The sequence below is a fragment of the Cibotium barometz genome, chromosome 8 (assembly GCF_041138505.1).
Source record: "Cibotium barometz isolate CiBa-2024 chromosome 8, ASM4113850v1, whole genome shotgun sequence".
In the NCBI taxonomy this organism is placed as follows: Eukaryota; Viridiplantae; Streptophyta; class Polypodiopsida; order Cyatheales; family Cibotiaceae; genus Cibotium; species Cibotium barometz.
The window spans coordinates 41,731,792-41,803,880 of NC_141053.1; the positions used below are offsets into that span (position 1 = coordinate 41,731,792).

The 72,089-nt window shown below is 41.5% G+C and overlaps 1 protein-coding gene and 1 pseudogene across 4 annotated transcripts; one reads left to right on the forward strand and one right to left on the reverse strand.

The window, feature by feature from the left end:
- Positions 1-21,094: 21,094 nt before the first annotated feature.
- On the reverse strand, positions 21,095-45,809 carry LOC147636282 (P-loop containing nucleoside triphosphate hydrolases superfamily protein). Of its 4 annotated transcripts, none has more exons than XR_015266515.1 (8): positions 45,493-45,809; positions 44,819-44,965; positions 44,651-44,725; positions 44,270-44,463; positions 43,908-44,076; positions 43,412-43,819; positions 21,613-21,779; positions 21,095-21,462 (listed from the first exon to the last, which is right to left on the reverse strand). XR_015266515.1 is itself a non-coding variant. In XM_086801728.1 (8 exons), exons 1-8 carry the CDS (start codon positions 45,799-45,801, stop codon positions 21,439-21,441), a joined length of 1,407 nt encoding a protein of 468 aa, XP_086657854.1. In that variant the 5' UTR covers positions 45,802-45,809; the 3' UTR covers positions 21,095-21,438. The 4 variants fall into 4 exon arrangements, 3 of the variants coding, with proteins under 3 accessions (XP_086657854.1, XP_086657852.1, XP_086657853.1); XM_086801728.1 differs by having other exon boundaries at positions 21,613-21,693; XM_086801726.1 differs by having other exon boundaries at positions 21,095-21,693.
- A 26,102-nt stretch (positions 45,810-71,911) lies between these two features.
- The window catches only part of LOC147636283 (uncharacterized), a 1,332-nt pseudogene continuing 1,154 nt past the window's right edge, over positions 71,912-72,089 (forward strand).

The following is a 72,089-nucleotide window of genomic DNA, read 5'->3' on the forward strand; positions in this document are numbered from 1 at the left end:
GTTTAATGTTTCTTTGCTTTAGAGAAATGCTTGCATGAAGACTATGTGAATATCAAGAACTCCAATGTATTCTATTGTATGCAGATGTTTTCCCTTCAACATGTGTGGAATGGTAGCCTCTAGAATGTTTTACAGGGACCTTCGAAGCATGTCATGTTGATCTAGTTAGGCTTATGTATGCTGGGGAAACAAGTTCTGAACTTGCAAATAGAGGAGTATTTTTCATTGCTGCAACATATGTTGTGCCACAGAGGGGAAGGTTTGGAGCACTTGAGCCAATTTCTCCTCCTGCACTAAATAGCCCGGAATGGCCCATTCCAGACCCCACCATAATGGAGAGCTTTCAGCACAGGATTTTCCATGACATTCAGTCAAGCCTAAAGGCTGCATATGGATCCCACAGGATAAGTGTATCTCTTTTCATGCCTTTACATGTGTTTATTGCTATTTTCAAAGTAGGCAAGTTCCATTGCACCCCAACAATGTGGATAAGCAAAGATGGGGCCTTTGAAGCTCTAGATACATTTCTAAAAGGCGATTGGACCACCAAGGTGGTAGAACATCAGGGCGATGTAATAAAGTGCTCAGCAGTAATGTCAATGGTAAGATGCAGGTATCAGATAGGCAAGCAAAATCTAACTATGGTGTACCCTATTAGAAGGTGGAAATGCTCGCATGGTGAATGGGAAGCTTTGGACTGTGATCTCTATGCTAGGGAGGAGGTAGAACTTCATATTGAAGTTCACCCAGGAGAGTAGCATATAGTGGTAGTTAATGATGATTGGAATTTTTCTCAGTTGAGAGATCGTATTGTCATGTCCTTTAATGTAAGGAACCAATTCAAGTTTGTTGTTTCTAATCGATCTATGCGTTCACAGGTCAGAGAAACATACACTCTGTGTGTCATTGGAGCCCCTTAGGGTCCTTAGCTTGAAAGACTATTAAGTTGCAGACTTAGGTAACATTTTGAGTGATTTTTGGCAATAATTTGTAGTGTACTTTTGAATACAAAATTTTTGATTGCACCATAGCCCCAATGTCCTCTGTATTTCACTGCAATTTGGATTTTAATTTTGTTAATTTTAAAATTTTTAAGCATGTTCTATAAATTTATTAAATGTTTAAATGGAATGCTTTATAAGAATAGGTTTTGCTCTATAAAGCTCATTTCATTCTTAAGATCTCGCAGTTTCTATTTCCCTTCAATATCCCGCCATGGCTTCAAGCTCTAACTCGCTATGCGCAAAGCTTGAGAAAATTGGGCTCTCAGCAGGTGCAGGTCAGAACATCGCCATTTTTGAGGAGGTGATTGATATTATGCAGAGAACTATAGACCTTCACGCAGAGGCTTTTCAAGAGCAGGTCCAGTACATGAATGATGTAGTGGCACAATATGTCGTGCAATTGCCTGAGTCCACCACTAAATGGGTTCCAGTGGACTTAATTAGGCATCTGTACCATGGTGACAAGTCGTTCCGATTCAGGCTCAACCGATTTTTGAAAGGGCTTACATCTAGCAATTACAGGATCAAAGATGATGACACCGTTTATGAATTGCAGGTTGGTAATGTAGGCACCACCTTCCTTTCATGGGATATGACATTAGCATTGTTTCTGCAAGAAGCCAGGGATGCAGAAAAAAAGAAGGGAAAGGCAATGAGTAAAGAAGTAGCTCTTGTGAAGGAATCCAAAGGCGAGGTGGAAGAGGTTTTCTCAGAAGAAGCTGAAGCGTCCATGGCCTTGGTGCTTCTCCAACAAGGGTCAACTGAGGATGAAGAGCCTCATCGTCATGACCTCGAGGGGGATGAAATTGTGGAAGAGATCCCTGAGTTGGATGTAACCACTTTGAATCCCATCATCATGGATAACAAGGAATTTCTTTTCCTTGATGACATTTGTAAATCCTTGGGGTTAAGGGAGGATGAGGCCCTAAGCATATTAGCAATTGGGTCTGGTTTCTGCAAAGAAGACACACTTGAGCAACAGACTGCAGGTGTACAGATTGATTTTGATGACCATGATCTTACCAAAGCGCTAGCATTCCAAGGTTATGATACAGAACGTACAATTGAGGAAACTGTTTCCAATGCTCTTGTTGCTATAGAAAATGTAGCAGCAGAGTATGAAAGTGTTCCTCAAGAAGCATTTCAACCACATAAGCGCTTGCATGTAGATACATCAGTTGAGCAGCGTGGAAGCAGTATAGACATATGCAACCCACGCACAAGCCAATGTGATGATGACATTGAGGTGGGGTTAAATCAAAGTCGTGCCTTCATATTTATAAGTGAGTTATTACTAACACCTAAACTTTTTCTCTTGTAGAAAGCTTATATTTTTGACAAGTTTGCTGCACGTGGAGGTGGAGTTCGTGTGCAATCCGATGGACGAGACACCTCCCTGATTCATTACCTTCCTAGCCTCTCTCCATCATTTATTCGAGTAATCCATTTAGAGTACTCTGAGGAGGCACAAGCAGAGCTCATCAAGTGTAAAGCTCTAAGTGGGGTTCTCACCGAAGGGCTAGCAAATAATGCAAACAAATGTACACTTATTAGCAGGGAGGCAACTATGTATACATTTGCAGGCAACTACACCGGCCATGTGCTAAGCCATTGTGCTACATCAATCTCCAAAGGTGTAACCAATCCTATTATTATAGCTAACAGCCTAGGTGAGAAAGCCACGCAGAGTGACGAAGCTAAAGAAGCTCTCAGAAATCTTCTCAGGAACTTGTAATTTTCTTTCTACGAAATCAATACAAAAAGTATACTTTTTTAATTGTAATGTTTTTAAGAATTCTCAACCATTTCTCTTGTTTATTTGTTGTGTCAGCATTGTGTCCTATAAACTATTGGCAGGCATGTGAATGTGTAGGAAATTTCATTGATAATGATCAAATATTTGTTCAAATATTGTCAATTAACATCCAGCTGAAATCTGGCAGTACAAAATCTAAACAATTTTAAAAAAATCAAATTTTTTATGTTTTTTGATATTTGTAAGCATATTTATCATCAAAAAAGTGTACATAATGCATGAAAGAGTACAAAAATGAAAAAAACAAGCCTGTGCGCTACGGCGCGAATTTATGCTTTTCAAAGTTGAGGATAGGCTTAAATTCGCGTCGTAGCGCACAGGCATCATTTGTTCATTTTTGTACACTTTAATGCATTGTGTACACTTTTTTTTGATGATTACTCTACCTAGAAACATCAAAAAAAAACTTTTGCTTTTTTTAAAAATGTTCTATCTACTGCCAGAGTTCACCAGGTGATTTTGAGCCCCAAATAACTTTTTTTTTGTCCCTGAGCTTTTCTAAGGCCTTATTGAGCTTTAAGCCTTTTTTTTGGTCCTAAAATAAATTCAATTTAATTTTGTTTCTACACTATGTAAGGATCCTTTGTTCAATGCCAACAACAATCCCACGTATAACAAGATAATATTCAAATTTCATATTGGTTTTTACAATCACCTTATCAATAATACAAATTTTGTTCCTGTTTGACTAAAGCTCTTAATACATGATCAACAGTTTTACCCATTCAAACAACAGTACAAGAAATGAAATGTCAGCTTTTATAACACAGTTGAAACAAATGAATACGTTGGTTAACGAGTCATTGAAAATATCTTATAGATTCAAAAAAATGTATTACGATGTTGGAGATTACAAAAGGCACAAAGGCCGCCGCCTAAAAGCTTAATCCTATCCTATAAATCCTTCCTTATGGAGCGCTTTATCCTGACGTAGACGTAGTGCAAGTGTCATGTCAACAGGCTTTAGGGTCACCCTTTTGGCGTGAGCATGGCACAGCACCGAATCTTGAAACAGAGAGACCAAAATTGTTTCTGATGCCTCTTGGAGGGCCTCGAGTGCCGTACTCTGTACCCAAGTGACCCTGTCTCACTGTACTTGTCGATGACTTCTTTTACAACTCTTGCAAAAGGGGCCTTCGCCATGATGGGGTCTGTGCTCTTTTGGTACTTTCTGATTTCTCGCAAAGCCACGGTCCCTGGTTTCCATCTTCTCTTCTTGTTGGCTACAGGGGGTGGTGGTGGATGCGACCTCTCTTCCCATGGTTGTCTATCATTTCTAAATTTTTTTCGCCTCTTGCTCAGCTGGATCTAGATTTAGTCTTCTTTTACTTGCTTCTGCCTTCTTCTTTTCTTGTTCTTGTTTTAATCTGCGTGCTTCTTGAATTCTTTGTTCCCGTCTTTCCCTCTCCCTTTGCTCCTCCTGCTCCTGTCTTTCCCTCTCCCTTTGCTCCTCCTGCTCTTGTCTTTCCCTCTCCCTTTGCTCCTCTTCTTGTCGTCGATCCTCCTTTTCCATCTCCACCTCTTGCTGCCTGTTTGCACGTTCCTTCTTTCTCTTGACACAAATCTTTATTCTTTATTTTTTAGGTGGAGGCTGGGGCTGATGCCTCTCAAGTTCCTCATGTAGTGTTTGTGCTAAGAGCCTATCCTGCTCCTCACGACGGCTTATTTCCTCTGCTTCATAGAAGTCAGCAGCCTGTTGATACTGCTCTTGCTCAGTACAGAGAAGTGCTTCCTGGTCTTCCTCAAATGCGACCCTTAGCTCCTCTTCTAGCTGCTGAGGGAGTAGGGCTTGCTGTTGCTCTCTTCTTCTATGTGCCTCCTCATCAATCTGGCGTTGTTGCTCTTCCAGCACACGCTCCTGCTGCTCAGCCTCTGGGGGAATGGTGTACGCGTGGCTCTAAATGAGCCGGTGTCTCCAGGCTGCTTGGAGACATCCTCAATATTGTCCAGTCCTGAAAACACATCCGACTGTACATCTTCCTGTTGAGTCTCTACCTCTCTGTCCATGCTTGTATGCTTCTTTTTGATGCGTTTTTGCACTTGTTGAAATGCTTATGCCGCGACGACTGCGTGTATCAAATTGTGTGCACCAGACGGTACGTTTGGGTTCTCAGTTTTGCATGCAGTGTGCATAGTTCTAGCCATCCATTGACTTACACGAGTGAATGAACGTGAAAATGTACTTTTAAAACTCACTTTTACAGGTTTATATAGTTTTTGAAAAAAAATTATTAATAAAAAATTTCTCTAGAAATTTAAAAAAAAAAGCTTTAACTTAAAAAAGGCTATAATTTTTTAATATGGAACCCATTTTCGACCCATACGCCTACGTGCACCGAACCACTCACGCATCCCATGCATGGCACTTGATGCTCGCCATGCAATTGCTTGTTGCAGATTGACATTTTTTACAACCCTTCGTAGTAATGACACCTGCCCTTTTGGTTTCTGTCGGCGTCGACCTCCCAAACTGCGATAAAACCAATTAAACATCTCATGCAAGGCATTACTTTTTTCATTACCACCTCCACCATGTCGCGTGTTCTTAAAGTATGCTGCCTTAGCTTGATAAAGAGAGCGCTCCATTCCTTGGGTGCTCCAAATTGCCATTGGACCATATTGGTCAAGAAAAAACTGTGCGTGGGCAAATATAATGTGCGGGTGATATGTGTTTCTCCCCATGCATCAACCATTTGCTGAGTAAATATATGTATTGCAGTCTTTAAGTTTGCAATCTCCTCAGCAACAAGTGGAGCCTTTTCTAGCAATTGAATCGTTTTGTCAAGTGACTCCCACAGCCTTGCCCGCTTGAGACCAAGCTCTGCATTATTCCCACGATAAGTGGTGCATTCACAAATGGCCTTCCATATCTCATATTTTGTGTGACTATTGTACCCCTCGTAATTTGAGAGAAGGTGTCTTGCTTTGGACCCACCCATGCATATTTTGTTTGGATTATCCTGACCCGGTCCTGACTTTTTAGTATCCTTAGTTAACTTTACAGCACCACCACGAAGCCCCACGCTTAAAAGGACATCTTCCAGCTTACTGATGCATTCGTTTGCGAAGATGTTCAGGCTCCATATTCTATGCATAATTGATATGTAACTTCAGTAATTTTTCCATTATGCGTAACCTAGCATGAAGCATGAAAATATGAACACGGGAAAGTGGAATCTCTAATATAGGGCTCCATGAGATATCTTCTTGATCACGATTAGGTGGACAATTGGTATTACAATTCATAATGCCATTAACCCACTGCATAGGTTTCTTTGGATCTTTGTTTTGCATTGTACTCATTGAAAGTGGTTGTACATTTTTCTTGCCCTTTGCATGAGATTTGGTCGTCTTGGTGGCTGCAACCTTGCCTGAAGCTTTGCCGCATTCAATATACTCTGATTTTGAATGGCAGCAATAAATACATGGAAAAAAAGTATTTGCTCCTAGCTTACATCCTAGCATACACTTCAATGTCTTTAGATCACCTGCCATGTGCCACTCAACTGTAAATGTTCCTACATCTTCCACATGCAAAGTTTATCCTTTTGATTGTAATGATATGACATTTGGGATGCCTGTTCGGGTAAGGGACCATCGCAATGTATCATTCGTCTCCTGTGGAAGCTCAAATGCTGACAACCACCATATATTCTTTTCTGATTGCACTCCATAGTAATCTTTTCCCTGAGATTAACTTCCCGTGTTGGAATTTGAGGCTTGTGCACTACAGTCAAGAAGATTATCATCCTGTTCCAGATTTCCTTTGATAGCCCTGTTCATAAGTGTTAGGCTGACTCTTTCTGATTTTCGTCCTTTTACAATTTGACACTCATCAAGCTTTAACACCAACACAGCCTGACCTTGGCACTCCTCAATGCTTAGACTATAATAAGAAATCATAGGTCTTTGAAGGGTCCTTAAATCAATAAAGACATTGTTGTACTTGTTGTATTCAAATACCTTTGTAGTACATACAGGCAGAGCATCCTCCACATGACGGTAGCCACATAACATGTTCGTAATTTCTGAGTTTGCACTTTTTCTTGCCATGGTTACACTATATGGAGTTGGTAGCATGGGTCGAAGAAGTCCTTTAGCACGATGACCTAGTGTAAATACCCTGTAAATGGCTTCATATCCCTTCCTACTGACACCAGCACTATCACATGCATCCATAATCTGTATGGGGCTTACCATATTTTGCAGCTCTCCAGAAATTTTGTTTCGGATTTACTTAGATATTTTGCATGTGGGATCTTCTAGCAGCTTTGATATGTCTGATAACTTAACATGTTTCAATATGCCTGCTCTACATTCCTCAGCACCACCTTCATATCCCATCATATCCCCCCAGCAATATCTCTACATGGAACATAAATACAAAATAACATCAATATGTTTCACAAAACAGAATGGCCTGCAAAACAATGGCAAGAATAGAAGTTACCTTGTTGCTCGTACACGTCATTTTCTTGATCCACTTAGGATTGCCAAGGTTTCTAGGGACTGACGCTTTCTTTTCCGTTGTCGAAAGCCTACTGGAAGCTTCTTCAGGCTTGCAAGGTGTCGTTGCTCTTGTTTCGTGCATCCTGTTTGGCTGCATTCATCTTGTCCCGTTCAATATCAAAGGCCTGCTTAAGCAACAAGTTGTTCTTCTAGAGCTCCTGATTCTGAGTTTTCAAGTTGTTCACCACTTCTTCAAGCCTATCAATGTCCTTCTTGTGTTGCTGCTGCAACTCATGCCATAAGCCTCGAAAATGCACTCTTGAATGCGATTCCTGAGCTGCAACAAAAGAAAGCCTCCTACAATAGCCAAATAGACCATTAGCTCCATCACTTACATAACTAAGAAATGTAGTGATATTAACAAAATGAGGTGGAGCATTGGTGAGCGGGTCAATAGGGTATATGAATCCATTCGTCCAGAGGTCAATACATTTTCGCCCTTGTGATCGAAGAGTACCTAATGGCACATTGGTCACACCACTTGTTTTTGTGCTGCGGCGGCGGATGGTAGCATACTCAGCAGCCAAATCTACATGTAACCTAAACTTTGGTGCTCTGTTAGATATATCTTCAAGTGGCATTTTCTTTAGGGTTAGGCAATGCTGAAAAGAGCTTCTTGTAGAACACAATGCAAGAGTGAGAATAGGGTATTCTGAGGAGAGTGCAATGAAGTTTTGCTATAAAAAATATTAGAAGATCATAGATCTTCTGATTAGGTAATAGGAGAAAGGACAAGGAAGATGACAAGAGGCATAGAAGATGGTAGATGGAGGTTTTGCAGCATAATACAGTAGAGAGAGAGAGAGAGAGAGAGAGAGAGAGAGAGAGAGAGAGAGAGATGTAGATTATAGACGGAAGTAGGGGATATGTATGGTAAACAATGGTAAACAATGCAAGAATGGAAAGTGGTAAGCTCTAAAGCTATGGAGGTTGACAGAGGGATTTTCTGCACTTCAATGTGGGAAAGACATGAGAGAGAGAGAGAGAGAGAGAGAGAGAGAGAGAGCAGAAAATGATAAAAAGATGAGGCATGGAGGATGAGAGAGTGTGAGATATCTGCATTTGGAAGTGCAGAGGTTATGGAAGCTTACTAATCAGAGATGCAGAGCCATGGCACACCCAAATGTGAGAAAGGGGAAGAGAAAGAGAGTGGTAGTGAGATGAGGGCGTCTTAGAGAGAGAATGTAGAGAGAGAAAGTGGGGGGTCCTAAAAGTGGAGGGAAGAGAGGAGGAAAGGCTTTTCAGCCATTTTGAATTTGGGAAAACCAAAAAGTTACCCCCAATTTAGCTCAAGCAAATATATATTTGAAAAAATAGAAATTCAAATAATGATTGCATAAAGATCCCCTTGTCAAGCCTAGTCAAAGTTTGCTTAGAGTCCTTAAGCAAAAGTACTTAAAAACATAATATGGCAGCTTAAAGGGGACCCATAAACCTCAACCTTCCCCTAATGGATATGATTTTAAATTCTGATTGAAAACTGATGAGTTGATTTGGATTCTGATTGAAAAATGAAGATTCCTAAAAGTTGGTTGAAATGTAATAAGCTAAGCAAAACCTCAACGAGGATGATTGGGATGAGTCCCTGTGATGATGTTCATAACTGGAATGACATTAATGACTTCAACAAATCACTATATGAGATTAGTGAATTGTGCTGGCAGATTATTACTGTTAACTTTTGATCAATGGATCAAGTTAAGGATGATAAATTAAAAATCTGAAAATTTGAAATCCCCATGGAGGACTGTTCAGATGGAAAAATTCAGTCTGATGGACCATTATTGTGTTAAAGATATGAATGAGATATTCTGAATGAATTGTTATCTGATAATGTGTTCTATATGAGTATCTTTATCCCTTGATTCTATGGGGAGCCGACCTATTTAGAGAACCCCAGCATCAGTTGAATCAAAAATCGGATTGAATAGTAAATAAAGAGACTTAACAAGAATTTTCGTATTGATAGGAACATGGATCGAGGTCGTCGTGGTAGAAATGTTAACCCCCAACTCGATGAAGAAGAGCTTGAAATGGATGTTCGTAAGACTCTTCATAGTTCGCAGCAGCCTGGACCTTTCAAGGGTGAAGGGAAAAACTTGGGCGAGGCTGTGGAGAAGCGGATCGAATCAATGGAAGAATACTTCGATGTCACCGGGTACAATGAGAAGAGCAAAATGGCACTTGCACGGCTGAAGATAGTGGAGACAGCTAGAGTGGCATGGAGAAACCACTGCGAGACAAACCGTCTCGACCGAAATACACAAACCTGGACTGATCTCAAAATTTACCTAAGAACGAGGTTCTGTCCTCCCGGCTTTTTAGAAACAAAGATGAACGAATTCTTAGAGTTAACCTAGGGGAGTAGAACTATTGAAGCATATCACCAAGCATTCGCCCTGCTCCTTAGATACTCGCCTCCGCTGGATGAAGAACAGCTGATGGCCAGGTTCATTCGGGGACTGAACGAACCTTTGAATATCCTGGTGAAGAATGCCAAGCCAGTTTCCATGGCTGAAGCAGTTCGGATGGCGAAGGATTTCGCCAAAGCCTTTGATGTCAAAGTCCCGCCACCCAAAGCCAGCACCATCACCTTTCAAAAGGTTTTTATTCCCAGAAGATGATTCCAATCTTCCTCTGCCTAAGAGATACCAGGGTCAAACCCAGGATATGGGAAGTTCCAAAATGGAAGAAATGTCCTTTTCCTGAAACTCAATCCCCTGGATTTCAACTTCAGAAGTTCCACCCTTGAACAAGAGAGTGAAATGCTATAACTGTCATCAAGGGTTTGGACATCACAGCATTGCCCAACTCCTTTTGGATCAAGGTTTTCAGGACAAGAAAATCAGGGATCAAGTTCCAGACTCCAGCCCCTTCCGTCCAGAGTAATTAGGGTTCTATCTGCCAAAATCAGGGAAATCCCAGAGGTAGACCCTCTATCCAACCTGCAGTTTCCTGCAGTTTCAATCCAAAGAAATGCAAGACCTCCTCCTCAGAATAGGGAAAGTCAAAGAGAGTTGTTTCCAAATCGGACATGCACTTCCAAGGCAGTAACGTTGGAAAAGATTGAAGAAGATGAAGAAGATGAAGGAGATGAAGAAGATAAAGGAGATCATACTCCACCTGCGAGATGAGGACATCTCGTGTTTTTTAAGTGGGGTAGAATGTAAGATTCCTCCCCAGCCTCTCAGGATGTCCAGTATCTTCCCCTATAGTCAAATCCCTTTTCAGAAATATAAAAGATCTTATTTTTACCTGTGTTGGTCTAGAGAGAGAAAATATTCTAGAGAGAGATTATTTAGATTTTGTATATTTTTGGATGGAAAAATATCTCTTTGTATTTAAATAAGTTTCCCCAAAACAGAAGTTCAAAAAGATTTTCGGAAGGTGCATTAGAAATCAAGTATAATCTGTTCAGGGGCATTATCCTAGGGGTCAAGATTTTTTCAAAATTTTAAATTAAGGTTCCTATGGACCAATAAGATTCATCCAAATATAGGGAGGAGATAAATGAAAGAATAAAAGAAAAAACCCCCCAAAAATAAGTAAATACTCACATAAAATGAAGAGTTGACTAAGGACAAGGTTAATAGTTAAAAAAGAGAGATATTTAGAAGAAATGGTGCATTTTTGACACCTCAGTATATGGGGGAATTCACCTCATGAACGAGGCGCCTATTTCACATGTGTGGGAGAGTTTTAAACTCCCAAATAATGAGATATTTTTATCTCTCCTCTCTCCTTTTTCAACTAGATCCAAAAAGTAGACTAAACTGACACAAAAATGGTCAAAAATTGACCAAACTAATCTGGAAAATTCTAGAATCAATTGGCTTGGTTAGAAGCTCACTTTTTCCTATAAATAGAAGCCTCCCCCTTTGTTGAAGCTTAATAATGTTTTTTGCACTGTTATCCTGCTTCTCCCAAGAGCCAAAAACTGTGAATTTACTCATAATTCATTAGTTTTTGACCTTTCCCTCTTCTAAAGATTGGTGGCCACTCTTGTATCAAACAAGAGTAGATCCCTCAAACCATCAAGCCAAAGGAAAGCTCTCAAATTCTCCTTGTAAGTTGGAGATTCTTCTCTTTTTTATTTCATTTTATGGGTTTTTATGATTTTTGTCTTCTCTAATATGAATATGATGTTATGCCTCATTGAGAAAAGGCATTCCCCTCTCTTCTTTAGTAAATCCAACCCTTCTTATCCTAGATGAATGATTAATGGATAGAATCAAGTTTTTCATAATGCTTTTCTTAAATAAATAGAAAATGTTTACATTAGAATGATTGAAATACTCTTGGTGAAATTCTAGTTGATTTTAGAGAGTTAAAAATTGAAAAATGGTCAACCATACAAAGGAGGTTATGGCGAAATTTTCTAAAAATTGTGTAAAATAAGTTTTACCTTTTATTATTCAAAAAGAGTAATTCCCATCGTATATGTATTCTTAAAGTGTTATTTTTCATCCTAGGTATAGAAAAATGCATACTAAAAATATTTTATTAAAAAAGAGTTACTTTCTTTAGAATTAAATTCTATGCATAGAAGGAAGCATATTGAAATTGTTAATTTGATTATAAAAGTGTTATATTCATCATAAATGATTTTATGCATAAATGGATGCATAAAAGAAATTCTTTTATATTAAAAGAGTGATTTTCATCATAAATGATTTGTATGCATAAACATATGCATAAAAGATATCTTTTATATTAAAAGTGTGATTTTCATCATAAACGATTTTTATGCATAAATGGATGCATAAAAGAAATTATTTTATATTAAAAGAGTGATTTTCATCATAAATGATTGTATGCATAAACATATGCATAAAAGATAATTTTTATATTAAAAGTGTGATTTTCATCATAAATAATTTTTATGCATAAATGGATGCATCAGGGGCGAGTATACGTAATGCAACGCGGTGACGTGACAACGCTCGTGGGAGGCGTGGTGGAATTGCTTCTCACAAAGGAGTTGTACCTCAAGGGTTATGAGCTCGACCATTGGAAAGATCCTCACACAAACAACAATTGCGGTTCACCAAGTAATCTCTTGTTCAAGGGAGGTTTGGGTGAGCCATAATAATGATGGCGCAACCGAGCGACAAAGTAATGCCAGGCGATATTTTGATGGTGTCAATCTAAAACATTCAAGCGGGCTTCCGTCTCCAAACATTCAACCGCCTGTTCAAACATTTGAAGCGGCCGTCCGGACACCAGCCCTCGCCCGTCCAAAATCGACGGCGGTCCCGCGATCAACGGCCCTGAGTGGCCAACCCCTGCCCACCTGCTGAGGACCCCGTGGTGAATAAATATCCTCCCACCCAACGGCGTTTTGTTGAATTTGCCCAGCGCTACGATCTACAGAGGCCTCCGGAGTCCAGCGGCCAGCCTAAGGCTTCCAGGCTCCACTTCGTTCTTGTGCAGTGTGGGACGTCAACAGTACTGGGCACTGGGCATTCGTCGATAGTCTCGTAAGGTGCAGACAGTGGAGTCTCGAGCGTCTCTGGCCATATAGCTCCTCGTCGTTATGCAAAAATAAGTTGCAATATCTTTTCATGAGAAAAATATTATATACATTGTTTTTTTATGTTGCCTTGCATTATGTCTTCAATTTAATCTATATTGCTTGCAAGCTCACAAAATTGTGTTCTATGCATCTGTCTTGTTCTTCTAGGTTGGTAAAAAAGGCACTTGAATTTCATGTTCTTTTGGAGGAGGGCAATCCTAATAAGATTGCATGTAGGCTTGGAAGGCCTCGGAAAGATACCAAACAAAAAACAATATTTGTTGCTTTTGGTATGGCTACTAGTAATGTGCCCAATCAAAGAGCCATAATTTTCAATGAGATCACTATAGATGATATCATTGACATTGAGGATGAACCTTTTTTAGAGACCAATGAGAAGAAAAAGAAGGAGACCAAAAAGGTTTCTAGGACACACTGGACTATGCCTAGATAATAAGTTACAGATTAAATGTAAATTGTATAGTGAGTTTGGAATGGATAACCCTTTTGGCAAGGCAAGCAACACAACAATCCAACAGAAAGCCCTTTACAAGCATGCAAACTCAAAGGCACACAAACTAGCACAACAAAGGTGGGATCTCAAGAGTCATAGGGATGTTATGCCCATTCAAAAGCACGTAGAACTTATGGTTAATGCTAAGAAGCAACAATTGTGAGTGTTATGCAGGTGATCTACCACATCACAATTAAGGACATGCCATAAGACTCCTCTTAACGTGATTTTTTACGCTATACGTGTGTACCCCTAAATGATGAATACTCAGCATATACAAATAGGACTTGTGGAATGGAATTCCTTAAAGCTGCCAAGCAGGTCTATTGGGAAAGATTACAAAATGCCATCCCTAAAAGTACTTTCTTCTTAGTTTTAGTTAATGATAGTATAAATTTGACTTTTGAAAAGCATATAATTGTATTATCACCTATTTAGAAGAGGAGGGAAATGGTCCTTGTTCATGTAAGTTTGTTTCTCTTCTTCCATTAGCGGATCTGGAAAAGCCCCAAAAAAAAGTTTGATGAGTTGATGAAACTATTAGAGATAATGGGTTTACATCTTACACGATTAATTGGATTTACTTCGGATGGTGCATCTTGTATGAGGGGTTCAAACAATGGGGTGCTTACCAAACTGCAAGAAAAAGTTTCTCATGTCATAAGTGTCCATTGTGTTGCACATCCGGAGGTACTTGTGGTATCGGATGCATGTGATAGTTTTGCAAAATTTTCTTTTATGGATGCTTTTGCCCATAAAATCCATGCATGGATTGGGATATCTACAGAGAGCATCACAAGGGTCTTGATTCTTTAATGAAGTATTTAGCCTTAAACCGTTTGAGGTGCTAAGAATCCGTAAGGTTCATTGGCTATCAAGAGGACATGTTGTGCAGAGGTTGGTGAAGGTAATGCCTACATTGTTGAATGAGTTTAAAGTGCATGATGCAACTCTATATAATATAGCAACACATTTCAAGTGAAATTTTTGCTTCATGTTTTAGCTGACCTCTTATTTGAAATGAATTAGTTAAATAAAAGGTTTCAAAGGGAATTGCAAAGGCTTTAGATATTGTCATTCATCTCTTAACAAAGAGATACTTAGGAGATCCATTTGGGTATAGCTCTAAGAACCTAAGAGTCTTTTTTAGAAATGTAAATGGTAATATGATTGTACACAATGATGAGGATGGATGCATTCATAGCCATGCTTTTCATTCACTAAGTGGATGCATTGCTCTTGTAAAAGAATTTGTTAGAGAGATTGTCAAAGATATTGATGCCAAGTTTATCAACTTGCTTTTTTTTAATGAGGGAAAAAAATTTCACCTACTAGCTACAAGGACTCTAGTGTTCATGATCATACAACCAAGGTATGTATGAATCGTTTATGCACAAAGTTTGCGATTGGAGAGAGCAAGTTAATAGATGCCTCTCAGTGTGAGTTTGAAATAGATTGCTTTTGTTTGACATTGCAAAGTATAAATAAGAGTTATGAATTTTACAAACGTGGAAACATTGTCGTGGTGAGGACGACTAGTTAGAGTCCTTTTCCAATTTGATGAAGGTTTGGCAAGTCTTACTTGTGATTCTAATGAGCATTGCTGCACGTGAACATGGGTTTTCGGAATTAAGGATGCTGACAGAAGCAAGTTCAAATGATGTGAAATATGGCAATAAAGTTAGCAGCATCCCTTATCATGTTGGTGAAGATCTTCCTTTTGAAGGATAATGGAGAATCTCCCACCTGCTATATCGCTAAGGCTTTAGGTTTATTTTTATGGAAGTTCTAATAGCATTAGAGGAGGATGGAATTTTAACAATTGTGTTATTAATTTGTATTGTGGAAAGGATGGTTTTCTCTAGATGCCAATAGACAACTTAATGCAACTTTTTATTACAACAATTTGTGCTTTTTGAGATCTGAAGGGCTAATGATGATATAATATTTTGATATAATCAATTTCAAAGTGATGATGTGTCAGCCCTCATTTTTTAAAATTGTGTGTGTTGATGTGTTAACATTTTATTAGGCCTCTGTAAATTTTAAGTTTTGTGTGCTGATGTGTCATCATTTCATATGTTAGGGATATGAGTAAAATTTTGAATGCTAACGAGTGTCAATCTTGTGCAAGTATTATTTATTTTTTATAATATAAGGCATCTCAAATGTATGGGCAAGATTTATCCTCTCACAATCTCAAACCGTACGATCATGTATAGTGAAGTTTCAGACCTCATACCATGACGGTTATGTGGAGTGACATGAAACTCAATAATGAGACCACATTTCCTAATGTGTCCAAAATTTTGGTCCAGATCTGTGTGCTAATGTAGTAGGTTCACTTGGTGAAGGTAAAAAAATAGATCATATAATATAATAATATGATCATCTATATTGACAAGAGGACATAGTAGGGATACATAAATATCTAGAGGGTCATTTGTGTAGTAAAACTTGATAATGAGGCTACATTTGCTAATGATGATGATATAGATCCATGTGTTGATGTATGTTCACTTGGTGAAGTTGATAGAAGGAATTCCATTAGTCTTCTCCTCATAATGTCACCTTGTTAATTTTGTTACATAATGTTCATCCTTTAGCTAATTTTGTTACATAATGTCCATCCTTTAGCTAAACGAAAACGTCCAGACGCTAGTGTGCCATGCTAGTCAATTGGTATTGTGGGTGATCTCACATTAAATACTAGTTTCCTAGTATTATTGGTATAGCTTGAGACCATACTTGATGGGTGTATGTTGTTGAGGTGTAACAAGTAGTGCCATGCTTGAAGACTATGCTAGACAACTGCACACGGTCAAGCGTAAGAAGTGGCTTATGCAAATGATGTGCCATGCTAATTGAAGATAATATGTAATATACGCCATGCTAGATGATGTGTATAATGATACTCTCATCGTAGTGTAAAAAGTGGTGAGTGTATGTTATGTTTATGCCTATAACGTTTCATATTGGGATTAACTATTATGAAAATTAATTGAAACAAGTAATGTGTTTACGTTTGTGAGATAGGTGATGAGAAGTGCATATATCGCACATGGAGGATCTTGTCAATATCATCTCGGATTATTATTATTTCGTATTATTTTTATTGACCATGTACCAAATGATTCTACATATTATTTATGCACGCTTGTGCATGGCATTGCTATATTACTAGTATATGTTAGAAGAGTTTTGGTTATTTAACACTTAGTGTGTGAACAAGCTCTAGTGCTTGAGCTATTTTTATAAAAGTAGAAAAGTCAGTCCTGTTTTGTACACAACTATTATTATCTTCTTGGACTATATCTTGAATACAATTCTCAAAATACTCATGTCGTGAAAGGAGGAGTTGCACACGTGAGAGAGGAGATTGCACCCAATAGTGTGTTAGTCGTGGTGTTTACTCTATCTCATGTTTTATTTTATCTCAATCTTGTCAATTTGATTCAATTCTATGGTTTATTCCTTGATGTATATATGAGTTTTATTAATTTATTCAACAAATACATGAGGTCCTGTGGAACAATGATATCAGAGCTATAAGTACTTGCACTTGAAGAATAGAGAGAAGCTCACAAAATCAAGAGGATAAAGAGATGCAAAAGCTTAATGACTCTTGGGAGCAAAGGTTGAATGGTTGTTCTTAATCTATGGCTAGAAATTCAGGTCACCTTTCTTCCAAAACCACCTCTGTGAAACCACGCTTCTCTAAGTAAAAGTGAATTTGAGAAATTATGCAAGGTTTAAAGATCCATCTTTACTGATGTGAAGAGCAAGACTTAAGAATTATACTCTTATTCTCAAATTTTTGGATAATGACCAGTGGAGGGTATGTATAATGGAGGGCTCATGATTTTTCCCTTCTCTTCTCTCAAAATCTACACTGTGCAAAAATAAGACTAGTGGTTTCTTTTCTATAAATAATGAAGAAAATCCTCTATTTTTTTATTTACTTTATTTTGACTTATTTTTTCCTCCCTTTCCCTCCATCCACGGCCAGTGACTACAATGCTGGCGACCCTTTTCCCCTCTTCCCGTTTGCCTTGCTAGTGGCTACTATTTTCTCTTTTCGTTCTATTGCACCCAAGCCACTACCCACCTTTTCTCATAGTCGTGTTGTCATTTTTGTAGCCATGTAGAAGCTTTTAAAAGCTCCAAAGATTAAGGCTTTACAAGTCTTAATCTTACTACAATAATCTTTAAAGGCATATAACTGTAGTAAGCTTTTTTTTAACAAGTTTATAGTTTTTTGAAGTGTCTGACTGTTAATTTTCTCTCTATGCGATTGTTGGTAAGATCGCATCTATTTCTCCAAACCAGCACGCCTCTTTCAACCATTGCTGTTGTCGGACGAGCACATGCTATAGATGTGGAGAAAACATCCCAAAAAACAAAAGAGCTTACATTTAAGCTTTATTTAAACTTTGTAAGCTTAAAATCTTATATTATTTATAAGCGCTAAAAGTTTATAACCTTTATAAGCTACAAAAAGCTTACATTCTTATAAGTCTCATTCTCTCCAAAAAGATTTTACAAGCATAGTAGCTAACTCATAAAGAAGGAATCCTCTAAGTTTAAAGATTAGAAACATTACAATACTTCTGATAAGATATCAAATTTAAGAACTCACAATAGAAAATTTAAGAAAAAAAAATATTCTTGATAAATAAAAGATTTCACAAACAAGCTAATAAAGATGATTCAAAGAAGTATTACAGGTGCAACAAGATTGAACATATCGCATCGAATTTTTCACGAAAGTCAAGTATATTTCACTTGGAATAAATATGATCGATGATGATGATGATGATGATGAATACCCTACTACGATGAGTATTCGAACTCCTAAGGTAACATATACATTTCATTTTATTATTTTTACAATAAATTTTATTTAAGACCTTTTGTAAATTTCAAGGAGAGTTTTTATGCATCAAAAGTAGAACTTCTTGAAAAAACTTACCCTTCCATCTTAAACTATACTTTATGAATTCTTCACTACATATTAGTCTTGTGGTATAAAACACAAAGATTAATACTATGTAAAGAGTTTCGATGCATACTTATCTCTAGATTTATGTGGAATAATTTATGGTGGTATGAGATACTAGAATTTATTATACATAGAAAATGTGTCATAATTAGAAAAAATACTAGAATTCATATATTGTAAGATATTAATCTCCTTTGCTCACAATAAGCAAACACTCAATTGAAATCAATTGCTTATCCAAGCAAGAGAAATGTTACATAATATCCACCCTTTAACTGAACAAGAATGTCAAAACGCTAGTGTGTGATTGGTATCATAGGTGACCCAGCATTAATCCTAATATTATTGGTATAGCTCGAGACCATGCTTAACGCGTGTATATTGTTGACATGCATCAAGTAGCGTCATTTTTGACATCTGTGTAATCAAAGTGAAACAAGTAGACTACACTAGACTACTACACATGATCGAAACGTAACAAACGTTTTATGCAAATGATGTGCTATGCTAATTAAAGTGTAACAAGTGGTTATGTACATAATGTACCATGCTAATTAAAGTGTAACAAGTGGTAACTCACACCATGCTAATTAAAGTGTAACAAGTGGTAACTCACACCATGCTAGATGAAATAAATATATACACACAATTCATGTTCACGAATCAATAACATAATATTTTTATCAATTTAAAAGAAAAGCTTCTTTGAGCTTATTTTTTCCAGATTTACCCATTCTAAGGAACAATGGATTGTGTTGACATGATTTAAAGACTGGATTTTTTTTTAAGAGTATCAAAGTTCAAAATAGTTTATATACTCTAATTAAGATTTGTGTGAACGATTTGCTGGGTATCCAAGCTCTGAGGTCCAAAAGCACAAAGAAAATTTCAAGGCATTCTATCACCTGGTGGCCAAGTTTGGGGCTTTTGCCTCCTTGGCGGCTTTCTTGTCGTGCTTGCTGGATTTTGACTAACACAAGAATGCCCATAAATAAGAAAAGACAATTCAGTAACCCGAGATGAAACTAGATAATGAACAAGACGGCCACACAACCAAACCAACTGGCAAAACCTTGACCACCACAGGAAGAAGAGGTGAAGCAACCAACAAGCACCTGATGATCTGGTAAGAGGGTAAGTGCCACTCAATGCAACGTCGAAGTGCCCACAATGGAAAAGCGTGGCCTCCAAGCCAACATAGGCAACGGCTCCTCCTCCATGCCCCTTGCAACGTGCGGCAGATTGCTCGGTCTCAAAGAGAGCCGAGCAGCAAAGCGCCCATTATCGATGATGCGGGAAGGTAATTACTGTGATTAAATGCAATGGAAGTCCTATGCAAAAGTGGGAGGAGACCCCAAAAAAAAAAGCGCAAGCAACAAAGATACAAAGATGGATGCTCAAAGAAATGAGATGGGATAATAGGTGTAGGAAAATGGGGTAAGAAGACAAGTGAAGGGTTAAAGAGAGGATGATGTGGATAGTGTGTGTGTGTGTGGGGGTGGTACTGACAAAGGGTGGCAATGTCTGCAAGTCTTGTGCTGCACAACTCTCTATGTTAGCTGCAAAATTTTCGTTTCTAACATCCTTTATGTTTTACTTGTCTACCTAGGGTGGAATCAAGGAAACATTAGGGTTTGGGAAGAGTCATTTGAGTATCTTTGTTCTGATCCATATTAGGGTTGGGAAGCTCCCCAAGCATGTCCTCTTTAGGCTTAGCTATTTGATCAAGCTATCTTGATAGCCACTTGTAGGAGAAGCTTTGCCTGCATCTTACTAGGAAGAACCAATGCTAGACTAACATCCACAATCGATGAGCTTGAAGCCTACTCTTATGTTAGATGGAGATTCAAAAGACAAATTAAAAATTACAAATTCATTACCACATTTGAAAATGGATTATGTATCATAAATCAATACGTAAGACTAATAGCCGCCTTCAACACTGAAGGTGTTTTGCTCCACTTTCGATATCGAAAGTGTTATTTAGAAAACGAGGAAAGGGCACGTTCTCTTATGTTTATGAAATTTCAAGGAAGATTGTGCCGCCTCCTTGCCATTCTTTACGTATGGTTTTTTTTTATATATATACTTCACACAAACAAGCACAAAAATCCCCTGACTTGATGAATGACGCATGACTCAAATTCAAATGTGGTAATGAATTTGGAATTATCAACCTTACGATGTACTTTGAGATCTCTGTCGATGTCCATCCATTGCTCACATTAAATATAATCATAGCCTCGATATTCATGCTCGTTTGAGCTCTATAAGCTGTTCATATAAACTTGAGAAAGACACATGTGAAGAGGACGTGTTGTGATTGCTATGTCCATCTTCATTCAAGCGCTTCAAGATGTTCATACGTAAACGGAAGGACACATGTTCTTTCAAAATACATTGACAACACACAAGTGCAAGCAATCAAGAGGATAAGGGTACCCAAGTATTCTAATTCTAGTTTTTTTTTTAAAGAATGCTTGTAACTCTCCATGAGCTTCCCTAGTAGGTGTTGCATGTGACAACACTAGTTTGTGACATGCTCGTAACTCTCCGTGAGCTTCCTTAGTAGGTGTTGCACATGACAACCCTAGTTTGTGACATTGTCATCTTGTTTGTCCACCTTTTAGCATAAATTTTAGTCTGGTGGCTGTTTATTGTTGAAAGTGTATGGTTCATCATTCTCCTCCCAGAACCCACCCCCCCTCCCCCTCACCCCCAAAAAAATCGATAATCTTGTAAAAATTTTATATATGCCAATGAAAGAACTTTACATTTGCAATCATGACTTCACAAATCGTATAGCACCGCACTCACATCAGCAGCACCCAATGTCAAGTTAGTAGTAGACACATCTTCAAAGGTAAACAAAGCCAACTTCTCTAGAGGTTAGTGCAGATTCAGCCTTGACGAATGTTAGCACACGCACACAAGCGCATGTGCAGAGTAGCTGGTTGGCCAATTGCACCAGACCCACCAGAACAAGTCTGCAGACTCGACGCTCAACAGTTTACAAATCATTTCCTCCCATCAAAAGAAGCTATGCCTTCAGATTATTGATGCCATTTGCATGGGCCTTCATGTGTTAACACCATGGAGTGCCTAAGAGTGTTCACATATATAATACCCAAACCTGAGCAGATTATTTTACCAACAAAAATTTGCACTAGTCCAGATTGTTTAAAGCCCAAATCTTTAGCGAGCCTTCATGGTCACTATTAAGCTTTTATCCACAAATTTAGCACCACCCACCTTTCCTTGCAAGCCTGGTGGCAATTGTACGACCCGCCTTTGATCCCCCACTTCAATCAGCAGTGCCGATCCTCCTCTCCACTACAAACATCAGAAGAATACAGCTTCAAATGCTCAGCAGCACATGCACACATTTCAATCTCAATTGTTGCCAGCTTAAATTGAACCTGGACAAAAACAACATGAACTAGTATTGACATGACAGGCAGCAACCATATGCAAGCAAAGAAGGGCGAAGAACATGCTAATGAGAAATTCAACCAGAGACTGATATTACTGATTAAGGCCAAAATCCTCCTTCAGATCAGGTACAAACTTTCAACTTAACAGATTTTCTAGCCAGTCTCATTTTTAAATAAAACAGCCAAGTACGCTGCACTACAAATATCCACCCATAACATCAGATGTAGTGCCAGATTGTTGATTGGGTATTGTGTACAGGCACTCGGGTGAAAGCCTGGCAGATAAGAGTTCTTGTTTCATTTGATATCAGGGCGATTCAATCAACATCTACATAAGAAACTAAGAGATGGTATGTCCATTCTGTTGATTTCTTGCATTGCTTTTCCCTGCCCTAGTTTGCCAGTCTTGGTGTGATTTACACCAATTCGGCATCCATACCCTCTAAGGTAAAAGCACGAGCAAAATTGCTCAACATCTCATGGGATTACATAGTGTTGACCACCCAGGTTTCTCTTCTAGAGTTTATGGATAACTGATGAGCCTTCAAACAGTGAGGGAGGAGAGAAGAAAACTAAAGAATGATAAGAAAGCTGAGTAAAACCCCAGGCACCTAATATGAACTTGTCCTGGGCATAACATACTTCCCCCCTTAAGGAACACTGATGTTCTCAACAATGAACTTGCGGAACTCAGACTTCAGATTCCGAACAGATCCCCATGTAGCCTCTTGTTACGTGCACACTCTCCCAAGTAGGACGTGGACATGCTTCTACCCACCAACTCAGAGGTTGAGTACGTGGCCAGATTTATGTGTTTGTAGGGGCTATTGTGCCATATCTTTGTAATATTGTCCAGACGCCAAATAAGCAACCCAATGTGGATAGAGTTATTGGATTAATACATGAACACACCTAGTTGGACATTATTATTAGGATTGGTAGAGTTGGTAGCCAACTCACCAACACTAGACACTATAAATAGGAGTCTAGGCTTCAACCATATTCATTCATTGATCATCATTAAAGGTCACAAGAAAAGCTCTGGGTATCTTCTTTCAGCCCTAAACACCATCTGGGAACATGCTGATGCAAAACACATGCAGAAGAGAGAGAAGAGAGAGAGAGAGGTGAGTATTCAATATATCATAAAGTAAAAAGGTACAATGTTCTTGCAGCCCTTGGCTGTCTTCCATGAAAAGGTATTAAACCTTATCTAATCCTAGTCTATGACTAATCCTATGACCCAGCCAAGCAAGGCGCTGAATGACAAAAACAATGAGCATTGTTTGCCTTTTATAGGCTAGACATGACATAATAGTTGCAGCCGACTGGATATAAACCTGTATATACTTGCCGACAGCACTCTGTGTCCACCATCAGTCACATCCCTGCCAAATCAGCAACACATGCTCCAAATCTCTAGTTCTGATCTGTCTTTATCTGGTTGCTCCTCAAGATTAGCTCTATAAGTTCAGCCAGAGCATGTCTTGCACATGACATCCCCCTCTGCTAAACTTGATGACAAGATTTCAATCTGTATTCTTGGATGACTATCATCATCCCATTCTCTATTCTCGGAGTCCATCCTTCCTACTCTGGCAACCTTTTAACCCGGCCCGATCTCCAAATCCACTCTAACTCTGATGAAGATCTATGCATCTGTTCCATCCAGTCTCCATTCCGTTCCTACCGTGTCCCTGAACATTGTCTCTGGTCTTCTCTCCTGAGAAATGAGTCTGGCACTCTCACTCCACCCCTTGGAGGATCATCCTCCTCTAGAACCGTTGCTTGAAAGCCTTTCCACTCTAACTCTGATGAAGATCTATGCATCTGTTCGATCCAGTCCCCATTCCGTTCCTGCCCTGTCCCTGAACACTCTCTGGTCTTCTTTCTTGAGAAATGAGTCTAGCACTCTCCTTGGAGTATCATCCTCCCCTGGAACTGTTGCCTGAAAGCCTATCTGGTGTGCCCCGAGTGACACCCGACTCACGGGACTGCCATCCCCTTGGGCTTTATGGAACAACACCAACCAACCTCCTAGGAATTCTTCCATGTGTTGTGTTATTTGCCTTGGGCCTCGTACTTGTGAACTTTCCTATACCTTGGACCTGCGCACCTTCATCTGGGATTGAATCAATGTTTAGCCTTGTTGAGCTTGATGCTGAGACAAAGTTCCTGATTCCCACACCACCATAAGATCAAGACATAGGCAATGGTTTCATCCATGCATGATGCAGTAAGGTTGGGTGGGACATTGGCACCAACGATATCTCAGAACCAGCCTCAAGCTCTGATACCAATGTCACAAGCGGAAGCTCTAGGAATCATCTTTCAGCCCTGAACACCATCTGGGAACATGCTGATGCAAAACGCATGCAGAAGAGAGAGAAGATAGAGAGAGAGAGAGATAGCTGAGTTGGCTGCCTTGCATGAAAAGGTATTACACCTAGTCTATGACTAATCCTATGACCCAACCAAGCAAGGGGCTGAATGACTAAAACAATGAGCATTGTTTGCCTTTTATAGGCTGGACATGACATAATAAACTGGCCGACTGCTGGTCGGCCAGCTTCCTAGACAAGTTTTATTCATCTTGTTGCAGTCGACTGGATATAATCCTGTATATACTGGCCAACGGCACTCCATGTCCACCATCAGTCAAATCCCTGCCAAATCAACAACACATGCTCCAAATCTCCGGTTCTAATCTATCTTTATCTGCTTGCTCTCCTCAGGATTAGCTCTAAGTTCAGCCAGTGCATGTCTTGCACATGACATCATTGAGTCATTGAGAACTCGGGACCAATGCTACCATTGAGCATCTCTATTCAGCATTGTATACATTTCATGTTAGTAATACATGGTAGATTAGGTCATCTCATCTCTACTGTGTATTGAGCATGAAGAAGCAGCAGTTTGAACATGGGTTTAAGTCTTTGATTAGGTGTTGATCGCAATCAATCAATTCATAAACACACTTCCGCAGCACCCATGTGACAACAAAAAGGCTACAATTTTTTCTCTCTCATAAGGGCATGGAGATCCATCGCAAAGAACCCCATCACATCTGTATTTTCACTTAGGTTTGCATTTTTTTCCATTAAGGCTGCGTTTAGCAAATTATGGACCAGATAGCCCTTGTGTGTGCAAGGGGCGCTCAGCAAAAGGTCAAAAAAGAGGGCCAAATGCTCCAAGTAGAGGGCGGACAGAGCAAGCAAGCACAGCAGCCTGTTGGAGCTTCAAACACAGCTAGACAGGAGTGGAAAAAGGCGCATTGGGGGGGTCCAGTGATGGGCACTCGAAGGCCAAATCTGGGCGGCCAGATCCAGAAAAAAATGCAGCCTATGCAAACTGCAGGACAGCACACAGTAGGGGACCAGATTCGGAAAAAATGCAGCCTATTCAGGCTGCAAGGCAACACACAGTAGGTGGCCATATACAGCAGCAAAATGCTGCAGGGTGCCTCCAAGGGGGTGCTACAGGCCGGCCAGCAGCGTTTTATACAATTGGCTACACCTGCCCTATCCTACCATACCCTACCAATTGGTTACAGCCACCCTTCCTCCATTGCGCAAGGATGCAACCTTCGCCTAGCCCTTGACCGCAAGGGTGTGTTGGTTTTCTTCAAGTACATCTGGCAGGAACAGAACATGGAGTTTCGGCAGATGTGTGAGAGCTCTTTGGTTTCTTGGGAGAAAACTGTCAGAATATGCAGCGGAGATGAAGACAAAATCTGAGAACACAAGAGCAAGTGCACTGCAGAAAAATACAGCAATAGAGAAGGAGAGAGAGAGGCGTGTAACTTTGCTATATATACACAAGAAAATCCCGAATACTGAATGAATACATGTGTGGGGCAAGGATCTATTTTATATGGCCCCTATGGTCCAATTGGCCTGCAATAAGGACAGCCAACAGCAGCAAACATAACACCCAACTTGCATAAATGACAGTCGGCCAGCTCCAGTCTGTCGGCCACCACACATGTGGAGTCGGCCAGCTACAGAGAAAGATAAGGAGCAGCAGAACCAGTCGCCTATCACCTGGACCACTTAGGACAGCCTCCCACACCTTGTAAAAATAGGAAAAAAAATAGGGAAAAAATATGGAGAGTGGGGAAAAATGAGAAAACACCTAAATCGGGCAGGTACACCCACAACAGAGGCCCTGGTGTAAATATACAGACTGGAGATGATTGCTAACACTCCCTCTCAGCTCCTAGATGTGGAACCAACCCCAGTGAGCTGGAGTGCCGCCGGAGCATAGCCTGAGGTAGAGACTTCGTGAAGAGGTCCGCCGCATTGTCCTCCGTCGAACAATAAAGAAGCAAGATGTCACCAGAAACAATCTTTTCACGAACAAAATGCCTCTGGATGACCGTGGGTTCCACCAGTGGAAGCCCAATCCTGCCAAGTAACCTCTGCAACCTCACCACCTCGCAAGCCGCACCACAAGCAGCCCAGTACTCTCCCTCTATCGATGATAAGGCAATAGTTGGCTGCCTCTTACGTCTCCATGAAACCGCTCCTAAGCCGAGGGAAAAATTGTAGCCTAATGTGGATCTCCTCATGTCTGGATCTCCTCCCCAATCTGAGTCACTCCATCCTTGGAGTCTAACTCCATCCATCAATCCCCCTCCTATGCAAAAGAGTCCAAGATCCTTCGCATGCTGTAGAAACCACAAGATACGCAATCCTGCCTCCCAAAGAGTCCTCTGCAAACATGAGCTCAACAGCCTCATCAAGAAGCCCCCATCCAATCTGGTTTTCAGCAACCAAATCAATGAACCATTCTGCTTCCGAGTCAAGGAGGCATCATATTGCTCACAAGGATCAACGACTGTTACGGTGGGATGCCAAGTCCTGGAAACTTGCTGAATGAAAGAATGTGCACAAGCGAAAGCAAATAAACATGAGAGAGAGAAAGATTGCAAGCAAGAGTAAGAGCTTTATTAGCTTGAGGTTACAGAGTACAAGAGCCAACAAATAGGGCAATGAAAGATATGATGGAATGAATGAAAGAGAGCAACTCTTATATACTTGTGCATGAAGCAGTCGGCTGTAGAAAACAGGCCGACAGGACTCCACGACAGCATAAGGAGAGATGCAATTTTTTAACACCCCCTCTGCATCTTGAAGTGTGCAAAAAAAAAAGTAAGAAGAAAACTGATGATGAAGGTGCGACCATGGACACCTCAGCATGGCCAGTAGTGAGTACACCTCGGAAAATGCACATGTCAGCCTGTTGTCTTCAAAAAACAAAATGCCACTATAAAGAGCAAAAGAAGAGCAAAAGAAAATCTGCTTGGCTCCAAACTCAAAGTAGAACTGTGAACACATCACATCCAATAACCTCGAACAAATGAACATGGAACACATCCTGTCCATAGTCTCTGCTAACCAATAGTTCTGGAATTCATCCGAACCATGAAGGAAACTTGGTTGATCCTGGAACTCATCCGGACCATCAAGTGAACTTGCCTGTCTTTATACTTGGAACTCCGACACACGGGTCCCATGCTCTAGATTTAATATAAGAGAGCTTTTGAAAACCCCCTCTCCGCCCACAAACCGTTTCTGGAAGACAGCACGCGGAGGGATGCACTTAGGATCAGAGCAGGACACCAGTCATGTTCTCTCCAGTCTGTAAGGCCTTGGGAGAGCTCGGGTTGTCACTAGACGAGTCTGTGTCAGTGTCATGTGACTTGTCTTTGCCCTTCTTTGAAGACTTGCCCTTGTCCTTAGCTTTGCCTTTGTCCTTCGACTGACAATCCTTTGACAGGTGGCCTTTCTTCCCACACTTGTAACACCGACTCCGAACTTTCTTCTACACCGTCGCGAGTGCTTGATCAGGTCCAATAGACCATGAAACTTTCAACTTCCCCTGTGAAACTAGAATGGATTCCTCTTCCAAGAGGAGAGTACACAGATCATCAAACTCGAGGGAACGTGTTGTGATCTGAACCCGCAAAGCTCGGTGACAACAAGTGGCTGCGTTTCCCAACTGTGCTGCGTTTTCAGGTCCAACCAGCCTGCTGTTTGATGCCGGCCAGTTTTGGTGGCTGCGTTTTCTCCTGCAAAGGCAAGCCGGCCCGTTTACTTAGCTGCATTTTCTTCTACAGAGGCAAAAGGTGGAGTTGTGGCTGTGTTTTCCGCACCTGCATATGTTTTTGGTGAGTTCTTTGCATTTGGTGCTGCCAGACAAGTGGCCCTACATTGTCTTCTTCCTCCACGAGTCCCTGCCCTTCCGGTAGGAGGTTCCCGGTGGATCTTGGACTGTTTTGCTGCTGTCCAGCCTCTTTCTCTCTCAGGTTTGAGAGGGGGCTGATTGTTACTGGTGCCTCGCTTCGTTGGAAAGCACTTGAGAGAAGTGTTTGAGAGCTGAGATTTGTTCTTTGTTGCTGTGGATATGGCTCCCCCCTTGTATGAACAAGGATGACAAGTTGAAAGGACCCAACTATGCTCATTGGAAGCTTCAAATATGCAGATCTAGTTCATCCACAAGGGTTTGTGGGACATTGTTCAGGGCACTGAAAGGAAGCCCGAGCATCCTCAAAACTCTAGGAGGTGGAGTCAAGATCAGGAGGATGAATTTGCTGCGGAATTACAAGACAGGGAGAATTGGGACTCGAAGGCACATTCTGTGCTTGTGCGGACCATCACCAAGGAGGTCTCACCAGCAATGCAAACCCTCACCAGTGCTCATCAGGTATGGTCAAAATTGGAGGATCTGTTTGCAAGAGATTCATCGATGAGGGCAGTTACCTTGTAGGGGTAGCCCTACGGCTTGTTAATTCCTAAAGGCAAATCAATGCAGTCTTTTCTCATGAAGGCCAAGGTTATTCATGACCAGTTTTACTAGCTATGAGTGCTGCTTTGTCCTCTTCTCAACTGGCTGCTCTTCTCCTCACCAAGCTTCCTCTGGACTATGATGTGATTTCTTGATCTTTGCGGTGCCAGGTCACATCCACTCAATTGAATTTTAATGATCTTAGCTCCCTACTTTTGGAGGAGGAGTCCGTTCTCGTTTCCCAGGGCAAGTTGAAGGTGTCAGTCAACAGTTCTGACCAAGCACTTTCCTCAATTCAAAAGAAAGGTCGGAGTCTATACTTCTCTTGTGGGAAGAGAGGACATCTGTCCAAGGATTGTTTGTCCAAGAAGAAGGACAAGACCAAGGGCAAGGCTTCCTCTCTTGCGGGAAGAGAGGACATCTGTCCAAGGATTGTTTGTCCAAGAAGAAGGACAAGACCAAGGGCAAGGCTTCATCTCAGAGAAAAGGCAAAGACACGACACAGGATAGTGATATAAATTCTAGTACCACTTCTAGGGCTCCCAAGGCGCTTCCGGCTCAGGAAAACCTAGATGGTGTACTTCTCTAGTACACATGGCAGTTTCCCCCCATGTGCTTCCAGCCAGAAGAGGCTTGTGGGCGGGAGAGGGGGCTGATTACAGCTACACTTACTCGTGCATGGGGACCGTGATTTGGAGTTCCAAGCACTAGACATTTGGCATGACATTGTTATCTTTGGTACAACAGAGATTATGAACTGGATCTCTTCCAAGTTCATTGTTCGAGGCTTTTGGGACGTGATGTGTTCCGTCCACTGTTGGGGATTATGGACGCGGTGTGTCCAGCAGCTCATCATCTATTCTTGGAGTTCACTGCACACCTGTAGGAATTTCGTGGCCAAGCAAAGTTCCTGGCTGTTCGTGGTGGCATTTTGTTTTGAGAAAATAGGTTGGTGGATGCTCTCTCCGAGGTGATTCCAGTAATCGCGGTGCTGGAGGGTCCATGGTTGCATCTTCATCGACTTATCTTCATCCAACTCTTGCACACTATGAGCTGCAAAGGGGGTGTTAGAATTGTGCATCTCTGTGTTTTTGGGGCTTTACCATTTATTTGGTATTTCACATTTTCTCCTATTTATTTTGTCCAAGGCCAGTCGGCCGGCCCTAGAGACAGTCGGCTAGGTCTCTCTTGCACTATATAAGGAGTTCCCCCATTATTCACTCATTCATCCACTTCCCTTGCACATTGTTCAATGCTCAGTTGCTGGCTATTGCCATTGTAAAGCTTTACTGCTGTTATAAAAGGTGATCTTGTCCAACTCTCTCAATCTCCTTTGCACTCTCTCATATGTTAAATGTTTATGCTTCCGCCTGTGCTATCTCCTTCACCGAGGAGGCAGTGAGCGGAGACATCATTGGAGATAGGAGGTCCACTTGCCATGCTATTGGAGTTCAGACCAGTGTGTGGAGCAAATAGCAAGTTCGCCACACATTCAATACAAGGTTGGAGAGGTGGAGCATCAATTGCACTCATGCTCAACGTGGACATGCTTCTACCCATTGGCCAACTTAGAGATCGAGTACGTTTGTAAGGGCTATTGTGCCGAATCTTTGTAAAATTGTCCAGGGACCCAATGAGCAACCCAATGTGGACAAAGTTGTGTTATTGTGTAAACACACCTGGTTAGACTGGTTGGACATTATTGTTAGGGTTAGTAGAGTTTGTCACCAGGAGGTGAAACTTTTTGCAGTTGTTTTCCTTATTTACATTTCTTTATAAATATATATTTTTCTTTTCTTTCTCTTTGGTTGCTGTTGTTTTCCCCCGAGATCTCTTGGAAGGGCTTGGGCCATTGCAATGTCAGAATGGGTCAGCCAGTGGGACTTTGGACCAATGGTTGGCTAAGCCTGAGAACTGCACTGAAAGATGAATGACAGTGTCCAGGACATGGCCACTGAATGAGGGTATATGCTGGTTTACACTAGTAAGTGGCCGCCACTGAAATGTGAATGTATCTTGAATTCTAAGCAAATTCTGAAGTGACCATAGTGGTCAAAGATGATCAGGAGACCAGAAGGAATGCAGATGACATCATCCCTAAAATCTAGGAAACTGCTATTTTTGGCAGTGTCGGAATTGAAAAGTGTTCGCGTCAGTTTGTGCGGAATGTCAAGGGGACCAAAAGCTGACAAAGGACTGTTGTGAGAATGTGAATCAGTCAGGAGATTTTTAGCCTGGAAGATTGCATGGTGGAAAAGGCTTAAAAATGTGCCAAGTGTCAAATTTTGGTGCATTTTCCTCATAGAGAAGAGGGAAGCGTGGGAATTTGGAAAAAAAGGAGACTCATTTGCAGCCATCGTGTGGTTTTGTTGCAGGAAAAACAACTATGGTGGTGCACTCCCTTGCCCTACAACTCATGAATTGAGGGTTGAGCTTGCTCCCCATAGCCTCTCTCTCTCTTTCTCTCTCTTGCAGACTATGGAAATGCTCTCATCAAATAAAATCAGGTACAGTTGTGTGAATTTCATGCTTATATGCAAAGGTTAGTTGCCTCCTTGAACAGGAACAGGTGTAGTTGGTTCTTACACCAAAGCAGGGACGGAAGAGGGTAATAACCTCTTCAATACAATGCTGTTTCAGCACTGTTTAGGTGCTGTTTTTGGGCTGTTATGTTGCCCGGTTGATGCCAAAATGCAGTAGGACTTTGCTAAAGTCCTCCAGGACAGTACAAGGGTTATTTTGGGCTGAAAACAGAGCTGAAAACAGGTCTGTGCAGAAAATTACGGCAAGCTGAATTGTGATGTTTTGGACTCCATTGGGTAGCCTGATGCCTATGGAAGTGAGCCTATCAGTTGGGACTCATTCTGAGATGTTATGGAACAGTTTTAGTGCAGTTATGCTGGCAAATTTCTCCCAGAATTTGTAAAACTCAGCTGATGCAAGTAGAGTGCTTTGTTGCACTTGTGCTTTGTAATTTCCAACCTTTTAACAATAAAGAAATACCGCAAGGGGCGCCGGACTTCGGGGCCAATGTGTTGTTGAGCGAGGGAGCGAGGATTCTGTGATTGTGTGTCTGAGTAAGTCCAGGTTATTTGTGAATGAATTACCGCTTTATGTGTCCATAGACCGGTTTCAGAGTTGGTAGCCAACTCGTCAACATTAGACACTATAAATAGGACAGGCTTCAACCATATTCATTCATTTGACATTATTGTTGGTAGCCAACTCGTCAACATTAGACACTATAAATAGGACAGGCTTCAACCATATTCATTCATTTGACATTGACCATCATCAAGTCATTGAGAACTCAAGAGTAGCTCTACTATTGAGTATCTCTATTCGGCATTGTATAAATTTCATGTTAGTAATACATGGCAGATTAGGTTCTCTCTCTCTACTGTGTATTGAGAATGAAGAAGAAGCAATTTGAACATGGGTTTAAGTCTTTGATTAGTTACAATCAATCAATTCATAAACACGCTTCGCAAGCACCCATTTTACACCTACCTCTTCAATCTTCCCTCCACTTGATCAGGTACTCATCGCAAGTACTCCATCTTGAATGCCTAGTATACTGTTTGCTCTTCCCAAACTAGTTCTTCCAAAGGAAAACCTTTGTTGTTACATGCACGGAAGCTCTTTGTCTTCTTTCAGCCCTACACACAGAGATAGGAACTCTTGATGCAAAACGCAAATAGTAGAGAGAGAGAGAGAGAGAGAGAGAGAGAGAGAGAGAAAGAGAGATATTAAGCGTCTACTAAAGACCCAATGGGCCTATGAGACCAAAGTGATACAATAATGTCCATGGCATATCTCATCATGGAATGGAAAATAAAACAAAAAGAAAACATAAATATAGCTATCTCACTGGGATGATACAAACTGTCCATGGAAACTCATCATGAAATACTAAGAACATAAAAACATGGGAGCAACATCAGCTCCGAGTAGATGGTATACCACTCTCCAAAATGTCAAGCATGGGGCTGACGAGTATGGCCGAGAGGTCTCCCTCAGCTATGTCACGTAGAAAGGTAGCTCGATGGCAGTGAAGCATGTCCTGGATCTGGAGCTAATGAGGTGATCGTGGCCGATGGGGGGGTCGAGGGCGTCGGGCACGCTGGAGTGCAGAGGCTCGGTCCGAGGTAACTCCTCTCGTGCGAGGTAGGTCCAAAGCAGCTCGTGGAAGGTCCACAAGATCCACTATGTCGGTGTCCTCCACCTCCTGGGTCCAGAAGAAACTGGTGATGGTTGGCTGCCGAGGGAGGGGGCGGGGTGGTTGGGGCCTGTGTCTCAAGAAGGTGTCCCTGTGTCTGCGGAGCTCAAGCAAGAAGAGGCCCAGGCAACGCTGGTCCTGGAAGTCAATGATCCTGGAGAGTGAACCGAACCCCTCACGAAATAGACAGTGAAACTGTTAGAAGTCATCTCCAGTCTAGATTTATACACCAGGGCCTTTGTTGTGGGTGTGCCCGCCCTTATGAGGTGTTTTATCATTTTTCCCCACTCTCCGCATTTTTTGCCTTATTTTTCCCATTTTTTGTGGCTTGGGAGGCAGCCCATTTGCTGGCCGACTGCTGAACTGGTCCACGACTCCATGCCAGAGCTGGTCGACTGCTGATGATCTGGCCGAATGGAGATGTGTGCTGGTCATGGAGTTCTCAGGGCCAGTCGGCTGCCTACAGCAGGCCGACTGCTGCTATGGGGGCATATAAATAGGCCCCCACCCCCATACCACTCAGTGTATCATACCGGGATCTTCTTGTGTATATCAGAGCAGAGTTACACACCTATTTCTCTCTCTCTCTTGTGCTGTATTTTTCTGCATGCGTTTTTGCTCTTGTGTTCCCAGATCTGGTCATCATCTCCGCTGCGTATACTGACATGGTATCAGAGCCCTAGGCTCTAGATAGTTCTTGGGATTTGTGTGAGCAAGAGGGGGACTGTTGTGTGGCTGATTGGTGGACTGTTTTGGACTGTTCGGGAAGAGGAGAAGCAAGAGGATGGCGGGCTGATTTGCTGCAGGTATTAGTTCTTCTTTGTTCCCACCCAGCCACCCTTTGTACATCCCCGCAATGGCAGATCTGTATGAGATGGCCGAGAGGCATGTGAAGATCCCGACACTCCCCACGTTCCCGGTGGACCGTCAATTGGACGGGAGCAACTACGGCATATGGAAGGTTATGATGGAATCTGTTCTGGAGTCTTACGACCTCCCTGATTTCGTCATTGTTGGGGTTCCACGGCCGGAAGTCGAGGAAGGGGAGTTACCGTCGACCCGAAAGGACCGGGAGGCTCAGACACACAAGTGGGATCGTGTCAACGCCAGGGTCCGTTCGTTTATCTTTCTCATTGCACACCACAAGTAATCAATCATGTAAAGCATATGATGCTGGCCAGAGGTATATGGCAGCATTTGGCCTCACTTTACAATAGGGTATCACCCATGAAGAGGATTTCCTTGGAAGTACAGATGCGGGTTATGAACCCTGCAAAGTCGTCGACGATACAGGAGCATATTAACAAGCTGCAGGCTCTTCAGCAAGAAGTTCTTCAGGCTGGGAAGGAGATATCGTCAGAGGACATGGCCATAACGTTGCTGTCACACTTGCCCTCTTCGTACTCAGCATTTTACTCGATTATTATTACCAGTGGCAGGCTCAGCACAATCACGTGGGAGGAGCTTGTGCCCATGGTCCTGGACCAGGAGAAAAGATTCACGAACCCTCCTCAGGCTGGAGGTTCGGAGGCCTTGACTGGCCAACGGTCGAAAGGCCGTAACACGGGCAAAGGGAAGGCTTCGTCGGAGAAGTCTTCTGAGAAGAAGTCCGTTTCTGACCGCGAGAAACTAAAGGCAGAGAGGACCTGTAATGATTGTGGCGAGAAAGGCCACTACTGGAGGCAGTGTCCCAAGCGGAAGACCGAGAAGGATGAAGATTCCCAAGCAGCAATCATGAAGACTCCGGCTTTTGTGCACCTGGAGGTGATGGACACCGATGTTTCATTTTCTTCAGGCAAGGAGGAGATTGGAGGACTCTCCACAACGGTTACTCGGGAGTGGATTCTCGATAGTAGTGCTTCCAAGCACATGACTCCTTCCCATTCCGGTTTACAAGATCTCTGCAGGCTTTCTGGTCATATTCTTACTGGTGATACATCCACTATCCCAGTTCACAGTGAGGGCAGGATGGAGATAATTCTCGATGGCAGAGGGAGGAAGCATTCCTCCCAGGTGTTGTATGTTCCAGCACTTGGTTTTCATCTGTTGTCAGTGCATCAGGTTTGCAAGACTAGCGTACGGGTGGAGTTTGATGAGCATTTTGTTGCTCTCTAGGACAAAGCAACACGCCAAGTGGTTTGGGAAGGCGGAGTGAGAATGGAGCTTACAAGCTTTCAGCACTCTCTCTCTCCAGGTCCTCAGGTTTGTGATGAGTGGCAGTCTAGTAATGGCTACGTGTGTGTGGATACGTTGCAGGTGCAGGCTTTCCGGGACCAGATGGTGGTTAGCTTGCCAGTAGATGACAGCAGTTGGCAGGAACTTTCCAGTACTGATGTTGGTAGTTCTTGTGTTCGTCAGTCAGAGAAAACTGAACAGGTCACTTATGCTCTGATGTCTCGTAGTATTCGAGACAAAGAACCTCCAGTAGATGAGGATGTTCTTTCCACGGGGACCTTTCGGAAAGCCAGGCAGGTGGCAGGTGATTACTTGCAGACGGAGATGGTTTCTCCAGGCTTTGTGGTTCCAGATTCAGAGGGGGTGGTTGACAGGTTTCAGAAGGCCTTGCGTGGTCTTCAACAGGTTTCCAAGACTTGTTTATGCACCGTAACAGGTGTTGATCCTTGTGAGCACTGTGATGCCTCTTTGACTCAGAAGCAGAATGGTTCATGGATCTGGTTGATGGACACCAGATTGGACGGGAGCTTCCTGATGAGGCGGTTGAGCTCATGGTTGCAGATGACTCTTTGGGAGGCAGGATTGCATTTCCTGTGGTTTTTGCGGCATGCAGCTGTTGAGAGGTAAGCTTGATGACAAAGCTACTAAGTGCATATTTGTGGGTTACAGCAGTGGTAGTAAAAGGCTACCGTCTCTTTAATCCTTCCACACAAAGGATTTTGGACAACAAAGTTGTTGTATTTGCCGAAAATTCAAACCAGCCATTGGCTGAATTTTTTGGACAGCCACCTTCGGGCCCACATAACATGTTTGAAGGACTTCTCGCGTTCGGAATTGATGGCTCTATAGATCAGCCATCAACTTTGCCCAATGGACAGCATTTGAGTGCTCCAAATCAGCCCTTGAATAAGCTCATTACACCTCAAAATGTGGAGGAAGCAGCGGAGCAAGAGCGGACAACAATGGAGGAGGCTAGAGTTATGCCTCATTGGCTGCTCCGTACTTTACAAGAGAGCAAACTTTCAGCTCCACTTGGTAGCAAGACACGGGCTGGTTCACCTAATGCAAGAGAACACGCAAATGTTGCTTGCATGAGTACACTTTGTGATGCAAATGAGCCAGATTCATTTGAAGAGGTTCATGAGGATGAGCATTGGATGCAAGCCATGCAAAATGAGATGGATTCTATCCATAAAAACAGCAGTTGGGATTTGGTGGATCATGGACTCTTGTACACAGGAGGGGGGTTGTTGGATGGAGTCCGACTCCACGATTGGAGTGACTCGGTTTGGGGAGGAGATCCGAACACGAGGAGATCTACTTCAGGCCCAGGAGCAGGTTTTTGGAGCAGTAAGAGACAGTCATCTTTTGCCTTGTTGAGCACAGAGGTAGAGTACCGGGCTGTTTGTGATGCTGCTTGTGAGGTGGTTTGGATGCAAAGGTTGCATTGCAGGTTTGGGCTTCCACTGGAGGAACCCATGGTCATCCAGAGGCACTTTGTTCGTGAACAGATCGTTGCTGATGACATCTTGCTAGAGTTCTGTTCGACGGAGGACAATACGGTGGACCTCTTCACGAAGTCGCTCTCTCAGGATTTGCTCAGGCGGCACCCCAGCTCCATGTGGTTGGTTTCACAGCCAGGAGCTGAGAGGGGGTGTTAGAAGTCATCTCCTGTCTAGATTTATACACCAAGGCCTTTGTTGTGGGTGTGCCCGCCCTTATGAGGTGTTTTATCATTTTTCCCCACTCTCCGCATTTTTTCCCTTATTTTTTCCATTTTTTGTGGCTTGGGAGGCAGCCCATTTGCTAGCCGACAGCTGAACTGGTCCACGACTCCATGCCAGAGCTGGCCGACTGCTGATGATCTGTAGATGCGCTCTGTAGATGCGCTCAGCTCTACCTGTCTATACTCTGTAGATGCGCTCAGCTCTACCTGTCTATACTCTGAGGCGGTGGGAAGAAAACCCCGTATCTGGCCAATCGCAATCCGCATGGCATGGAACATGTGAACACTCAAGTAGCCCTACTGCTGGATGAATCCATCCTCAGTGAGTGTGAGGAAGTGAACTCTTTAAAAGTGCATCTTCGTGGGGAGCTCCACATGTGCAATGTGTGTAGAGACTAAGAAGATCTGATTGGATAACCCGGTTGGTATCCTCGTGAGACAACCGGAGAAAAGGGGAGTCCAAACTGTGGGGGTAAGCAGTCCATGCAGAGCCCATATACTGAGAACCAAGTGGAAACTAGTGCATACCATACTAAAGAGTGCCCCTCAAGTGCTAGCTGTCTGGAGGACACCAGGGCAAGCCTCGGGTACCTATGGGGATCCATGTGACTAATGCGATGGAGGTATGTGACTGTCTGGAAGAGTGCCTCCACTACCATCGGGGCTGCAGCAAACTCTGCCTAGATAATCTGGTGTGGGACTGATGGTTTGCTACGGATCATACGGGAGTATATCATGACCTGGGGCCTCTCAACTCGTTGCCACTCCTCATCGGATAAATCTGGCCCCTAGAAAGCTGCTCCATACATCAAGGCTGGTGTGACAAGGGTGTCAAAAAGTCAGTCCTTCGTCCTGGGCTCCTGGAAATGTGCCTAGAAGCACTGCCGCTCAAGTAAGCTCAAGGCTGCATATCCCCGCGTCACTCTGGCATGTGCTGCGGGAAGCATGGTAAAGCGTGGGCCACTGAAAGTGACACCAAGGTAGACATAGGATGAGACAATCTCCACAGGATATGTGAAGCTCAATCTGGATGTGACGGGGCGAGAGGTATTGAAGACCATTACCTTGGTTTTACCAAGGTTAACAGAGAGGTCCCGCTGAGTGCAAAAGTCATGTAAGGCATCCAACTGTCTCTGAAGCCCTTCGGCTAAGTCTGAGGGGAGAACAATGTCATCTGCATAAAGTAGTATGGGGATCAATATGCCTGCCAGTGTGGGACCAGCCCCACCTAATCCATCAATGAAGCTCGAGATCTCATCAATGTAGAGGCCGAAAAGAGTGGGTGATAGAGGGCAGCCCTGTTTCACCCCAATAGTGCTAGAAATCTCCTGTGATGTACCTCCTGGGGCTCTCACTCGTCCGGTGACGGACTCATAGAGGGCGATGATGCTCCAAACCATGTCAAATGGGACTCCAATCTCCTGTAGACAGTGTAAGAGGCGGGCTCGGGGTACAGTATCAAAAGCTTTGCGGAAATCCACAAAGTAGCAGCAGTTAATCCTCTGGTGTCGTGCTCTACCCTCCTCGATGATGGCACGGAGGGTGAAGATGTGGTCAAGGGTAGAGTAGCTCCTCCGAAAGCCAGCCTATCCTGAGGCTCTACATCCCTGGCTCTCTACAAATGAACTGAGCTCCGTCTCTAGCACTGATCCATAGAGTTTGGCCAATGTGTGGCCAATCATGATCGTCCTGTAGTTATTAGGATCAAGTGGATCTCTGGCTTCGAGGATGGGGGTGATGGTGTTGGTGGACCAAGAGAGTGGAAATCCTTCACAAAAGGCTCTATTGAACATGGAGGCTAGTAGGGGCGCTAGGGTATCATGGGCATGCGAGATGTACTCAGCAGTGAGTCCCTCATGATCTTGGGCTCGTCCATTGCGTAGTCTACGAATGGCCTTGAGGACCATGCCCTTTGTGAAGAAGGTGGAGGTGGTGGGACAAGGATCTGGTGGTGGGGGTAGGGATGGCTGATGGGGGGGAGCGTGCATAGGAGTGCCATGTATCCGGGCAAGTGATAGGTGTGGGAGGGCGATGTTCTCGGAGTTTCCTCCATGCCTCTTTGTAGTTCGGCCCTAAGAAAAGTCGGTATAACTCATCCTCTTTCCGAGCATAGAACTCCCGTTTCTTGCGTTGGGTGAGCCGTTGAGAAATCCGTTGCGCTTGGCGCTTCGTGATCAATCTGTACCTGATGCTTAAGACGGGAGCATGTGGCCCGACATTCGTCACCATACCAACAGTTCTGGGGCATGGAACCGCAAGGTGGCTTGGCAGTAGACCACCGCATGCAGATGAAAGAAGCAGTGGCGGATGTGTGGAATATGGTGGTGAGTTGTGTTGTGAGGGTGGATAGGGGGACAGTAGGTTCCACATCCTGGAGTTGGCGGTAGATGTGGTTGGAGTAAACAAGGTCAAACTCATGATCAAAGAGGACCTGAGTGTAATGTGAGATAGGGGGGGTGGTGGAGGGACGGGTGGTGTGCACGTAAGAGTGAAAGAGAGGTAGGCATGGTCAGCTTCAAAAGGGGGTGGCGGAATGGAGAAGTCGGGGATAAGGTGTGCCAAAGCCAGAGATCCCATGAGATAGTCCACAGTGCTAGTACCTCTTGAGTGAGGAAAGGAGGTGAGGGCACCGGAGGAGGACCATCAGGACATCCCCTTATAGATAACGAGACCATGTGTAGCTCCCAACTCTAAGAAATATCTCCCATACACTATGACCTCCTCATGATCCTGTGATGATCGCTGCAGCCCTGTGTCAATGATGTCCACCTCCTGTAGTCTGATAGGGTCGTTTAAGTCGAGTAATGGGACCTGCTAACTTCCCGTCCTGGCGTTGAAATCCCCGAGCAAGAGGAATTCCCCCAACTGTGAGAACTCCATGATATCCTCATATAATGGTAAGTATGGTGACTGGCCATGCTGTGCGGCGTAAGGGGAGTGGCGTGGTGCAAAATAACACAGCAATGTGGATGACTCTGTCACTACTAAACTGTAGCCACACCTAAAGATATCGTGCATCCTCGTCCTTCCGGACGATGCTGAGAATTTGTCGGAGATGGGATCTAAAAAGGTGAGAAGAATCTACTGAATGAAAGAACCTAGCATGAGTGAATATAGGGATGTGGAAAGATTCTAGGAAAAGGTGCCCCCAAATGTAGGGGAGGTGACACAAATCAAGGACAAACTTACCATTAGGTATCTGATACAGATTTCTATCACTTTAGATTGCAATTTGAAGTTAGTTTGATGTCCCAACCATCCAGTACAAAACCAACTATCCTAGGCTTTATGCAAGTTTTGGTGTATTCATGCTTGTAAACTTATTGTAATCATTATTAAACACCAAATTGGAGTTGTAAAATGGTAGACACTGCTCTTGAATCTTGAATTGGATCGAGAGGTAAGACCCCCTTCACATCATCATGAGCATTGCACAAGAAGTAGCTAAGTTCAACGGGGAGCAATTCCATACATGGTAAACAAAAATCATGCGTAGTGTTGGAAGTCTGAGGGCTTCTTTGGCGATAATAGCTCATTACTAAGAATCCTTGATGATAGTCTTGTCTAGAGAGAGGTTGATGTGGGCCCTTTGTGTGGCTTCCTATGCTAACTGGAGTTGGTGATAGAGCTCTATAATTCTGGCGATGGCTTGGATCAACTACCACTTCTTCTCATTGATGAGACTATCTGGAGCTAGAGGTTGTTGAGGTTAGAGATGTATAAATCCTTAGTAGTTTGCCGCTCTTGAGCCTTTGCGAGACGAGTGACATTTGTCTCTATGACATGGCTGCAACTTCCTGCTGGGTGGAAAATGCATTCGGTCATCTTGGTGATGAGCTCACGAGCCATGTGAGAGAAGCCTAGGGCAAAGTTTCAGACTTCTTTATGTGCCCCATGTACACTTTCCACATATACTTCACTGGATCAAAGCTGCATATTCTTGCCCACCAGTGAAGGGTCTCCAGAATGTTGAAATGAGAGAAGTGAGAAGAGAATGGGCCTGCATATGAGTAGTGAGAATGAGTAAGAAACTATGGAGACTAGTTGAGGGAAGAGATGAATGTCCAGTGGAGAATAGAGAGAATGAGTGAAAGAGCAGAAATAAGAAAGTATTAGGACTCATTGCACTTAGCTTAAATGATGAAATCATTCACCACATTACAGGGATACAACAAGCTAAAGATGTATGGGATGAACTTAACAAATTATTTAGCACTCAAGCAAAGAATTCAAAGATAAATCTGCTAATGCAATTCTACAAACTTGACATGAAAGAAAGTGAACCTCTAACCACACTTGAACAAATACAAAAGCATCAAACAACAACTTGCAACCATTGGAAAGAAAGTAGAACATAATGAGACATTAGCAATGCTTCTAAAGAGTGTGGATAAGGGAGAGTATGAGAACATTGTGGCAACCTTAAAGAATATACCAGATTTGAAGCTGCATGAGATAGAAGGAGCTCTATTAGAGTAAGAGAACAAGATCAAAGAGAAGAAAGAATCGGACCCAACAATTGGAAAAAAAAAAAGCACTCTATACCCAAGGAGATCTCGCACGAGGACGAGAATGAGGAAGAGGCGGGGGAGGAGCTAAGATCTTCACTTGCCACAACTGTGGGAAGCCATGACACATGGCTAGAGACTGCTACAGCAAACCAAATGAAGAAGGATCAGCATCGGCCAACTTCACGGAGACTCCCAAGGTAGAGGAGTCAGAATATCTTCTCTAAGAGAGGAAAAGAGAAACCCTATAACCCAATGTAACCTACCCCAATAGAGTAAAACCACCTCTGAGCCACCGATGATGTAAGCCATGTGATAGATATATGTGTGAGCACTTTAGTCAAAGTTACAAGCACTTTTAGTAGCCTTGGACACATAAAGAGAGAGTGTTAAGGACTATGAGTTAGAGACTTGAGACACTGGTTCGCAGGCTACGAAGTAAGAAGAAAACTTGGTATAGGGTCCAAGTGTGATAGAATTATTCATTTGAGGGAAGGTGTTGAAATATACAAGTGAATGGTGTGTGCGAGAACAAGCTCTTAGCTAGAGACTATAAAAGGAAGTCTGTAATTGAGTGAGTAACAATGAAAAGGTGAGAAGAATCTACTAAATGAAAGAATCAAGGGTAGCATGAATGAATATAGGAGTGTGGAGAGATTCTAGGAAAAGGTGCCTCTAGATGTAGAGAAGGTGACATAAATCAAGGAGAAATTAGTGGGATTAGATGCTTGGCACCTTGTGGATGCAAAAGCTATAAATTGAAGCATTGGTCTAATGAGAATTTGCTGGCTTTTGAGTATCCATGCCTACATTATACTATTAGATTAATTATACACTAATCTTACCTTAATCACCTTCTAATTATTTGCTAATCATGTTGATTCTTGCATTTGATCCACCATAGCTCATCACATTACTGCAAGTTTAACAGTAGACCGACACCTTCAACTCACCAACCAGCCCACATGACGGCTATAAACAGGACCCCTGGCCCTCATAGAGATCATCAAATATTCTACATCTCAAGGAGCTTCTCAACACACCAACACAGGCATTTGGAGAGCAAAGGAAACAATCTAGCAGTTTTAGTGTTTTGCTTGAAGGTCTGGGATCTGCTGCAACTTTGCTGAGATCAGCAGGGAATGATCACCTTTGCACTTGAAAAACACTCATTTGTATTTTCGTTTATTGTACATAATACAAGGATTAGCATTAGAATATAAGTGTGTGTGTGTGTGTGTGTGTGTGTGTGTGTGTGCGCGCGCGCGCGTGCATGCTTGTCTGCAGCTGCACATCTATCTTTGTTAACGCAACATAGTACAAGTATTTCTACAGTATTATCAGAGCCTAGGATTCTTGCAAAATTTCTTGTCCAACATCCCGTGTGTGGTGCCGGCCTAATTAGGTAGTATCAGGGAAGCCTAGGAGGGGTTGTGACATAGCAGAAGCCTTCATGCCTTTAATCACAGCCCTTAAGCACCCTGTAGGAACCCTGCTGCCGACTCGATTATGATGCTCTGAATGCTGGCCAATTGCTATATCTACTGAATATCATGCCCTAAATGAATGCCTACACTACTGCCTAATGAGGGATTAGATTAGGGATTAGCATGGCATGTTGTGTGCACCTGACAGGGTTTGGGACAATTTTTTTTTGGGAAATCCTTTATTGTTACCATTTTTTCATCGTGTTTTCAGATAAGCATTTGTCTGCCTGAGTTGCAATGTTGGTGAACCGGTTCACTGCTCTCTTCTCGAGGGGATGCGAACCATCATTCGGGCAATGGGGGCAGCATCTCAAAGATCCAGATTCCACTTCAGTGTCTGCCCATCACTCGCAGCAAGAGGATGACAACCTCGAGCAAGAGGTAGAGCAGCCAGCTCCCAAGGCATCGATTGTCAGTCCTGGTCTCAAGACAGCTCCCAAGGCATCGATTGTCAGTCCTGGTCTCAAGACAGTCGTTGTTTACATTGGCACGAAAGCCAGAATGTTTCACATGTAACCACGTGATTTGTAAACCAAAGCTACTGATATATAGGATCATTCAGACCTGGACCAACAAAACTGACCAAACTCTCTGCTTCATGTGCAAAAAGCATGAGCAGATGATATGCAACCACCACTCTCAAATCATGACCACCAAACTGACCCAGCTCTTTGATTCATGTGCAAAACAAATAAGGAGGTGCTGAAATCAACCTGTGATAATTTGATCTCTGACTTCTCAAAACCAGGTAAAAAGAAAGCAACTGCTTGTTCCTTCATGTTGTACTCCACTGGAACCGGAATATCGCTAAAATCATCCTTTTCTAGAAGCACTTTTGCATTGTTACTCAAGCTGGCAATGGCTTTTTTCCAATCAGCATCTGAACTGAGAGGCAAGGCCGGCAGACTAGCTACAACGAGAGGAGAAAACTTTTCTTTGAATGCATATGTCTGCTCCGCATTGGCAGGTGTCTCTGCATAAAAAGCACCGGCTACACGTGCACCAGATTGCATAGCACAGCCCCAATATCGCAAAGCGGCACTGACAGACAACTGGTTACTGGGATCCATCACTAAATAGCAAGCAAACCTCTTTGAGTCTGCAAATGTTTGAGAAATTTTCTGTAAAATTCCAAAATAAATGGTCAAATACAAAAAATATATATATACAAGGAAAATAATGTTTGTTTTAAGAGATAAATAAAGTAACCTCAAGAACTTTGTCAGCCCCATCCCACAGTTCCGCAATAGTTCTTCCGCTGGTATCAGTGCCGCTCTCTTGCATCACAGAGACCTCCAACAGGCGAAGAATAGACGGAGACGTGACCCTACCTGTGTCCGTCTTCTCCGCTAAGCCCCTTGCACGCTGCAAATACCATCTACTCCAAGATTCAAAATCAGAAAAATGGTAAACTTCAAATTCTAGAACCCTAACAGGTGAAATCGGGCAACCACCCACTACACAGACTGCACAGATGAAACAGAAGTAAAACCTTGGGTATCAACAAAGCCTACAATGTTGGAGCACATCAACTCAGACACATGCAAACACTGCCTTCATTTGCAAATCACCTTGACTTTTCTGCTGCCCCCAGAAGTCGAAGAGTTTCTTCACTGCTTAAGCCATCATAAACAACCATATCATACATTTGATTAGCTTTGCGGCTTTTGAGAACATCGCCTGCAAACCCGATAAACCGTTCCATAGCTCCGAGTGCCAGGAGCGCATCCATACCAGGAAGAACACTAAGCTCCTCACCCACTACCTGCATTTCAAGAGGCATTTTTATGAACTCTTTGAAAACCATACTATCAACATCCTCCATTAGAATAGCCAGACCAAAGAAAAACCTTATAAACTTGAGAATAACAGGCCTTAATCAAAGAATGCCATATCCCATGCTAGCATGCTTGCCATTCTCAACTCATGTAAACCACCGGATTCAGACAAACCTCATCTAAGGCTCCTTGGCTGAAATTAAGCCTAGCATCAGCCTTCTTAATTTGTGCTAGTGGATCAAGGAGGAGCTGCAAGAAATAAGTCGCTTACAGTGTCATGGCTTCAATTAGATGGAAAATCTCAAAAAAGTAAAACTAGTCTTTTAGTTGCAGCAACGTAACCTTGGTTGATTCGAGACGTACGACATCAAGAGCGCCTTCACAAAAAGATGTTGGGGAGCCTCCTATCTTGCGGCCAAGCAGGTAATCCACTGTGGGTTCCTGAGATTGCAACACTAGACAAGTGCGCATGCCTGTGTTTGCATAATGCTGCATGGTAGGTTTTTTCCAAATAACTCAAAATTGAATCCCATCATATGACCAAAACTCTTTCAAGGGAAATCCTACACTTGCCACACCCTATCAATAACAATTTCTACATTAGCAAACCCTTTATACACATACACATGTTAGGTATGTGTGTATACACAAGCACCTACACTATGTATGCACATACATGTATATGCATGTATGTAGAAAATTACACACATATACATGCATGTGCAAAAAACAATGACCAACAGTACATAAACCCCTATCCGATGAATCATCTACATAAGCAGAACCCTCTTACTAATCTCTGCCACATAGGAGGCAAAACCTTGTCGTTAATTTCTACCAAACCATATCCATAGCAATTTTCTCTACTACACTGGAAAAAAAAAAAGGCTGCCAATTTGATGTTGTCATCTAATGTTATCGAAACATACCCTAGAGCTTGACAACCTACAAAAAAATCAATCATTTGGGTTGCATGGAAATCACAAATACAGTGGCATTGTTTATGGATCTCATACATGAGCTGCGAGAAGAGAGGCAATGGTTTTGCCGGAGCCTCCTTTGCCCAGGAAAGTGACGAGCTTCGTGCAGCGATTTCCATCCTGCTGCTGCAGCGCGTTGATGCAGGTGTAGTGGCGGCGGCAGCTCGGATCGTGCTTTTTAGTGGGAGACCCTTTGAGGTGAAGCTGGTAAGGCCGTAGCTGGTTCGAAGAGAGAGAGAGCCCATCTACTTGGAGCCGTAGCCCTGCCATTAGATGCTCTACAGTCCAGAGTGAATATATATATATATATATATATATGTATACACAGACTACACAGTGACACATGTAAGTTTGTGTGTAGTTGGATCCCTAAACTCTTCCTTTATATAATATAGTATCGGACCCGCGCGTTGCTGCGGGTGACCAAGGTTCCAGAAAAGAACTGGTTCTCTCTCTATGGCCATCTTTCTCTCTCTCTCTCACTTTCCCCCCCTTTAGGCATGTCTCTCTCTCTCTCTCTCTCACACACACACACATACATGCACGCATGCACACACTCCCTCTCTCTTCTCACTCTCCCACACATAGAAGTCCTCTCTCTCACGTAATCACACTCTCTCTCTCTCTCTCTCTCTCTCTCTCACATGCACTAATGGAAACACACTCTTCCCCCCCCCCCTCCCAAATACACACACTCTCACACATAGACCTCTCTCTCTCTCTCTTTCTATCTCTCTCTCTCTCTTCCTGTCACTCTCTCTCTCTCTCTCTCTCTTCTCACACACACTCTCCGACATATAGAAACTCTCTCTCTCTCTCTCTCTCTCTCTCTCTCTCTCTCTTACATACATACATGTACACAAACACGCACTCTTTGTCACGCATGCACACACTCCCTCTCTCTTCTCACTCTCCCACACATAGAAGTCCTCTCTCTCACGTAATCACTCTCTCTCTCTCTCTCTCTCTCTCTCTCTCTCTCACATGCACTAATGGAAACACACTCTTCCCCCCCCCAATACACACACTCTCACACAGACTTCCATCTCTCTCTCTCTCTCTCTCTCTCTTTCTATCTCTCTCTCTCCTCCAGTCACACTCTCTCTCTCTCTCTCTCTCTCTCTCTCTCTCTTCTCACACACACTCTCCGACATATAGAAACTCTCTCTCTCTCTTAAAGTCAGATGCACCTTTAAGCTTGTCTAGCAAATCATCAACACGAGGGATGGGATATCTATTCTTCATATATACACGTACACACACAAACACGCACTCTTTGTCACGCACGCATGCACACACACTCACACACATATGTAAATATATATTATCTATAATGTTATGTTTTATTATATTTAGAGACATATACCTATATATACATGTGCATTTATAAAATAAATAAACACACATACACATATACTTTTAATTAATATATAAACATGTGCATATACCTATATACACATGTGCATTTATAAAATAAATAAGCACACATACACATATACTTTTAATTAATATTAAATTTTAATACATATAGATGCATGGTGAGGTGTGCTCACTCTTAAATAAGTGTATCTTACATACAATGTCTTTTGTCTTTTCTTTTGCACGCTAATGTGTGTGATTGTGTGTGCACATACACAATGTCGACTTCATACATGTATGTGTCGTGCAAGTCTCTTGATTGTGCGTATGCATTAGTGTGTGTATGGTGTGAGTGTGTGTATGTGGTGTGTATGTTTATGTTTGTGTTTGTGTGTATCCATGTGCGAGTGTGTGCATGTACGTGTGTGTGACCATGTGAATATATCCATGTACGTGTGTGTGACCATGTGAATATATCCATGTACATCTTTTTATATCTATGTGTGCACGTACACATGCATATATATGTGTGAGTGTTTGCAAATACCATATGTAAATGTATGAGTTTACGTCTATGTATACATGTGTGCACATGTACTTGTGTATGTGAGTGTATATATATGTATATGTATGTGCTTGTGTGCATGTACACGCATGTATACGTATGTGAAAGCTTGAGTGTGTGTTCATGTAAGTGGGCATATCTCTGTGTGTGCATGGTGTCCATGCGTGCAAGTATGTGTGTATGTGTGTTTATGTGCATGTGTGCATGTATCATGTGCGAGTCTATGTGTTGTGCGTGTGTGTGCATGCACATACATGTGTACGTTAACATACATATAGATACATACATACATACATATTATATATGTGTGTGTGTATGTATATTATATATATATATAATACATTAGTATATATATATATATATATATAAAAGAAACTCATTTAATGAGCAAATGAGTTGATGGTGATAATTAATTGTGAGCCCTAATACATTTAGGCATGTGGGAAAGAAATCCCGAAAGATTGTCTTCTCTTCTCATTTCTTCTTTTCAAAAGTTCTCCCTTTCCTTTCTCCACGTAAAGGCTAGGTTTATAGGGCAAGCACCCTTGCTTTATCTTGTACAAATATAGATGTATGTGAGTGTGCATGTACACGTGCAAATGTGTATGCATGTGTGTCTATGTATACATGTGTGCATCTGTACTTGTGTATGCGAGTGCGTGTATGTGTGTATCTATTTGTGCTTATGTGCGTGCATATGCATGTATGTGTATGTGCAAGCTTGAGTGTATATGTGTGTGTAAGTGTGCATATCTGTGTGTGTGTGCGTGTGTCCATGCATGCGAGTGTGTGTGTTTTGTGTAGGTGAGTGTACATGTGCGTGTGCATATACAAACGTGTAACTCTATGCATATGTTTGTGTAGGTGAGTGTATGTATATACATGTGAGCGAGTGTGTGTACGTCTAAGTGTGTGTGCATGTACTCTATGTGGTGTGCATGCCATGTGTATACATGTGTTTATATGTGCAAGTGCGTATATGTGTATGTTCATGTGAGTGCATGTATGCATGTGCATTTATGTGTATGCATGTGTACATGCGTGCGTGTGTGTGTGTGTCTCTCACAAAGACACACACTCAATCTCCCACACATGCACATACAAACATCCTCACATACACACATATACACATGCACATGCACCAGCCCTCTCTCTCTCTCTCTCTCTCTCTCTCTCTCTCTCTCTCGCATACACATGCACATGTACTCTCTCTTCTCACACCCCCTTACACACACATAAAAACTCTCTCTTCTCACACCCCCTTACACACACATAAAAACTCTCTCTTTCTCTCTCTCTCTCTCTCTCTCTCTCTCTCTCTCTCTCTCTCTCTCTCCCACACACGCACACACACATACTTGCACGCTCATCTGTGTGGCTGTGTGTGTACATACACACGTGTCTATGATTATGTAATGTTGACTTCATGCCTGCATGCATCGTGCAAGTGTCTTGATTGTGCGCATGTGCTAATGTGTATGTGTGTATGGTGTGAGTGTGTGTACATGTGTATGTTTGTGTTTATGTGCGAGCATGTGAATGTGTGTGTGTGTGTGTGTGAGCATGTATGTGTGTGTGCGAGCATGTATGTGTGTGTGTGTGTGTGTGAGCATGTGAATGTGTCTATGTGTGTGTATGTACACATGCAAATGTGTATGCGTGTGCATCTATATATGCACGTGTGCATGTATACATGGATGTGCATGTGGGTGTGCACACATGTACTTGTGTACGTGAGTTTGTGTATGTGTGTGTATATATATATGTACTTATGTGCATATATATGCATGTATGTGCGTGTGTAAGCAGCACGAGTGTGTGTGTGTGTGTGTGTGTCTTCATGTGTGTGCATGAATACATGTATGTTCATGTGTGTGCATGTATGCATACGTGTGTGTGTCTCTCTCTCTCTCACAGAGACAAACTCCCACGCACGCATACACAAACATTCTATCTTCTCACATGCATGCATATACACGTGCAATATACCTCTCTCTCTCTCTCTCACACACACACACATACGCACGTACACACCCCTCTCTTATGCATACACATGCATATGCACTCTCTCTTCACACCCCCTCACACACGCATAGAAACACACACACACACATTCTCTCTCTCTCTCTCTCTCTCTCTCTCTCTCTCTCCACACACACACTTTTGCACGCATATGTGTGTGATTATGTGTGCACACATACGTGTGTGTGATTGTGTAATGTCGACTTCATGCATCGTGCAAGTATCTTGATTGTGCGTATGGCTAGTGTGTGTATAGTGTGAGTGTGTGTACGTGGTGTGTATGTTCGTGTTTGTGTGTATCCATGTGCGAGTGTGCATATACGTGTGTGTGAGCATGTGAAAAAGTCTGTGTACATCTTTGTGTCTATGTGAATGCACGTGCATGCATGTGTGTGAGATGTAGCATGTGCGAATGTGTATGTGTTTCCATCTATGTACACGTGTGCATGCATGTACTTGTGTGTGAGCATGTGAAAAAGTCTGTGTACATCTTTGTGTCTATGTGAATGCACGTGCATGTGTGTGTGAGATGTAGCATGTGCGAATGTGTATGTGTTTCCATCTATGTACACGTGTGCATGCATGTACTTGTGTATGTGGGTGTATGTATGTGCTTGTGTGCATATCTCTATGTGTGTGCACGTGTGTCCATGCATGTGAGTGTGTGTGTGTGTGTGCATATCATGTTTTTGTGTATGTGTGCGTGTGCGTATCATGTGCGTGTGTGCGTGTGTGTATAAATCTATTTATATATACATGCTTACATACCTATAGATACATATATACATAATATATGTGTGTGTGTGTATATATGTATGTATTTATATATGTGTGTGTGTGTGTATGTATGTATTTATTTATATATGTATAGGTATGTATATTCTCTCTCTTACAAATGCATATAATATAATATTAGAAGATGTGTGTGTGTGTGTGTGTGTGGAGGAGGGGGGGGATTGCTTTCTAATGTATGCTATATATATATATATATATATACATGCTTACATACCTATAGATGCATACATACATAATATATATGTGTGTGTGTATATGTATTTATCTATGTATGCATTGGTTTTTTATATTCCCTCTCTTACACATGTACATAATATAATATTAGAAGATATGTATGTGTGTGTATGTGGAAGGGTGGGCAATTTGCTTTTTAATGTATTATATATATATATATATATATATATATATATATATATATATATATATATATATATATATAAGAAACTCATTCAATGAGCAAATGACTTGATTGGTGACAATTAATTGTGAGCCCTAAAGCATTTAGGTGTGTGGGCAAGAAACTCCCAAACAGTGTCTTCTCTTCTCCTTTCTCCTTTAAAAAAATTCTCCCTCTCCTTTCTCCACGTAAAAGGGGTAGGCACCCTTGCTTTATCTTGTATTACTTATGTATGTGAGTGTATGTATGTGCTTGTGTGTGTGTGCTTGTGTGTGTGTGTGTGTGTGTGTGTGTGTGTAAGTGCATATCTCTATGTGTGTGCACGTGTTCATGCATGTGAGTGTGTGATGTGTGTGTGCGTATTATGTTTGTGTGTATGTATGCACGTGTGTGCATATCATGTGCGTGTGTCTGTGTGGTGTACGTGTGCGTGTGCATGTGCGTGTGCATGTATAGATCTATTTATATATACATGCTTACATACCTATAGATACATGCTTACATACCTATAGATACATGCATACATACATAATATATATGTGTGTGTGTCTGTATGTATTTATCTATGTATGCATTGGTATTTTATATTTTCTCTCTTACACATGTACATAATATAATATTAGAAGATATATATGCATGTGTATGTGGAAGGGTGGGCAATTTGCTTTCTAATGTATTGTATATATATATAAGAAACTCATTTAATGAGCAAATAACTTGATGGTGACAAATAATCCCTTGCTTTATCTTATGTATATATATATATAAAGAGAGAGAGAGAGAGAGAGAAAAGATATAGAAGTATATTGTATGTATTGGTATGGTATATACGAGTGAGTCGTATGTAAGTTCGTTCATAGTATGTATTGGTATATGTATTGGTATAGTATATAAGTCGTATGTAAGTTTGTTCATAGTACATATTGTATGTATTGGTATGGTATATAGGAGTGGCCCAAACCCCCTCGAGTGGATCAATTGTCAATCGATCTAAAGTGCTTGGACCTGCTTTCGGAGGTTTTGGCTTACTCGAGACGTATAGAGAATGGACATGCACACTGGCGTACCAACTATAAGTTTCTATGCACACATATGTCTGTTCACGTAGTGTATACTCATAGCCTCTATACACGTTTGAGTCTATGCTTATATAACACATGTATATAGAACACATACACGCACATGAAGCATACATACATAGAAAACACACATACACATGCACATGAAGCGTGCACGTGCACACTCGCGTGCACACACACACACAAAACACACACATGCACATAAAATAAGAATATCATTGAATAAGAAGATATCTAAAGAAACATGTAAATAACGTTCTTACTTGAAAAAACCTATATCCTGAAAAACAAGATAGTGAAAGAAATGAGAATCAATAAACCGATCTAGTAGTCATTAGAAAAATGAAGCTTGCACTTCCTACAACCCCATCAACCACACGGGCAATGCATGACACTTAACATGGTAGGATAGCAATGCATTTCCACTACATTAAGCATGCAAAGTGGATTTCGTGGATCTACACACAAAAGAGAATAAAACATCTTTTTTTAAAGTAATAAAAACCTATTATAGTTAACCTTACCATGCACAAATAAAGCTATGCTACAAAGAACTTCTATTAAAATGAGTAGCTCCTCTAAACAAGACCCAACCCAGAGTACCCCTTAAAACAGGCGACAAAGTCTCTATGCCATGGACAATGCCAAAAACACACTCTTTCCTATATAAATGTACCCCTAGCTTCTCATTGGGAATACTAATCCCATATCTCTCAAAGCCCTCAAAACAAGCAACACATGTCTTTATGCCATGGACAATGTTAGAAACACACTCTTTCCTATGTAAATATAACCCTAGCTTCTCATTGTTTGGGAATACTAATCCCATATCTCCCAAAGCCCTCATCGATAACTCTAACCATGAAAAAGTCTATCGTAGAGGTAGAATGGTCATATAAAGAAATTAAGAAGTTATTAAAGAAACATGCAAATGTTTATATGATAACACGTAATGTGTTATAATTTACATACCCATCCCTGTGGCCATCTAACATAATGCCTACAACATGTCGAGAAGGAAGAGGTGCACAACAAAGAGGTGGCTTTGAAAAGAAACTAAGTTATATAATGTCCTAAAACTAAGCATTCAATCTCGACTCCAACAAATGATGTCATACATCCTTGTCCCAAAAACAAAACAATTTTTTTCAAAATATATACACAAAAGAAAGGATAACGTGCCGTGTGGCCATATATGGAGGCCCCTGTGCAACCTGATACCTAAAATGATCACTTGGGAGTATCTACAATCTCCTTATTAACAATATTACTTGTCACATCATAAGTCTACGACTCTTAAGTAGAGTTAGTGTTGACACACCTGCTATAGTAGGCTAAGGTAAGTTGGTCGGGCATAGATAGTCAGGCGTAGATCGAAGGACCTCCATCCCTTAGGAATTAAACTCATGCGTGACCGCATATAATTCTAAGGTTTGTAAAGAGCGACAACACAAGATAGCATTGAGTGTCATTATTAATGCCCATAATATCAAATAAATTACATCTTGATGAACAATTTCACTAAGCCAAATGTGCTCCAACAAATGGGCCCGATAGAATACTTAAGTGCCAAGCTCCATAAATATTTATAACGTCACGTCTAATATGGTGAAGGATAGTACACTAAGATGAGTGGATCCATATTCATAAAATCAAGCAAAGTTTTTCAAAAATTTATGATAGTGCCACGTAAATGATGTGGCAAGAATAGTATACACATATAAGTAAATATAAGCAATTCATTAAAAAAGATTTTAAAAACAATGACACATACCTTGACTTCTAGGTTGTTTATATTGCTAGTTGCAAAACTTCTTTATATACAACATTTATAGTATAAACCATTTCTGGAGCGCTTATTATAGGTTAGAGAGTTGCAGAAGTTAAAGACCTAGGCTATGAGGAATCACATAGATACATGGTGTGTGTGTCATAAGATGTGCACAGAGAGAGAGAGAGAGAGAGAGAGAGAGAGAGAGAGAGAGAGAGAGAGAGAGAGAGGATTAGCATGGCATAGGAGGTGCGCAAGGAGTTATAAGGTAGTTACTTCCTTTACATGTTGGGTCGTCTCACCTCCGTTGCTTCGAAGGGGAGTTGGTTGGGTATTTCGGAGCTTCACGTCTATGTCCATCTTGTGTGTGTAACCATCCTATGTATATAACCTTATTCATATATATGTGTGTGTGAACACCTACTTGGGTGTCAACACCCATTTATATGTGGATAGGATAAGTGTGCCACATGTCATTAGTATGTGTTCAAGACTAGCTCTTCGTCATCGCTCTTTGTCCTTAACAAGGATGACACATAAGGAGCCTTACACAAGACGATAAAAATACATAAACATTGACACATACCTCGAACATTTATTTTAACTCATTTTTTGGGGACTACCTGGGGAGAGAACCCTTGACACTCATACAAAAAAACCTGGTGATGTGTTGGCAAAACCGTTCTCTTCTATAGCGACACTATCATGCCAGTGCTAATGAAGACTTTGTTGTTGATGTTGCTTGTGTGAAATAGTTCTTGTTGATGATGCCACAAGGAAGCTCATGACAATAATTTTAAATCATTTATTATCGATGCCCAAGTCAATGATGTGGACGGCACCCATGATAATAATGATGGAGACTGCAAATGACTCAAGGCTCTCATGAAATTCTTCATGGCTAAGGCTTCAAAGCCTTATCACAAATAATTTTATGGTCATTATGCTTCTATTGGACAAGAGGAGCAATAAGCATGTAGGTGGGCTGGGCTAACGAGCAAGGAGCGGGTGCAAAATGAAAGGCCCAAAACAAGCTCCTTGTAGAGAGGCATAGGTGGCGCTGTCGTGAGATAGTAGGCATTGCATTAAATGATGAGTCAGTAGTAGGTCAAGGCGATGCACAAGGTGAAGGCGACAAACTAATGAGGCATGGGAGAGCATTGGTGAAGATAGAGAGACAACCACTACACATGGAGGTGATGTGGATCAATGCTTAGATCAATGCAGGTTGGCATAGTAGCAATAAGAAGATGACCCCATACCCTAATATAAAATCTAGGTTAAAGATCTACACAAGTTGAAGACCTAGGCTACGGATCCATGGTGTGTTTGTCGTGTGATGTACAAAGTGAGAGGGAGAGAGAGAGAATGCTCAAATAGAGATAATGCTACATGACTCAATGATAATTATCGATAGAGTAATTGAACCTCACCAATGTTCTTATAGGCATAAGTCTTATCTTTTGACACATACACATGACACATGTCACATACATAGCATACACACATACTAATGATATGTGGAACACTTATCCTATCCATATATAAGGGGGTGTTCACACCTAAGTAGGTGTTTTTTCTATCCATATATAAGTGGGGGTTCACACCTAAGTAGGTATTCACACACACACACACACACACACACACACACACACACACATGAATAAGGTTTCACACACAAGATGGAGACAGACATGAAGCTCCAAAATGCCCAATAGTGCTCACGTTGGTCTTATAGGCATTATCATGAAGGAATACCTTGATAGCATCTGATGACTATAGCACACGTGATAAAGTAATGTATAATCGCCCATGACTAAACACTAATGTCGCCAAGTATAATCCTAAAATAAACATCATGTTGGATCTTATGATTTGTTTATTGTCATGCTAAACGCAAGTCACGTAGGGAACTTCCTCTATCTCACATCGAACTAAAGTTATAATGTACTTGGAATGAAAATTATCATAGGAATAAACACTCTATCTTAGTCTCTAATATTACTTAGAATGAAAATTATCACTATGAGAATAAACACTATGTCTCTAATATTAGTGCCAATAATAATTACTCGCATAGGGAACTTTCTCTCATATTGAATAGAAGTTGCAAGTTGTCATAGGAACAAACACTCTATCTCTAATATACTTGCAATATACTTGAATAGAAGTTGCAATATACTTGGAATGAAAGTTGTCATAGGAACAAACACTCTATCTCTAATATTAGTGCCAATAATAATTTTGCCTCTAGCACCTTTGTGTGGAACTCTAACACCTTGGAATGAAAGTTATCACATAGGAATAAACACTCTATCTCTAATATTAGTGCCGATAATAATTTATGCATCTACCACCTTTGTGTGGAATCCTAACACCTTGGAATGAAAGTTGTCATAGGAATAAACACTCTATCTCTAATATTAGTGCCAATAATAATTTCTACCTCTAACACCTTTGTGTGTAGCTCCTTGCATATTAATCAAATTCCATTGCATAAACTCCCTATCTCTAATATTAGTGACAATAATAATTTCTATCTCTAACACCTTTGTGTGGGACTCCTTGCATATAAATCAAGTTCCATTGCATAATCACTTATACGGGGGTTTTGTTACATAATCCCTTACAAGGATTATGTAACAAAAGTATTAAAGCATTCTTTCTTAAAACTAGTCGATGAGGTGGATACCCGCTACCAAGGTTAAGGCTGCTTAGATACTCTGCATATAGAAAAGAACCTTTCACCAATATCATTGACTAAATTTACACTCAGGTACTCCTTGATCTCCCTAGTAAAGAGAATGCGGGGGAGGGAGAGCTTGAGTTCCTTTCAAGAAAACACACACAAAAGAGAGAGCAAGACACAAGAGAGAGAGCAAGACACAAGAGAGATAAACACACAAAAGAGAGAGCAAGACACAAGAGAGAGAGCAAGACACAAGAGAGATAAACACACACAAAAGAGAGAGCAAGACACAAGAGAGATGGATGGCTGAATTTTCTTCTATCTTTTTCTCTTCTCTACAGACATTAACTAAAGTGATAAGAGTATATAATATAAGGGAAAGTACTCTCCTACTATAGCATACAATGGTTGGTCCATAGTGTGAACTCGACTACATGAGCTGGCACCATAACTATGCCATATCTAGTAATCCAAATATAGTTGTCACACAATCTAGCGTCTGCTAACATATGAACCCATCTCAGCACTCCCCCTCAAGCTCAACTCTGCATAATGTACTCCAAGTAATCTCCTAAACATGCGGAGCTTCTCTATACCAAGTGCCTTCATGAAGATAACCACTTTATCTGATCTATATTAGATCTACATCACCTGCTAGAACCTTCTCCCTCATAAAGTGATAATGCACCTCAATGTGCTTCGTCTCAGCATGGTAGACTGGGTTGCTGGACTGTATGCTACTCATGTTATCACAATAAATGACAACAATCCTATCATGGGCTCACCTATATCACCAAGTAGCTTCTAAAACTATTACGGGCTCACCTCTCATGGTAAATTGGGTTACTGGGGCCAACTATATGCTACTCATGTTGTCACAACAACCCTATCACACGGGCTCACCTATATCACCAAGTAGCTTTTAAAGCTAAGCTACCATAGCAGCACCCCTATACTTTACATCTATACTTGACAAGGCAACTGTTGGCTATTTCTTACTACTCCAACTCATATCAGTACTCCCAAAAGAAAACATAAAGCCATTGGTAGATCTCCTATTTATAACACTACCAGTCCAATCAGCATCTTTGTACCCATGTAGCTATACCTTTGTGCCAACCTCATAGAAAAGTCCATAATCAACTATGGACTTTATGTACCTGAGAATCCTCCATCTAGCTACATCCAAGTGTGGCTTCCTTGGGCCTACATAAACTGACTCACAAGTCTAACAGTACAACTCAAGTTTGGCCTAGTAATGGTCATATAGATCAAGCTACCCACTATGTACTTGTACATAGTGGGCTTCTCCAAAAGCTCACTTGTATCTATAAAAATCTTTATGCTATGCTCCAATGGCGCTAAAATAGGATTACATGTTATACCATACTTACATAACATGTTATACTCCAATGGCTCTAAAATAGGCTTATAGAGAGTAGCTCACCCAAATCCTTCATCTCAAATTTCTACTTCAAAAGCATCCTAACATCATATATCACTATCACCAATGATTATCAAGTCATCCACATAAATAACTAATAACATGATCCCTTTATATGTCTTTTTACGTAAAGTGAAAAATCTGCATCATTGGATATCTGAAATCTAATGGTAATAAGATACTCCCCGATTAGGGTGTGCGTGCTTCAAGCCATACAAGTCTGCGTAAATTAAACATGAAATCTGCGTGTGCATCACTCTTATAACCTAGTGGTTGTATCATGTATACTCCTTCTTGTAGAATTCTTTATATCCATCTGATGTAACCCTTCATTTGCAACCATATAGCAATGACAGCTCTCACGGTTTGCCATTCTCGCAACAACTGAGTTTAATGTCTCCTTATAGTCAATTCCATAGGTCTATGCATAATCCTTGGTAAGTAATCTTACCTTACACATGCTCAGTGATCCATTCGAGTTATGCTTGACCTTATACACCCACTTACATCCAATTGTCTTCTTTTCCTTAGATAGAGGTGCTAACTCCTATGTTGCATTTGCATCCAATGCTACCATCTCCTCATCCATGGCATTTTTCCTTTTTTTTTTTAAAATTTCCAATTGCCTCCTTAAGTGTGCTCCAACTCATGTATTGCTTTCACCATGTAACCACCCATAATGATGGACTAGCATCTTTCCATTTTTTATTTCCAAGTGCTTGCTCAAAACAAGTGTGCTTTAAGTCCTGTATTACTTTCACCATGTAAGCATGATGATGAGCTGCATATCTATTATATCTCAACTCAACAGAGTATGTAACCCCCTCGTAGACCTGCGTACACTTGGATCACTGCTAGGCATCCTTGAAATAGCCTTGGTTCTTCTTGCACCAAGAGTAACCATTGACAAAATGCCAAGGCTATGCTAAGAGCCACTAGAGTCACCATTCACATATGAGTGACCTGCTGTTGTTGACAGATTCATTTGTGTGATACATGTGTACCTACATCTATCCTCAACTTGCTTGACCATGGACTAACATTGGATCCATTGCTAGAGGAGACTCTAGGTCTAGTAACTACCTGTTATTGTTGCTCTACATGTAGGGTAGCATCATTACTTCTTACATCTACATCTTCTATTGCCTTCACTGGTGCATATTAGCTACTCATCTCATCAAAGGTAACATCTCTACTTACTCGCATCTCACAAGTGGTAGGGTTATAACATCTATAATCTTTATGCTTCAAAGCATAACTAATGAAGATGCATTTTTCTACCTTTGGATCCAACTTTTTTTCTCATCAGGAATATGCACATATGCAATACATTCAAACTCTTTCAAGTGAGACACATCTAGTGTTGCGGAGTGTACCTGTATGTAAATTGTCTCTTGATTCCCTGATTTCTTAATAAATCACTGAACGTATTGGAAAAATACTCTCCTCCACCATCTGATCTCATGAATTTTATTTGTTTGTCTTTTTCCTTTCGACCAAGGCTTTAAATCTTGGAAAGTGATCAAAAACCTCACTTTTATTCTTCATGAGATAAACCCACACTTTCCTAATGTGATCATCAGTGAATGTAACATAAAACTTATAACTTGCAATTGTTATAGTCTTGGTTGGTCTCCCATATATCTGGATGTATACTGACATGCTTTTCATGTAGAAAAGCATATTTGGTCTACTTACTAAATTGGCATGCTTCACATACTTTGTGCATACTATCAACCTTAAACTTTAGCAAACCTACAACGGTATTTTGGGCCTATAGAGACTTCAACCATTGTATGTTCACATGACCAATGCACTTGTGTTATATGTTAATACATGCAATAACACCTGTCCCCAAGCACAAACATGGCTGCCTTCATCTCATGCATGTTAATATCAAAAGTAAACATCCTACTACCCTTTGCAACTAAATTTTTGAAGTATTCCACAAAACACCCTTGAGGATTGAACCTCACTTGTAGACCCTGCTCAACCATCTTTCCAATAGAAACCAGGTCTTCGTAACATTTGAAACATGAAGTACATCTATAAAGTACTTTATTTTACCATCTTGCATAGATAATGGCACTTTACCCACATGCATAATGAGATGCGTAGTATCATCACATGTTTCCATATATCTTGGTTTTTCCATTTTTTGCATATCTCTAAACCACTCACCACATGACTGGTCATGTGGTTAGAGGCACCAAAATCCACATACTAAACATCTCATAGTCTAGCTTAGGAATGAGAAGCACCAATCCAATAGAGGAAAGAGTAATTTCTCTAGTTGGCATGGCCAATGGTTATGTTGGTAGCCTTGGTAACTAGTTCTCAAAACACGAACCTTGAAGTGTTTGGAATAGCCAAGAGGCCTGTTGCATCCTCAGGCTTAGCAATAGTAGATCCAGGTACTAGTAATGTAGGGGGATTTAGGTTCAAGATGTCCACTAGGGCTACAACTGCAACAAACTAGGCTTAGCAATAGTAGATCCAAATACTAGTAATGTAGGGGGATTTAGGTTCAATATGTCCACTAGGGCTACAACTGCAACAAACTAGGCTACTAGTGCCAAAGGGTTTACCCAGGCTGATGGGTACACTATGATGGGAACCTTATCACATGAAGAGCAAGGAGCTCTGGAGGAATAGACCCAGCATAGGGAGTGGCATAGACACCTCAATACAACCTAGCCTTCAGGTGAATTATGCATTGATGGCCTCAATGAGATGGATGCTGAATTAGAGCCTTAGAAGTTTGAGGATGCAAAGGGACATCCCACATGGCAGAAGGCGATAGAATCAGAGATTAGTTCCATTGAGAATAATGCCACATGGGATTTGGTTGTTGATAGACCAATTTGGAAGAACGCTATTGGCACAAAATGGATCTATAAGGTTAAGTATCATGCAGATGGTACTATTGAGAAGCACAAGGCAAGGTTAGTTGCTAAGGGGTATGCTCGAGAAGAGGGAATAGACTATGAGGAGACTTTAGTTCCGGTAGCCAAGATGACTACCATTCATTCTGTCATCTCTCTTACTGCACATTATGGTTGGCCCGTCTCTCAAATGGAGATTTGAAGGAGGAGGTTTATGTGCAGCAGCCCCAAGGATTTGAGGTTAAGGGACAAGAGCACAATATATGTACGCTATGCAAGGCGTTATATGGGCTCAAACAAGCACCTCGTGCATGGTATCACAAGATACATTAGTATTTGTTGTCCCAAGGCTTTGTGAACACACATATAGAGTCTAACCTCTATGTTCTACAAGAAAATTCAGATTTGCTGATTTTGGTGCTTTATGTGGATGATATATTACTCACTAGAAGTAATACACAACAAATTTTAGCCATCAAGACTGCAGACCTTTGATATGACAGATTTGGGTTTATTGCATTTATTGTCTTGGCATTGAGTTTTGGCAGACCCAGGAGGGGATATGCATGTCATAGAGATAAAGCATGCTAAAGGTCTCTTGCAGAAGTCTAAGATGGAAGAATGCAAACCTGTGGACACTCCATTGGAAAAGGCCTTAAGCTTATAAAGCATGACACAGCTGAGAAGTTTGATGGTACACTTTACATGGGAGCCTCATCTATTTGTGCTCTACCAGGCTAGATATTGCCTATGCTATAGGGTTGCTTAGTCAATTCATGCATTGTCCCACAGTCACACATTGGAATGCAGCCAAGAGGGTTCTCAGATATCTGCAAGGCACTCTTTCGTTTTGGATTGCATTATGCTTCAGCTTGTGATGTTTCTTTGAGTGGTTTCATGGACTCAGATTGGTCAGGGGACATGGATGATAGAAGATCAACAAGCGGATATTGTTTCTCATTGAGTTCAGCATGCATATCTTGGCTTAGTAAGAAGCAAGACCGGGTTTCTCTTTCCTCAAGTGAAGCAGAATACAAAGCCGCAAATGCAACCACCACTACTACAGAGGTTATGTGGTTAAGGAAGCTTATGTATGATTTACATCATGCACATGATGGTGAGGCCTGCTCTATCTTTTGTGATAGTATGAGTTGCATTGCCATTGGGAATAATCCTGTATTTCATGCCCGCATGAAACACATTGAGAATCACTATCATTATGTTCAGGATTGTATACACAGGATGGCTTCATTGACCTCATCTATTATTCCACTCTGAGGACAATGTGGTGGACATCTTCACTAAAAGCCTGTCAGCTCCACTTTTCATACGTCATTGACATGGATTGGGGATTCGAGATATTACAACAATGTCAAGGGGGGTTGTAAAATGACATTGTTATTCATGTGTTACCCCATAAGTTGCTATATCCTGATGGATGAATTTGTGCAACCATGGTACTTTAGGTGCCCTAGGTACTACTAGACATTTCAGAGTACTTCAGCCATATCTTTGAGGGGGGATTTGTAGACACATACAAAGATATGGTGTTGTAGGGTAAATAAACTAGGACCTAGTCTATTTTTCATATTCTACTTGGGTACTATATATACCAAGTACTTTGTATCTTATTCTATCGAACATCTATTGGAGCTTTCCTATGTGGAGCACATTCGTCCACTTCTGTTCACTACTTGTCTCCATCTTGTTCCTTCAGGGGGGCTGAACTAAGGGAAGTTCCTTCAGGGGGGCTGAACTAAGGGAAGTTCAACTGAAGCTTCGGGTTCTATTGTTGTTCATTGCGGAATAGGTTCCATGCCCAACGCGACGATGGATGGGAGATATGTTAGGTTTCTGTAGGTGGCATGGAGCCTTGTAGTATTCTACCGAGATGTGAGGCTTAAGGAGGAAGGGACATCACCAGATAGGCTGTTTTCCCATAAGATCAAACATGATGGGCTGGACATCTAGGTTGGGACATATGTAGCCTTCGCATTGTTAGTGCGGGTGCTATCTTTTCCAAGCATCCTACTTGGCGTCAATGTAAAGTTGAAGGACATGAATATCCATGAAATTAGTGACTTTTGTCAAATTTGCTTGTTGGAGTTGGCGGCCAAGCAAGATTTGGATTTCTTATTCGAATTCAGTATGATCCCCAGAGGGTCACGCTAGTTGAGGGGATTGAGTGAAGGATCCACCCCATCCTTTTTTTGTGGGGGTTGGGGGGAAAATTTCACCTTTCTCTAGGGGAATAGGGGTAGGTAAGGCGGAGGGTTGGGGCTCTTAGTGGGGAGGGATTTTTGATGTAGAGGGTGTGGTGCCAAGGGAGGCATCAAGGAGGGTGGGTGGGCATGCTGATGATGAAGGTTGGTCATGGGGGGAGCAACGAGACGCTGGGCCCAATCCAAGATAGAGGGAGGAATGTGGCGAGGGTGGCATCGGAGAAGGGGGTGGTAAGGGTACATGAAGTGGGGTGGTATGTGGTGAGGGAAATAGGGGAAGGGTGGTCGGGGAGGAGGTTGGATGGGGGAATCTAGTGCTGGAGTGGACTAAGGCGTGGAGACTGGGGGGTTCGAGGGGATGTTCATGGGCGCCAGTTGTGGTGGTGGGTTGGGTGGTAGTTGACAGGGGAGCCTCCATGGTCATGGGAGCAAGGGGCATGAAGATGGTGTTGGGGGTGAGGTTGTGGGGCATGGGGGGAACCACAAGTGGGGGGATCATTACTGTCATCATCATTGTCATCTCCCATGGGGACATGTGAGTCATCAAATTGGATTATGGTGGCGGTGGGCTGCTATGATTTCCAGTTGATGGTAGATCTTGTTGTACAATATAAGGAGACCTTGGGGGGAGTATGTTTCAATGGCACAACAACGAAGGGCTTTGTAGGCCATGTAGATATCGGGCCATCCTTGCCGTTCCATGTAGGTGAGGGCAGTAACTGACTTGGAGGAAGTATATGGTTACGGATAGAGGCTAGGGGGTATGATGAGCTCGATGGATGCATCAAAATTTGTGGCTTATTCGTACTCTAGGAGATGGGCCTAAGTGGAAAGGTTGGCGATGAGAGGATGGATGGGGAGAGTGAAGAGGATTGTGGGGTTGCTGAAAGAGATTTGGCTTTGGAGGAAGAAGGTGACAAGTAAGTTAATAGTGGGGGGAGGGATTTTGGTGATAAGGTAGGAGAGGGTAGAGGCAGCGATGGGCTCATCAAGAAAGATATTGTGTTTGGACAAGGTTTAGTTGGAGGGCCCAAAAGTTGAGCTCGAGGATGTGGGTAGGGTTTTAGGGTGGATATGAGAGGGTGGGAAGCTCAGTGTGGTAGCATCCATCAAGGTGTTGATCTTGCGTTCTATTTTGATGGATGCCTGCCCAAAGCTATTGGCTACACTGCTTGGCTAGCATGTTCCTCAGTTGTGTGCAATTGCACATCCTTTTGCGCCATTATCTTCTCCATGATGTGTTTGTAGGCCTTGAAGGATGTGCAGATCTGGTTGCGGCCATCTTGGATGATTTGGGTGATGCGGTACATCTCTTGTGCTTCTCGTCAGGCAAGGGAGCAGTTGGTGTGGGTTGACTTAGCTTCTTCCAGAGGGATGTGCGAAGCTATGCCCGTAGTAGATGGTCCATTGTTTAGGGCTTTGGCAAGGATTAGCTCCCTGTCCACAAGCAAGGCTTGCATTTGGGCATTGGTGTGTAGAGTAGCCTAGAGGTCTTGCTGGCTTGGATAAGATCGGCCTAAACCAGGAGCATGGCTGATTGTGAGGCCGTGACACTTGCTCATGTTGGCACTACATATAATATGTCATGGAGGTAAGGCGATCACTGGCTAGGTTGGAGAAGTTTGCCACAAAATCTGGGAGAGCATCTTGGGAGGAGCCGGATACCTTTGGAAAAGGCCTGTTTTGGGAGTGAAAATATCTAGCTTACATCATGAAACATATATTTTCAAGTTTTTCACTTTTATGAATTCTCTTAGATGGATTTACTTTCTAAATTCGAGCGATTGTAGCTTACTTTATGTGCAGTACACGGATATGAATCCGTACACACATGGACTACTAGTTGTATCGTCTTGATGTTATGAGTTTCATATGGTTGTCTATATTTTTAATAAATTAATTTATTAATTAACTGGCATAGTTGATGTAAGTGTAGATCATTGGATTGGATAATGGAGGCGAGTTGATGGTGGTCAAGAATATTATGCAATAATTGATTTTGAGTGTTGACAAATATTATTTGATTTTGAACAAGCACCCTTAATTCATTTTGGGTGCGCCATCCATATTTATTGACAATGTATATATTATTTGGGACATGTAAAAGCTTCCTTGTGTATATTTGATTTTACAAGATATGTGTATCTTTAGATAGTTTTAGATTTATATCTATTTTTGAACTAGATTAGCTTGCATGCTCAAGCAAGCTATTTTTGAAGTAAGCTATTCTTAAAGATATGTATATCTTTATATAGTTTTAGATTTATATCTATTTTTGAACTAGATTAGCTTGCATGCTCAAGCAAGCTATTTTTGAAGTAAGCTATTCTTAAAGAAGTCGACGTATTTGTAAAAAGATACCATTTTAAGCCCTAAAAGTTATCTCAAGAAATATATTTAAGTACACTAAGAAAAAGCGTGGAATCACTCTTATGTGTGGTAAATTGGACCCAATCTTGTGTCTTGAGAGAAATTCTTTATTTATGCTTGGTATTTAATATTTTTGTATAATCAATTCATTAGGTTCATATCAACCTCCTACAAGAGTGGTATCAAAGCCAAGAGTGATTGCAACAATTGAAAGTCGTGAAGAGCTAGTGGACAAAGAGATGAAAGTAGATTAACTTAAAGGTAAATTTTCAATTGCAAAGTGATGAAGAGCTAGTGGACAAAGAGGTGAAAGAAGCTTAATTAAAGGTAAATTTTCAATTGCAAAGAATAGAAAATACTATGGTTTCAAATAGAATCTTGTTTTTGTCCATTGAGCAATAAAAACCCATACTTATTTTACCCAAGAGTTACTTTTTGTTTCTCAAAACCACCCACAAATCCCTAAAAAGCCCCAAGTGGTTTTTTTGAATTCTGACCCTCTTTTTGATCTCACTGATGCTTTTCTCGCATCCCAAAGGCCCCAAAACCACCTCTCTTTTACTTCTCGGCTCCAATTCATCTTTATCCCTTCTCCAATGGTGCATGATTGCACACAAATTTCCATTTACTTTGATTGTTTTTGACTGCATGTGTAATCTTGCTTATGGTTTCCTTTTGCTAAAGCTTTAATACCTAAAGCTTTATAGCTTAAAAAAACTTAAAGCTTAGTAAAGCTTTTCTAAAGGCTTTCAAGCCCTTACAAATTCTTATAAAAAAAACTCTCAGCCTCAACTCCACAAGCTTTATGAAAATTTTTCAATGTCTCAGAAATTGTTCAAACATTACAGATTACTTTTACCCTTCCAAAAATCATTCTATTTACCCAAAATTTTTCATCATGAGTCCACAAATTTCTTAAAATTCACAAAAAATTATAGAAAAATAAGAAATAATTTTCTAAAATTCTCTAAAGATTTTGTTATATATTGGCTATGTTTTTTTAAACCACTTACTTGTGTTGGTTTAAATTAAGGTAACATTATTTATTATTTCTTTTTAAGATATTTTTACTCATATTTGTTAAGACTAATTATATTTTCGACCACATACGTGTCGATGTAAATTAAGGTATTTCTTTTTAAGAAACTGATATATTTGTGGCTTTTCTTTTACTCGAATATTTATCACCCATCCCAATGACTCTCATCTCCTTATAATCCACGACAACCATCCAAACTTCTATAACTCATGGTAGAATGTCTGCGACTCGCTTACATATTGGCACACAATGCAAACTTACTCGAGACATTAATTACTAATCTTCAATGATAAACCCAAAGATGAATGGTCAAAGATTTAGACAAATGATTATGAAGCATGTTTTGTCATGATCCCCATTGTTGGCAACACTCGCATATTTCCTCCTAATATTCAATTTTGCTAACTTATATAGTAACATGGAATTATTCGCAGATATATAGAATTGAAGATGATATCACCATAGCCCATCAATACTTTCTTTCTCACTTACATTTCCTTCAATCTCACCTCTTGAAAATATATTTGCCGCAATGCATATACATGTCTTTCGAGGATTATGGAATCACACTTTTATTTCATAGCACATCACCACTTACTACTCGGACATGGCAACTTTTTGTCCTAAACTTTATATTCGCACCACCCACCCAAGAGAATAGCTACAATTTGTAAAGACCCCAAGTCTTATCTTGAAAAACCCTTTGATGTATGGGAGCCCCCATCATATCCAAAAAATAATTTCTTGCATAAAAATTTTCTATAGAATCCTTTCTATTTTTTATCCATAGTATTTTTATCCACCCATTTTTTTTGGGTTTCATTTAATAATTAATGCTAATGTAAGAGAAATTAGAAAATTTAGAAATAGTGCATGTTTTATTTTGGTGTAAAATCCACCATGCAAGATGTCTTACAGGTGTTATACACGTGAAGAATGAGGTGCTAATCTGTCTCTCTCGACCAATCTGAGCAAGGAGGAGTGAAGGGACATGCACAAGACCACTCTCCTCCTTGTGCACACAGAGTTACAATCTCTCTCTCTAAAGCCAAAACCGAGGAAGAGTGCATTCACAAGTCCCTCTCTTTTTCACATTGCACTCTCTCTCTCTCTCCCCCCCTCCACCCCCAACCCATGAAGTGATTCATGCACACATGGGTGGAGGGGGTTGGGAGAATATGGTGTTATCTTTAGTACATGACAGGGGTGGAGTGGGGTGGGTAGAATCTTTCCCCTGGAAATTTGCTTTCTCTCCCATTGAAAAATGATTAGTCCATTTTACTGAATTCACCATACACTCACTCTCAACACTCCATCAAGATGTCTCATACATTAGTAATGTTTTACAATATGGATGCATTCCTTGCAATATTTAGGATTCCAATATAGTGATGTCTTGTAATATGCACAGAGCTTCAATCTCTCTCTCTAAAGCCAAGGATGAGGAAGAGTGCATTTGCAAGTCCCTCTCTTATTCACATCTCTCTCTCTCTCTCTCTCTCTCTCTCTCTCTCATGCACGGGAGAAGATGGTGTTATCTCAGTACATGATAGGGGTGGGGTAGTGTAACAAGGTAGAATCTTTTCCCTGGAAATTTTCTTGCTCTCCCATTCCATGATTGTAAGATGATTATTCCATTTTACTAAAATCGTCATACACTCGCACTTAACACTCCATCAAGATGCCTTATACATTAGTGATGTCTTGTAATATGGATACATTCCTTCATGGATTAGGATTACCGTCCCTCGCGCTTCATTATGCATATACTACTTTAGTAATCAACACTCCCTCAAGATGTCTCATACATTAGTGATGTCTTGCAATGTGGATACATTCTGTCATGCATTAGGATTACCGTCCCCCTCACTTCATTATGCATACACTACTTTAGCATATGAAACATACACATCCCATGATGTAATGAACATACCTTTGTCCACAAGTGAGTTACCACTCTAACGATAGAGACCAACACACTGTGTTCCCTCATGTCAGCGATGATCATCCAAGCACATTGTCTATAATGCTCATACTTTAATGATAGAACAACGCACTGCGTGCCCTCATGTCAGTGATGGTCAAGTACACTCAGACATGCTTGTACTTATATAAGCCTTCTATCTCCAAGGCTTCTAGGTCCATTTGGTCCTAACTCGGTCTCCTAGATGCAAAACCTCCCTCATTTTTGACCTCGTATAAGAGCTACACTCATCTTGAGTTGGTTATCCATGTAGCCTCTCTTATGAACCCACTAAACCTCCCTATACAATCATGGCTCAGCCCATATCCGATCCAATGATTGGTTCACTAATAAGAAGCTCAACATGCAAGCTCCTATCATATAGTTGGGACACACCCATTGCCAAGAGGTTAACCATAATGGCTCCATTGTCCGACTCCCCCATTACAGTTCATCGTGATGTAACCTAGATTCCCACTTTATGAAGAATGCACAATAAGTGTTGCCAACTCTTGCCGGTTATGTAGTTGGTCACTCCATTGATCTCTAGACACGTCCCACCATTAGGGTTACTCTTCTAGAGCACTGTTCATCCTTGTGAAGACTCTCTTGTATCCAACAAGGTAGGCATCCAACACTTAAGGATCATCAACCTGCTCTGGCCGCAAATACTTAGCCCCTCCACAGCTCTAGGCATGCAGCCATCTCCTATCGCCCCTTTTAGCCCTTCTTATGGCTACCAAAGGGTGCCACCTTTTGGCTCCCTTTTCACATTTATAGGTCGCCCCTTCATTCCATCGAACTGGGGGGGCCTTTAAAAATGTCCAAGCCTAGGTGAAACCCTCCATTGTGGCCGACCCTTCAGCTCGTCCATTTGACATCCCATCTAATGAGACCGTCAACTATTGAATCAAGCTATGTTTATGACCACGGCCCTATGCAAGCCCAACCATGCTCCCAAACTCCGTATCATGGCCAGTGCTCACATAACTCGGTTTGTAGTGCAATTTTCCTGGCTAAAATTTAGAAATCTCGCTTGGAATTCGATCTTGTTGCAAATTTTAGTTATAGATCTAGACATTATTACAATTTCTAGTGATTTTCAAGTCTAAATCCCAGTTATATCTACGCATAGCCTTTAATTTTAAGGGTTGATTTTTTTTTCGAGCAGTGATCATGGCATGGCCTTCTGTGCACATGCTCTATGCATTGAGTCATCACTCATGAGATGCAAGCACATCAATGTCACCAATGCACTAGCCGCATATTGTGACCCTGATTAACTATCAAACTCGTCAAGTAGGGTGGGGTGGGGGTGGTGCAATTTACTAATGTACCTTCCTCAAAAACACGTGCAATTCACTAATGTATCTTTGCCAAACAAGGGTTATTAACTAATGCTAACAATGATTTTGCATTAATTAATGCCCACCAATGATTTTTGAATATGCATACAAAATTGAATGTGAAAAGCCTATCTGGATGTTTTGCTACTTCACGATGATAATAATTTTTAAGATAAATTTATATCGGTGACATAAAGGATAAAGTATGATTACATAGGGAGTCTCACTATTCTAGGAAACAATTAAAAAGGAATAGTGAAACTAATGCTAGACTAGTATGGGAAACTTCTTCATAGTCAAACTTAAACCAAATATGATGAAGATCTAACCCAATTATTTCATACTTTGTGTTTACATGGCACAAAATGTCACATAAACTTGTAAGGAGAACGCTTTGTCATTAGTTTCATTCCTCTACAACAAGGCGATGTGGTGATATTGTATGCATATTCAAAATTTATTCGTTTGCATTAATGAATTAATGCCCCTGATATTGGGGGCATGAATCAAGTAGGTGCTTGGAAAATTGAATCCCCTATCCCCTCACAAAAAGTGAGCTCAATGCTTCAAACTCTGATATGATCCATTCTAGACGGTCACCATGTAGTACACAAATAAGGTCTCTTGAACATCTCTTGTGTACACAAGATATCCACAATTATACCCACATACTGACAAATTGTTGACTCACCTACACAAAACAACTAGGATACATAAAGTGGATGAATGTTCGTGTGCTAATCTCCACAATGTCGCTAATGCAAGCTTTCTTGATATGTGGTCTTGAAAAATCTTTAGACTATTAAAGGAAGGCAAATCAAGCTCTATCAATGCATGCAAAACATGAAAGGACCTGTAGGACATTCTATATGCATAAAAGAACTTGTGCTGACTCTCTAATCGTGCTTGAACCAAATGTTGGAGTCGATGGCTCGCCAAAAGTTCACTTATCATGGAAAGCACCATCACACCCTCGGCCCATACCTCTAACCCTCCTTCTCTAAGTAGGCTATGATTATGGAAAACATTGCAAGGTAACTAATAACAGGCATGTACCTGCTCCACGATGGACTTACTAGTTCAAGCTAAATAGCAAGATAAGTTTATTGTCCTTTGGTTTTGTCTTCCTCCCTAATCAGCATGAGCCGTTCCTCTAATGAATTTATATTCTCCTCCAATTGTCGTAATATCAAATTGTGCTTCTCTTAAACCTTGCGGATAGTCTCACATCCCATGCAACCAATTGCCCATCATGCAAGCAAGATTGGCTAAGGTAGACTTTTTTGATAGCTTTGGCTTCTTTCCCTTGATCCCTTCCAATTTGACTACATCAGCTCTACCTGGGGATGGCTCCTCCAAGTCTTTTGTATTGCTTTCATGCATTTGTAGATCTTCCTCATCTTCATATGGTATTTTAGTCGGTGTTGGTTGAAATTCATCAATTGTTGCTGGTACTTAACTATCAATAGCCCCATTCTTGGACTAATACTCCACAATGCATCTATAGCCACCAAGGGTGCCCACAAACCTGGGTGTCCACCAAGATGCAACCTTGGACTGTCCACCAATGTGGACTGTCCACTGCAAAGCGTGACTGGTGAGTCAACAGAGGCACCAAGCATGGATCATCAAGTGGAGACACACCACCACACAAGGAAGTGCATTTAAGGCTCCAACGGCACCGACTGACACTCCACAGCATCTCCGGAGATAGGAGATTCCACTAGAGGCTACACTGCCACCCAAGGCATCCACTAAGGATAGGAGATGCCAATGTCTCGATCTTAGGCATATATGGCCCTCGTCCCACCTTAGAGGACATCCTTATCCTCGGCATCATCCTATCACCTTGTAGGAAATCCTTATGCTCTTCCCTCATACCACTTGTACCTCTGTGTTTGTCATCAGTCTTTGACCTGTGTCATCCTCTTCACTGTGACCTTTGCTAAGTGTGCACGGCACAATGAGGGATATGTATCAAGTGTTCTCCGATTAGTGCAAGCGTTATGTTCCTTCCGCAGTCTCGTTTCATCTCTTTGTGTTGTGTTTTCTACATAGGGTCTTGTGTGTTGCGCTGCTGTGAGCAGAGAGGACGACTCCGGGCATACTGTCCAGAGAAGAGCCACCACATAGTGTACCGAGCAACCAGCCCTGCTACATGTACATTAAAATTTGGCACGCTCTGTGGGACTCTCCAAACTAGGAGTCCTCATAGCTCACTTTTTTTTCACGTTCGTCCTTTTTGTTGTGTCCTCTTTCTGTGTTGTATTGCATCGTCTTCCGTGTCGCATCCTCTTTGCATGCCCAATACACACTCCCGTGGTAGTCCGGTGAGTCCATCCAAAAGTCCTCTTTCAATACGCTGCTACAGTCGGAAGAGGTTCAGCTACTTGCCACCTAGGGAACCTCCTCCACCCCTTCCTATGGAGGCTAACCTTGGTAACCCCACCCTTGGAAACGTGGGAGGTTCAGCTACTTGCCACCTAGGGAACCTCCTCCACCCCTTCCTATGGAGGCTAACCTTGGTAACCCCACCCTTGGAAACGTGGGAGGCCAAGCCAATCCTCTTGGTCCAGCCAATCATCTTGGCACAGAACCCCTTTCCACGGTGCTAGGCCGATGAGTCAACGTCAAGCTTCCCACCTTCTTCAAAGGATCATCCACTGAGGATGTGGATGACCACATCC

What these genes read in the sequence shown, in the direction of transcription:
- LOC147636282 (XM_086801726.1), bottom strand. Translation starts at nt 45,801, where the DNA reads ATGTGTCACTGTGTAGTCTGTGTATACATATATATATATATATATATA. An exon ending in TACGTCTCGAATCAACCAAG is followed by an intron (nt 44,726 to 44,818) that starts GTTACGTTGCTG and finishes TATTTCTTGCAG; the next exon opens with CTCCTCCTTGATCCACTAGC. An exon ending in CAGAGATCAAATTATCACAG is followed by an intron (nt 21,694 to 43,411) that starts GTTGATTTCAGC and finishes TGATGTTTGTAG; the next exon opens with TGGAGAGGAGGATCGGCACT.